The sequence below is a fragment of the Dinoponera quadriceps genome, unplaced genomic scaffold (assembly GCF_001313825.1).
Source record: "Dinoponera quadriceps isolate SergipeBrazil2010 unplaced genomic scaffold, ASM131382v1 scaffold717, whole genome shotgun sequence".
In the NCBI taxonomy this organism is placed as follows: domain Eukaryota; kingdom Metazoa; phylum Arthropoda; class Insecta; order Hymenoptera; family Formicidae; genus Dinoponera; species Dinoponera quadriceps.
In genome coordinates this window covers 2,475,318-2,543,947 of record NW_014555639.1, presented here as the reverse complement: position 1 = coordinate 2,543,947, position 68,630 = coordinate 2,475,318, and the positions used below count along the sequence as shown (strand labels likewise).

General features: G+C 42.8%; 9 protein-coding genes and 1 pseudogene across 16 annotated transcripts in view; 5 read left to right on the top strand and 5 right to left on the bottom strand.

Moving 5' to 3' along the window:
- Positions 1–18,145, top strand: part of LOC106745001 (serine-rich adhesin for platelets-like) — a 63,456-nt gene extending 45,311 nt beyond the window's left edge. For all 3 annotated transcript variants that reach the window (XM_014620198.1, XM_014620199.1, XM_014620200.1), the window contains 5 exons: positions 385–611; positions 1,443–1,769; positions 2,023–7,678; positions 8,450–8,735; positions 9,392–18,145. In XM_014620198.1, coding sequence (XP_014475684.1) covers positions 385–611; positions 1,443–1,769; positions 2,023–7,678; positions 8,450–8,735; positions 9,392–11,009 — 8,114 coding nt within the window. In that variant the 3' untranslated portion in view covers positions 11,010–18,145. The remainder of the gene's footprint in view (positions 1–384; positions 612–1,442; positions 1,770–2,022; positions 7,679–8,449; positions 8,736–9,391) is intronic.
- Positions 18,119–20,525, bottom strand: LOC106745006 (cell division cycle protein 123 homolog). Its single transcript, XM_014620204.1, has 6 exons — positions 20,287–20,525; positions 20,081–20,185; positions 19,516–19,738; positions 19,262–19,384; positions 18,887–19,149; positions 18,119–18,772 (listed from the first exon to the last, which is right to left on the bottom strand). Exons 1-6 carry the CDS (start codon positions 20,497–20,499, stop codon positions 18,722–18,724), a joined length of 978 nt encoding a protein of 325 aa, XP_014475690.1. The 5' UTR covers positions 20,500–20,525; the 3' UTR covers positions 18,119–18,721.
- On the top strand, positions 20,417–22,482 carry LOC106745004 (NADH dehydrogenase [ubiquinone] complex I, assembly factor 7 homolog). The gene is made up of 7 exons (XM_014620203.1): positions 20,417–20,434; positions 20,592–20,665; positions 20,750–21,080; positions 21,188–21,295; positions 21,361–21,645; positions 21,715–21,831; positions 21,922–22,482. The coding sequence occupies exons 3-7, from the start codon at positions 20,772–20,774 to the stop codon at positions 22,447–22,449; spliced, it is 1,347 nt and encodes a 448-aa protein (XP_014475689.1). The 5' UTR covers positions 20,417–20,434; positions 20,592–20,665; positions 20,750–20,771; the 3' UTR covers positions 22,450–22,482.
- Positions 22,479–26,122, bottom strand: LOC106745002 (CWF19-like protein 2). The gene is made up of 10 exons (XM_014620201.1): positions 25,790–26,122; positions 25,056–25,478; positions 24,477–24,977; positions 24,283–24,394; positions 24,079–24,212; positions 23,941–24,006; positions 23,558–23,866; positions 23,189–23,344; positions 22,824–23,006; positions 22,479–22,714 (listed from the first exon to the last, which is right to left on the bottom strand). The coding sequence occupies exons 1-10, from the start codon at positions 25,943–25,945 to the stop codon at positions 22,568–22,570; spliced, it is 2,187 nt and encodes a 728-aa protein (XP_014475687.1). The 5' UTR covers positions 25,946–26,122; the 3' UTR covers positions 22,479–22,567.
- Positions 26,123–26,560: 438 nt separating this feature from the next.
- Positions 26,561–28,854, top strand: LOC106745008 (transmembrane emp24 domain-containing protein 7). Its single transcript, XM_014620210.1, has 3 exons — positions 26,561–26,730; positions 27,177–27,422; positions 27,502–28,854. The coding sequence occupies exons 1-3, from the start codon at positions 26,575–26,577 to the stop codon at positions 27,727–27,729; spliced, it is 630 nt and encodes a 209-aa protein (XP_014475696.1). The 5' UTR covers positions 26,561–26,574; the 3' UTR covers positions 27,730–28,854.
- A 1,339-nt stretch (positions 28,855–30,193) lies between these two features.
- LOC106745003 (CDK5 regulatory subunit-associated protein 3) lies at positions 30,194–33,413 on the top strand. The gene is made up of 10 exons (XM_014620202.1): positions 30,194–30,306; positions 30,735–30,886; positions 31,072–31,246; positions 31,357–31,595; positions 31,702–31,975; positions 32,102–32,226; positions 32,312–32,581; positions 32,651–32,862; positions 32,942–33,113; positions 33,208–33,413. Exons 2-10 carry the CDS (start codon positions 30,881–30,883, stop codon positions 33,277–33,279), a joined length of 1,545 nt encoding a protein of 514 aa, XP_014475688.1. The 5' UTR covers positions 30,194–30,306; positions 30,735–30,880; the 3' UTR covers positions 33,280–33,413.
- Positions 33,372–40,714, bottom strand: LOC106745007 (basic phospholipase A2 homolog 1). Of its 4 annotated transcripts, none has more exons than XM_014620205.1 (5): positions 38,790–40,714; positions 34,783–35,008; positions 34,335–34,499; positions 34,117–34,226; positions 33,372–33,868 (listed from the first exon to the last, which is right to left on the bottom strand). In XM_014620205.1, the coding sequence occupies exons 1-5, from the start codon at positions 38,899–38,901 to the stop codon at positions 33,702–33,704; spliced, it is 780 nt and encodes a 259-aa protein (XP_014475691.1). In that variant the 5' UTR covers positions 38,902–40,714; the 3' UTR covers positions 33,372–33,701. The 4 variants fall into 4 exon arrangements, with proteins under 4 accessions (XP_014475691.1, XP_014475693.1, XP_014475695.1 ...); XM_014620207.1 differs by having other exon boundaries at positions 34,783–34,983; positions 38,790–38,851; XM_014620209.1 differs by lacking the exon at positions 38,790–40,714 and adding an exon at positions 35,316–38,322 and having other exon boundaries at positions 34,783–34,983.
- A 7,279-nt stretch (positions 40,715–47,993) lies between these two features.
- On the top strand, positions 47,994–54,615 carry LOC106744968. Of its 2 annotated transcripts, XR_001374500.1 has the most exons (5): positions 47,994–48,207; positions 48,700–48,720; positions 52,762–53,039; positions 53,102–53,259; positions 53,353–53,426. XR_001374500.1 is itself a non-coding variant. In XM_014620158.1 (4 exons), the coding sequence occupies exons 1-4, from the start codon at positions 48,114–48,116 to the stop codon at positions 53,404–53,406; spliced, it is 447 nt and encodes a 148-aa protein (XP_014475644.1). In that variant the 5' UTR covers positions 47,994–48,113; the 3' UTR covers positions 53,407–54,615. The 2 variants fall into 2 exon arrangements, 1 of the variants encoding a protein (XP_014475644.1); XM_014620158.1 differs by lacking the exon at positions 53,102–53,259 and having other exon boundaries at positions 53,353–54,615.
- An 89-nt stretch (positions 54,616–54,704) lies between these two features.
- Positions 54,705–60,790, bottom strand: LOC106744967. 2 transcript variants are annotated; one of them, XM_014620157.1, is made up of 6 exons: positions 60,686–60,790; positions 60,175–60,321; positions 57,057–57,092; positions 56,665–56,929; positions 55,469–55,637; positions 54,705–55,369 (listed from the first exon to the last, which is right to left on the bottom strand). In XM_014620157.1, the coding sequence occupies exons 2-6, from the start codon at positions 60,266–60,268 to the stop codon at positions 55,343–55,345; spliced, it is 591 nt and encodes a 196-aa protein (XP_014475643.1). In that variant the 5' UTR covers positions 60,269–60,321; positions 60,686–60,790; the 3' UTR covers positions 54,705–55,342. The 2 variants fall into 2 exon arrangements, with proteins under 2 accessions (XP_014475643.1, XP_014475642.1); XM_014620156.1 differs by having other exon boundaries at positions 54,705–55,637.
- Positions 60,791–61,384: 594 nt separating this feature from the next.
- Positions 61,385–62,372, bottom strand: LOC106744959 (annotated as a pseudogene).
- Positions 62,373–68,630: the final 6,258 nt, after the last annotated feature.

Below are 68,630 nucleotides of genomic sequence, written 5' to 3'. Positions count from 1 at the left end.
TTGCTATAGAATCGTTGTAAATAATCGATAAGTAATTTTATTTCCGTGATAATCATGTTCGGATATTTGGTCGGGGAAATTTAGCAATCGGGGGGAGGAGGAAGGGGCAAATATTTTAGTTCATCCTGATATTGGTTTATCCGTGCACTTCAAAATTTTTATTTGTGAAATAATTCAAAAATGTTTCACATTTTTTACGTGTTAACAATACGTTCTTATACACTTTAGCTTCCGATTAACTATATAATTAGACCATTAAATATCATGTATTTTACTTTATAAACATTAAGAAATCTCGAGCTTGCGTCGTTGGACGTCTGGGACATTTACGAAGATAATGAAAATTAGGAAAACCGGACGCTGAGGCATTGAATGTGCTTTCAGAATTCTGTTGTTCGGAGAAAGGTGAACTGCTGACCATGAGACTGAAGATACTCTGCGAGGACCGCTGCGAGGACATAGCGGTGCGCCTCGCCGCTGCGTGCGTACGCTCCCTCAGACGAAGCGATCAGCTGCGGTCGCTCTCGGAGTCTTATCACGTTCACTATATGATCGACGTGTACATTGTCCTCTTGTACAAATTGAAACGCACGCAAGATATTTTCGCTCAAGTAAGTATCGACATGTGAACGTCACATTACAGCTTCCGTATCGATGTTTATTTATTTATACGAGAATACCCATTATATAGCATACGAGCTATACTAATTAGTAGTGTACTCATTAATATTCGCATAGTGGTGTGCTCATTAATATTCGCTTAAATCTAAAATGTCTCATAAGGTGACTCTAAAAAATCGTGGTAAAAGATTATGCTCACATGGAGTATGTTGTTAAGTATATCGTTAAGTTTGTTTGTCGAACCATGAAAGAATTCGATAAAATAACAATGATATTTTGAAAGTATTGATGAATCACTAGGAGAAACAGAATTATATGACTCGCTCGATTCTCTAAGAGGAGAGTATTCTTATCAAAAACACCAGATTATCTTGAGTCATGTCATTTGTTTATCAAAAACTTGAGAGAGAAGGCTAATACAGTCACGAAACTCAAAGAACATTCATAACACTTTGACTTGGTAGCGATTTTAGTAAAATTAACCGCTGACGCATACTCGTCGACACATGAGCGCGCTTAAATGGTTAACATATAACATTCAGCCTTTTAAGGGGTTTTTCTTCAAATTTTAGTCAAGCTAACGACGATTTACTCAGCCGACATAGCTGGACATTGTCAGCATGAAAAAGTAAATGACAGTTTGCTGGAATTGCTGTTGGCAAATTAATCATCAATTAGATTAATCGGAGTTTGGAGAGAGCCACCCTTAAGCAAGCAAAATCGCGACAGTCTCGAAAGATAGATTTTGCCGTCGCGACTGACGGCATGTCACACGCGTGCGAGTCACCGTGCTGGAATTCAACAACTTCGCTTTGTTGCAGTTAAAATTAATGGATCTCAATGACGGTCTTGAATTGGTCCAGAGGCTCAGCGGTGAGAAGCCAACGAAATATGGAACGGCGCGCGTTTGGAGAAATTCGATAAAGGCCGCGGAATTGGTGGCACAATATCTCGTTACTGCTGGGATGGTTCGACCAGTATCGGAAACTGGAGCGAATATTTTGGAACAGATCTTGAACTCTTGGGCGTTGCTCCATGCAAAATTGAAAGACGTCGCGCCTACTTTAGCCGGCATGATTAGAAAATTAATCGAACCCGCGGAGAGTGCTCAACATATTTATATCTTCTGTGCAGTACTTGTAAAACATGTAAGTAGATATATTTAAAGGGTCAAATATTTAGCAAATTTAAGGTATATATATATATATATAATTTTTTTTTCTCATCTTTATTATTATTAAAATAATTAATGTTTGATTACATGTATAATTGGCAATCTTAATGTCGCTGTTACATCTGATTAGAAGTATTAATTGTGTATCAGAAATAACAAACTACCGATGTGAGAATCACAATACAATGTATGAAGAGGTCGATCTTTTTTTTTTTTTGTAATTACAGTTTGGCGACAGTATAAAACCTTTAGTGGTCGAACTTTACATCAGAGCGTTGACGGCGGACATGAACGAGTTGGAGAATCAAAAGGCGAAGTCGGACAAGGACAAAGTGCGCGAGACCGCGAAACGTCTGAGCACGCAATTTCTCAAATTGGCAGACGTAGTTGACAGCAATATCGGCATCGCGAGGGAGTGCGTTCTGACGGCTTTCTCCTTGCACCCTACCAGAACCTGTTACGACAGAATAAAGGAATTTGCAGTGGCGTGCGGGAAAGTGAAGAAGAATGGCGTTTCGCATATCACCGCTTTCGAGGAAGCGCAGATGAAGAAAAAGATGGTAGTAGAGGAAAGTCTCTCCGCCGCGTTGAAGAAGCAGTCGATGGACGACGACAGGCAGACATTCTCGGGCTCAACGGAAGTTCAACAACCGTCGCAGGATTCGAGCATCAGCACGACGGAGGAGGACTTCCAAAGCGGTCAGGTGACGTTCGAGCACACGGATGAGCTGTTGAAGAGCTTGCTGTCGAAACGAATGCCCGAGGCCCCGGCAATAGAAAGGTGTCCGTTGCATCCGAGGTGCGACGGGCCGCGAGAACTCAGCGAGATCTGCGGTGAGTTCGGCCAAGAGCGGAACATGTCAACGCCGGTGGACGGCGGCGTTGACGGCGACGGCGAGGGCGGCGGCGGTAACGTGGAGAGAACGTTGGACGCACTGATACTGATAAAAGGCGACGCGGTGACCGGCTCGGCCAACTACGACGAGACGTCCGCGCCCAGTCAGGTATTGGACGGCGAAACGCTCGGCCTGTCGCGACAGCTGTGCGACGATCTGGCCGTGGTGCTGAGCAGTCCGCGCTACCACATGCTCAGCTGGGTGCTGGACTGGAAGGAACTGAAGGGCCTGTGCGAGCGTTATCTGGACAACGCGGAGGAGATGCGCTACACGAACAAGGAGCTCAAGTACCTGAACATCGACTACTCGCAGTTCAAAGACTGGCCGTTGGAGGAAGACACGAAGGACATGTTTTTCGGCATCGAGAAGGGCTACGAGCAGTGGGTGGACCCGCCGTCCGACAATTCCGAGCAATTCGGCAGCTTCCAGCCGGCCGGCGGCTACAAACGCTCGTCGACGCGGCGCAGTATAGACGACACCACGGACTCCGACAGCGGCAGTATATTGCGCGTGCGACGCACCGGCCGGGCTCGCAAGGTCCTGCGACTGGAGTCGTCCGAGAGCGACTGCGACAGCGCCGAGCGCAAGCCAAAGCACCTTAGGAATAGGATCAGCTCGGTGTCGGACAGCGACAGCAACACGCAGGACAGCCAGACCGACAGCCTCGGCAGCGACGGCTGCCGGCTCGAGACCAAGAAGAAGCCCAACAAGCCCGGCAAGGAGTCCGCGAAGAAGCGGCCCAAGTCGTCCAAGCTCACCGTCGAGTCCATGTCGCATTTTCACATGCTGGTGAACGAGGACGCGCGGCGCACCAGCGCCCACGAGGACGCCAGCGGGTCCGACGTCAGCAGCAACGACATCATCACCCTCTTCTCCGCGGACATGGACGAGAACAAGCGCGAGACGATCAAGGGCTCGGCCTACACCGCCGCGGCGCCGTTGATCATCACCGAGAGGCGGAGCGACCCGGCGGTCCTCAAGTCCCTGCGGATGTTCAGGCCGCAGAACTCGAAGAAACCGCCGCGGATCGCGCAGCTGCTGCAGCAGAAGAACCTGATGAACAAGAGCAAGGACAACGACGAGCACCACCACCAGCAGCAGCAGGCGGCCGTGAAATTCGCGCCGATGCTCAGCACGCTCAATCTGAACCCGAAGATCGTGCTGACGCGCGCCGACGAGGTCGGCAAGCGCGCCAAGAAGCCGCCACAGCGGCTGAGCAGCGGCGACATCACCAGCGAACTCATCAACATACAGAAGACGATGCCGTATAACAAGAGCGTAATGACGACGTATCAGAAACAAACGACCGGCAAGAGCAGCAACAACGCCAGCGGCAAGAACGACCTGGGCTGCCCGGTGGTGGTGGACGGCCGGCGCGACCATCATCTCGTCAAGTCCAACTTGGGTAAGACCAAGTTTGATATTCTCGCGCAGGCCGTTAGGGATTCCGATATATTGGCTAAGAACGTGCCGGGTTTGAATTCGTTGGACATGATGGTGCCGCCGAGGATGCGTCCTACGGTGAACATTGTGCAGCTGTCCAGGAGTGTACCGCAGAGCCCGAGCTCGGCGGCGGCGGCGGCGGCTGCGGCTATCAACAGCGGCAACACGCCGCCACGACCGACGCGCACTCCCAGCGTGGCCGGTAGCAGCAGCAGCAGCAGCAGCAGCAGCAGCAGCAGCATACAGCTACCGGGCACGCCGTCCTCCGGCGGTCACGACAGCGGCGTCGGTATGAGCCCGGCCGGCCAGACGCCGCCGCCGAGGTCGTCGCATCTGCCGGACGTCGGCGAGGAGGCCAATCAGCCGCCGGACGTGTCGACTCCTAACAACGCGTCTTCCTCCTCGGCGCACCATCTCACCGACGCCGCCGAGCCGTCGAATCCGCGCGCGATCCGGCGCGCCAGTCAGCAATCGCCGAAAAAGTCGTCACCCTCCTCACCGGGCACCGCCGCGACTATCGCGACGACGACTATGACGACAACGACCACGACGACCGCTCTGGGAGTGGTGACGTCCGTCACCAGCTCGTCAGAGTCGGTCAAGGTCATCTGCAAGCCGGACGGCAGTTACCAGATCACCGCCCTCAATCCGAACCTCGTGTCGAATCAGAGAAACCTCTTAGCGTTGCAGAGCCTAGACGACGCGGGCTTTGCCGCGCGGCAACAACCGGCGGCGGCGTCCAACAGGAACGCCTACGACCACCGGACGACGCTGAGCGGCGCCGTCAAGACCGGCCAGAACGCCGTTCTGCCCAAGTTTCAGCAGGCCTTTCGCAAGACCATCTACACCGGTCTGTCGACGGACACGGCGACGGAGACGCAACTGAGCGTCCAGCAGACGACCACCGCGCAGAAGACGGCGAATCTCTCCAAGGCGGTGCAGACGTCCAGCAGTCAGCAGCAGACCGGCTCTGTCAACGTACAGTCCATTTCCGCCGCCAATATCTCGAATTTGCAGCTGCCGAGTGGCGGACCGATACTCAACATCGTGCAGAACAACAGCGCGAACGCCAGCCCGAACGCCGCCAATCAGGCGCTCACGCAACTCGTGCAGAACGCCAGCTCGCAGGGCGTCATATACACGCACAAGGTGATCGCCGCCGGTAACAATCCTAACCAGTTCAACATCATACCGGCGATATCGCACGCCAACTCGATACCGTCCGGCAGAACCCCGGTGGTCAAACTGAACATCATTCGCGCACCGTTGAGGCAGCAGAATCTCGCGGGAACCACCATCCAGGCTGTGTTGGCGCCGAGATTGCAACAGCAGCAGCCTGTCCGAGCAGCGGACAATCTGATCGGTTCCGCGATGGAGGTGAACAACCAGGTGAGCTCGACGACTCTCGAGCAACTGCGAGAGTTCGAGAGTGTGCTGGAGCAGGTGAAGGAGAGGAGTATTCAGCCGATCCACCAGCAGCAACCACCGGTCGTCACAACCACGACGACCGTGCAGACGCAGACCACCGCGCAGCAGAGCGCTCAGACGACGAAACAGCAGATGGCCGTGAGCGCGTTGGCGCAGCAGCTGATGATGCCGGCGCAGTCGCCTAGCGGCAACAATGACTTCTCCAGCAACGGCGGCACATTCCAGCAAGAATCCGTGTTCTCGCCGAAAGTCTCCCTGGCCTACGCGAATCCGAGCGGCGGCTCGACCGTCAAGCTGGCGGCGGCCAACTCCACGACCACACCGGTGGTCGTAGTCACCAGCTATTGTCAACCGGCGGCGTCGCCCGCGCTGAGCGTCACCTCGCAGAGCTCGTCGAGCCCGTGCGTGACCCCGGCACCGGCGCCTATCCCCTCGGCCGGCAAAACGCCACCGACGCCGCCCTCCTCGGCCGCCGTGAAGAACGTGAAGAAGTCGACGCCGAAGACGGTGAAGACCAACACCACCAACAACACCTCCAAGGCGTCGCCGATACCGAAGCCGCAGCAGAAGCCGCAGGAGGACGAGCAGACCGCCCAGCGGATCTACGCGATCCTCGACGAGTACGCGGAGCAACTGAGGAACTCGCCCGACCTGAACAACAAGCCGGCGCCCAGGAGAAGGTCCAACCCGCCGACCAACCCGAGCCAGACGTCCAAGCGGAAGAAGTCCAACTCGAACAAGAACAAGCCGGTGGGTCAGCAGACGTCGTCGGAGCTGAGCCCGAGCACGGACGACCTCGGCAGAACCATGGGCAGCGAGGACTCCTCGAGCGGCATCCTCCACGTGCAGGACAGCCCGGCCAGCTTCTCCGCGCCGGAGGAACCGCCGGTCAGCGTCGCGGAGGCCGCGGCGGAGGTGCGGACGAGCGACTCGAACGACGGCGTCGAGCTGAACGTGAAGCGGCGGAACCTTATCTTCGCGGAGCCGGGCTCGGGCCAGCCGCGCACGGTGATCGTGCAGGAGGCGCTGCAGACCGGCTCGGTCAGCGTCAGCGAGGCCCTGGCTTCCGTCACGGGCAAGATGGCCGGCGCGGCGGTGCTGATGCCGACGAATCTCCTGCTGCCGCTGATGAAGGGCACTCAACAGTTCACCGTGGTGTCCGGTTCCACCAAGCTGGTGGCGATGCCGACGACGGTGCGCGCCACCGCGGGCAGCAACGCCACCATGTCGAACGCCTTGGTGCTGCAGTCCTTCCTCAATCAGGGCACCAAGCTGATCACCCCGCAGGCCCAGGTCAAACAGATGAAACTGCCGCCCACTCTGCAGACTCTGTCGAACAGCCAGGCGCTGAGCGCGCAGGCCGCCTCCGTGGTGATTTCGCAGTCCGGAAGCGCGCAGTTCGAGACGACGACGACGACGACGACGACGACGACGACGGTGGCGGCGCCGCCGCCGCCGCCACCGCCGCCGCCGTCGTCGTCGTCGTCGTCAGAGAAGCCCACTATCATCAGTGACATACTATTGAAGAATGACACTGTGGTCAGCAGCACCGGCGGGATGTCGGTCGACTCGGCGACAAACTCCGCCACCATCGTGGTGAACAAGAGCAGTCCCACCATCAGTCTCGTTTCCCGAAGCATCAACGAGATCGCGGACAACCAGCAGATATGTGGCGTCATCACCAGCAATCCGAATCTGCAGAGCACGAGGCTGTTCAACTCGAACATACACAAACTGTCGACGCCCGCCACCCTAAAGGCGGACAACGTGGTGTGCATCGCGCCGGCTAGCACCGCCATAGCCTCGCCGGAAAAGAAGTCGCCTCAGGACGGTCAGATTCACACGGAGAAATCGATGTCTGTGCAATCTACGGCCGGCACCATCGCGGCGCTCTCTTTCGGCTCGCAGACCGACGTCAATGCCATTCTGAACGACGGTCAGCAGCAACACAAAGACACAAAGGAGACGTCCACCGAGATCACGTCCGCCAACAAAATCGTTTCCCCGAAAACGGTAAAGAGAAAACTCGAGGACAGTATTGGTATGCAGGAAAGTGCGCCGAGAACTTTGATCCCCACGAACATTGCCACGTCGTTACAAAATAATACGAAAATTGGTAAGGGCTCACGACACACGTAGTGGAAAATGTTTTGCGTCTTTCACACGGCCGTTCATCATTCGGTTTTGCACATTCTTTGTACCTACACTGTGTGTGTGTGCCAGCTACAACTGCCTGTTGTTTTCGTTGTCGTCATTAGTCGATCGCACCTTACACGTAGGAGGAGTGACTCTTTCCCCCCCCCCCCTTGATTATTTATTTGTCATTATTGTTATTATCTCCATTATTATTACCGCTATTGCTGTGTTTGTTTCTAGATCGTTGATTTTTGTTATCATTATAGTTGCAGATGTGAAATAAAAACGGGTCCAAGTGCTCACACTCGCGGATGCTTAGTGGTCGTTCTTTTTACCTCGACGAAGTTTCGCAACGCATCTTGCACTCGATAGGAGAATTCATTTTTCAGTCATCCTCGGGAGATACATTTCCCCATTGGATGTGTTGCAACAGTCGTCGAGATAAAAGAGCAGCTTTTAAACATCCGATAAACAACGAACACAAGCAGTGCAAGTAACAGTACAAATAACAGTGAGACTATGAAATAATGTGTTTCTGAATACAAATTAATCTCGTTCTCGGCACTTTGCCCCGTTTTCAGTTAAAATCAACCATTTATTGACGATTGAATCTTATGGAAAATTTTGTATACGTTACTTTAGAGTAGATTACACGCTACGTAAATACCGTAAATATCATTTATCGCGGATATTGCGACATCGACCGACTACTCGCCGTCAACTAATTCCTCGTCCGTTATTCTTCTCGTAGATTCCGTGTCTCCGATTACTTCGACGAGCAAACAGCCGGCCGTTATCGACAACACATTTTTGGTGACTGGCGGCCCGAGCAGTTCGGACAGCCAGGAATCACCGGTGCAACAGTCCACCGAGACGATCGATAGGTCGTGCAAGGTCGGCAACGGGCTGCTGTACGGAAACGCGCGCTTGCAGGAAGCCTGGGAGCCGGAGGGGAAGGTGTCACCGGACACGCCGTGGAGATATGTTCCCACGTCGATGAACACGTTGAGCAACGATTCGTTGAAAGTATATTCCAGGTAGCTGCGATTGCCTTCACGCAAGCGTATATCATTCATTTCGAGCATATTATGAAAATGTCGAATCTCTCTTGGAATGTTAATCTCTTCAGGGATGATGAGTCGTGTGATTGGAAAGAAATGACCGATTTAATCTTCAGGGAAATAATAATATGGCACATCTCTCTCTCTCTCTCTCTATCAGTCATAAAGCAAGATTTATCTTTGCCTTATCGCATGGAATTTTGTGAATATTTATGTGAATATTTATTGTGTGAATATTTATTCACGGCAATGTTTGTTTTATTTTCGTCGACAACATTTGTCCGAGAAATTAACATGTTACTGTTGGTTGACGTTTGCCGGGATGCGTTTACTATCCCTGAAAAGGTTAACGTCGCAAGGCCCCAAAGTTCTTATCTATCTCTGCAACTTGTAATAGCTGTGAAAAGACAGTCTTCGACATGGCCCACCGGTGGTGTTTGCAATTGTTTTCTATTTGTTTTTTCGCGATTTTGCCTGGCTCCCTAGACACTTCGGGAGACCGTACGGTCAGATTTAACGACGCAGAAAGAAAGAAAGAACTCGTTTCGACATTAGTTGTTAGAAATAATTCCACGGTGACGTTGGATCGTAAGAAAGAACGAGAGAAATCGAATACCCATCCCTAATTCCAGGGACAGCGACACGGAGAACGTACAGAGCGTGTTGCAAATCATCAACAAGGGGCACAGCATTGAGATGGCGAGCGGGCAGACCTATCAGTCCAACACGAAGAAGTACTTTATGAATCACACACTGGAGCCGTACAGCAACAAGAGCAGTATGATGAAGCCGAGACTCGACATGCCGAGGCTCGATATGCCGAGGCTCGACATGCCGAGGCTGGACATGTCGAGGATCGACTTGATGCAGCATAGGATCGAGAGGAAGGCCGCGGCGACGTACGAGCTGAAGCTGCAGAAGAGCTTGTCGGAGGAGTGCGAGGACCTGGGCGTCGACGAGCCGAGCACCAGCGACTTGTTCCCCGAGGCGGACCTGCTGTTCGACACGAACCACTCGCCGTCGTACGATCATTCCTCGCAGGACGCGACCTGCAGCCAACAGCTGGGCATGAAGCCGTACAACAGCTTGTACAACCGCGCGCTCGACTCGTCGAGCGGCAGTCGGGACGCCAGTCCGATCGGCGACTTCAGCAAGATGAAGGAGCGCAAGAAGAGCGCGAGTAAACGCGCGAGAATAATGGACCCGATGAAGAAGAGCAAGCTGAAAGCGGCGGAGAAGCCGACGAAGCACATGCGACTCGCGCTGGACAACCTGAGCCAAGACGAGGCGTCCAACAGCAACTCGGACATGTCCCGGCTGTCGCCAGCGCACCTCGAGAACGACTCGTCGAAGGACGCGACGAGCCACCGCGTCAAGCTGATCTCGAGGCGCGGCTCGAAGGAGGGCACGCCCAGTAGCGTGTCCAGCATCCCGTCTAACATGAAGCTCGACATCGACCTCGACTCGGAGTCGTTGCCGCCCAGCATCAACGTCAACAACATCTCGGCGGCGAGCTCCGGCGACGAGAGTCTCACGCTGCTGAGCGCCAACACCGCGGACGTCACCATACCGTCGCCCTTGTCGCCATTGTCGACGAACGCCGGCCCGCTGCTCTCCACGCACAACAAGTACACGTACGCCAACAAGAAGCGCCTGGCGTCGTCGAAGGTGCGGAGCATGGGTTACATGGCGTGGGAGAGCCCGATGTCGGAGCGCACGAGGTCGAGCAGCGACGACGAGGACTCGAGCGTCAGCGAGTCGATCGCCAGCCAGCCGGAGGACAGCGTTCTGAGCAACGGCCTGGAGGACAGCGCGCCGCCGACCTTCAAGTCCCTCGACCGGCGCTGCACCTATACGAAGAAGAAGGACAAGAACGTGCAGAACGCAGCGAGGATGCTGCTGAACCGGGGCAACAAGGCGACGGTGCCGACGAAGCGGAAGGCCGCCGAGTCGATGGTGGTGTCGAGCGACAAGACGTCGGAGGCCTCCGAGGACGAGACGAGCAACATCGTCCTCTCGACCGACTGCCGCGCCAGGCGGTCCAGTCTGCGCGGCCACGTGAAGAAGGGTTGCGCCTGCTGCAACGGCTCGCCCGAGCGCCCGAAGAAGAAGGCTGCTACCGCCGCTACCACCACCGCCACTACCTCCACCACCATCACCACCACCACCATCACCACCACCACGGTCAAGTCGGATCAGCCGAAGCTGAAGAGACGGCTGTTGTTGAAGCAGTCCGTGAAGAAGAGGTAGTCCTAGCGTAGATCGAGCGTTCGCACCGCAGCAACGTCTTGTCGCTATATCACTACTGTCGGCGGCGCCTCGTCCCCCGTTCGATCCGAAGCGAAGGGAAGGCGAAAAATCAAGACGGCGCGTCGTCCTTGTCTTCGACCGAGAGGAATACGCTTCGGACGGTAACGGATTTTTTGCCGAAGCCGCGACGATGGCTGACTGTAAATATTAGAAACGCGCGCGCAATAGACGCGGCTTAGTTCCGCCGAAAACATTTGACCGCTGCTGCGTAGGTTCAGTCGAGAGGTGCGCGTTTTAATTCAACGATGAATTCAATTTACGTTGTTGTGCGTATACTTGCGTTGTGTGCGTGCGTGCGTGTTTGCAAGGGAGGAGACAGAGAGATGATGGGCGGTACGATTTAATTAGAATTCTCGCGTCGATAACAGTAGCGGATCATCCTTCTCTACCATTAGATGTTAATTACTACTATATTAGATGTAAGATATAGAGATCATTTATGAATGGCAGACTTAGATTTAAATCGTTAAGGACCGTTTAGCGACGCAATCTAGTCAAGTCAAGCTCTGCGACGAGAGAAACAGGCAGCGGACCGGTGTTGAACAAAGCATTAAGTGAAATAATAAGCGAAATCGTAACGAGAGATCGTTGATAGAACCCTCGCACAGACTAAAAGAGCCTGAATTTATATAATTCAAACCTATACAGTATGTCTCTATCATGACGGAATGAAGCTATTCCACGTTGTAACACGGTGTGGCCAGACTGAATAGACAAATAATACTAGAGTCTCTCCGAGAAAAATTATAGGATATAGTTGAAGAGAGAGAGAGAGAGAGAGAGAGAGAGAGGGTGCGTGCAGTTTCTTTGGAATACATCGTCTTTGCCTTTCGTGTAATGCTTACCTGTGCATCTGTATAACTTTAACTTGATAGAGAGAGAGAGAGGGAGAGAGAGGGGGGGAGAGAGGGAGGGAAAGGAGAAAAGGAGGAGAAATTGTCGCGCTACAAACTTTCGGCGCTCTGCTCTTAAACGGCGCTTGAGATACGGGATTAATTGAATAATAATAATAATAATAATAATAATAATAATATAGTAATGTAATAATAATAATAATAATAAAGTAAAAATAAATATATGCACGACTCAAATACGAAGTATAATAACAAAGAGAGATGAAGAAGATGTCGCAATAACGTTCTACAAATCATTCTAACAAGCTGTCTGTTGTACGGCCCGACCATACCTTGTCATGGTGCGTGTAAAAAAAATCACAATTGTACATTACGTAGGTATAATTCATTAAAAAGTATACATAATATTATATATCGCTGCACTTTAGTACAAAAATGCTTCACTTGGTTTCTCAAGGATGACAGGTTTATATCGTATTTCCGTATGCTGTTGTGGTGACATGTGAGAATGGCTGCGATCTTAACTTGTGTGGATTAACTCGAAATCTGTAACTCTTGTAAAGTCTCGCGAACGGGATAGGCTGCGCGGGAGCTACGCGGGAATTCATTCAATTAGTTTCGTTGCCGTCGTCGTCGTCGTTGTCGTCGTCGTCGTCGTTAAAAGCTGATATCCATTCCACAAATTTTGCCCCGACGCAATATACATATATACATACATATATATATATATATATATACATATATACATATGTAGAAAAACTCGTCGTTTTATTCTTTCTCCCTTTTTCTGTTCTCTTTCGATGTTGCAAGGATTTAAAAAAAATCGTAGCTTCAAATAACCGAGATGTAACGTTCCTGTGAATAGTGTCGTTACGTGATATGAACCAAAGGCTCTTTCGAGTAGATGTGTGTTTGACGGAAACGCGTAATAAATCGATGTGGTGCGGGTGAGTAGCATACATTATATACGTATAGAATATGTAAACTATAATTAAACCAATCTCTCTCTAATAGCTCTGTGGATCTCTCTTTTTCATTTTGTTTTCTTAATTTCCGGGGAATTCCAGTAAAAATTCGAGATGTTTAGGTGATCCTTTTAATTCTTTATCTAGATGTAAATAGATTTTGCCAGATCGATATTCTATATGATGATTATTATTATTACTATTATTATTATTATTATTATTATATATTTGATGCAGGTCACAACCAGACACTAAGAGAAAACCAATGTAAAAGCTTCTTTCTCTGATTTAGTGTGAGCTTAAAGATCAGTCGCGAAACGGAAGATCATACGGTCATCTAGACGCGAGTCATTACGCTATTTTGTGGTAGAATATTTTTAGATACAGCAGGGGGGAGCACAGAACGACGAAGAGTCAAATTGTTTAAGGGTGCCGCGATACTCGCCGGCTTGGATACGAATCATATCATTTTGTATAAACGGACGGTTCAATGAATGGGCGAACACACAATGAGCGATGGTTTTTTTTTATTTTATTCTTTTTTCGATTTTTCGTTTTTTTTTTCTTTTAATTTGTTTTGTGTTACCGCGTGATGGTTTACATATTCTGCACGTACGCCAACGCTGAGTAGCATGGTTATATATATAATTTTTTTTTCCGCGAACATATGTGATACACATACACATACACATAAACACGCACAATCACTTCGCGATAGCAATGCGAGAGTGTGAAAATTGTCACGAATCACGTTTTTTTTCCGGTTCCCCATTCGATTGGAACAGACAAGCAAGAAGGTATCTACCTCGTGCGCTTAATCTTTCTAGTTTAACCCGCGCATATTTCTCTCGATTACATTTTGCAAATAAAAGCTTGGAAATCTTTATCCGATGAACTTTCGAACGACGAATTCACAATCGCTCGCGCGTCGCGCACAGCATTGCGTCCCACTTCGTTGCTCGGCGCTTCGTTTATATTACTCGCGTTTTCTTCCTCGATCTCGTTTTATTGCGGGCAAGAAGATCCCGATAAAGTTGCATTTCCACTTTGTATGCGTTTAGGGAAAAGAGGGAGTTTGTATTATCCCATTTTATTTATTTCCACGCCAAGAAAGAGTTTGAAGCGCGAAATACCGAAGCGGTCTACGGAGAAAGAATTCGCGTGTGCGAATCTTTTGTCTAACGACTTCAATGTTATTAAGCAGAAAAAGATCTATCTATTTGACGTCGTCATTTCGATCCGACGAATCGATCTCTGGGTGTCTCTGCGCGCATGTGTGTGTGTGTGTGTCTGTGTCAAACGCACGTTTTTCTTCCCGTAGACCGATTCTCCGATTTATGGTGCGCTTTCTTCCGCGAAATCCTCGAATATTTTTCTTCGTTTCATCGTGAGGGACGTATGTCCCTTGAAGAAAGAAATAGGGAATCGCGCGTTTCCACTTGAGCCATTTGTATAAAGCGAAAGGCGGTCAGCGAGACTGCCCCAAGTTCAGTCTATTTATTCCCACGCTAAGAAAAGAAGTAAAGAGGCGAATTCTATCTTCCTGTATATTAGAAAGTGAAGAGAGGAAAGATTGCGCGTATGTATGTGTATGCATGCGTGTGTGAGTGCGTGCGTGTATGTGAAAGAGAGAGACAGGAAAAGATAGACGGAGAGACGTTGTGCTGTCGTCGTCGTCTCCGCGTGTATAAAATTTCGAGCGAATGTCTCGCACCAAATAGAGATATGCGTATTTTTTGAATGGAACGTGTTGGGGAGAGAGATAGCTTCTAGCTCGCGCGCGCGTGTCCGTGGACGGACGGCACGCGCGTGCCACACTCGATTCGTCGGTGATAGTCTGGCCTTTCGCCACCCAATTTAGTCGTACCAATCGCATTTATCATAGAGGGGTATGTAGTCTTCGTCGTTGTAAGGCAAATCCAAGGCGGACTCGAGGAAGGAAGCGACGGAGCGGAGAAAAAAAAGAGACAGAAAAGAGGAAATGCACAGAATCGGATTTAAAGCGAGAATTGATGCCGGTGTAATCGCGACGAACGTTACATCAATGTCATCGTCTCCCGCTCAATAATGCGACTCGGGTCGTTTGTAACAGTTACATTGTTGAGTGGAAGATTGCAACATTGATGTAACGCCACCGTTGCTTGGTGGTTTTTACCGGTTTGCGATTTACCGAGGACACGCTAAAAGAGGGTAATTCTGCGGCTTTTTACGATTGTCACCGATGAACAAAGACATCGTCTTTGCGCGTCCGGAGCGCATCGTGATGCTTCACCTCATTGCGATTTCACCGGTCTCGATCTTTGATTTCGAGGATTGTGGCGAGATTTTCCAAAGCTAGTTTCTTCAGGTACTTAAAGAGAGAGAAAGAGAGGAAAGAAGATGATAAAATAAACAATCCGCTTTACACTGGCCGTTAAGCGATAACTTAAGAATTTTTGTATCATATGTTTGTTAAGACTACACTGTTTTTGTCACTCAACACCCTACCAGTATTCGAGAGAAAGAGCGAGAGAGTGCGAGTGAAGAAATGAGTGAAAGGAAACGCGCGAAAAAAGAAAAAAATAATGCGAGTATTGTGCGTCACTTTAGTATCATTAAGACGAGCGACGTGTAATAAGAGCGACGAGCGAGCGATTGTAAATGCGCGCAAATACATGTGCGAATGAGCAAAGAACGGGAAGAATGTGAGAGACGAAGAAGGGAGAGAGAGAGATTCTCGGACGAGCGAACGGCCGTACACCTGCAAAACGTACATTCATTAAACTACGTATTGTCGTTTAGCACAAATCAGTTGAGGCGCATAATCTGAGCGTAAAAAGTGAGCGGAGAACGAGGACGAGATGAATAACGGCGTTATATATACGATCCTGAGAGAAAAATTGATTGAACATACGGACAGATGAAGACCGGTGGTACAGTGATCTCCGAAGAAGCGCGCTCCTGTGTACATAACGAATAATTAATGGAGTGGAAGGGGAAAAAAACGAAGCGATAAATGCGGAGAGAAAACATTTCTACTAGATTGGTACATACTCCGCTCTATACATATACACTGTAAGAAAATTGTACCAAGTGTCTCTCTCGAGGACGTGACGCGCTGAGTGAGCGCCCTTGCGATCTCGAGAAGGAACACCTCCCGGAATTTGTTGAGAAATTTGAAGGTTTTTATGTAAAGGGAACCAAGCGCCAATAGTTGAGCCCCGGTCTCGTTCATCGACGACGAACGTCACAACGTTTCGTCACTTTCCGCAGATGCTTATACTGACTGCTATTATCTTAGAATGTGTGAAAAACAGAGAATCTAGGGGAACGTAGAAAAGAAAAAAAAAGACGATTAGCCGTTCTCGTACTTTTACACATCCGTTCAACTGTACATTTATAATATTGTAATTATATCTCACGCATACCCATATAATTAATAATAATCAATAGTAGAAATTATTAATTGATATGACTAATATGCCATATTAAAACTGTTATTATTTATTTATACTTAATATTATGCGGGCTACAGTGGAGAATTCCAAATCCAACGATTGGTTTGTTAAGCAATTGGAAGAAAACCGGTTAAAATAAAGTTATAAAAAAAATTCAACTCTCATTGCATCTACCTTCTTCTAATTCTTCTATGTGAGAAGAGAGGGTGGAAGAGATTAATCAACTTTAATTGATAGTTTTGAGAACGGCTCTATGCTGAGTGATTGCTCTCGCAGAATAGTATCGCACGCGCACGTTTCTTCAGAGAAATCACTCGATCGCTCGTAACGTTTCTTATTTCTCAGACTTGGGTTTGATGGCGTTTGGTACCTTCTATGTAAAACCCATTCAACCATGGTATTTGCGTGTACATTGAACGAGGAACTGATGCACAAATTACAACCGCGACTGACGTGGAAGAGCTTTCCAAATAACGAGGGAGCGACGAGATGTATTTTGCTCGCAGACAATGGAAAATAGGGTTTCATTTCGCGAAGCGACTTTGCAACTTTCATCATCGTACTACATATTGTACTTATCTCGAATATGTTTCCTTTTCTCTTTTGTGTTCGTTTTATCAAGCTGTCAAACTGAGTTATTGCACGGTCAACATTCAGCCTTTCGTTTTGTTAAACGTTCAGGAGTAAAATTAGATATACATACAAAAATATGCAACATAGAATTAACTGTAGTTTTGGAAGTCTTTGTTTTACTTTATTGTAGAATATGCTTGAGATACGTGATTTTGTTATGTAAAACATAAAGAAACACTCGTCGGTACTTAAGATCGTTACATTTCTACAATTATTTTCAATACACAATGTCAGAGAAGAAAATAGAGAATCATTTTATAATGTTCGTAAAGGATCACTTTATATATATATATATTTTTTTTAAGCGGTAGCCAAAGAGATGTATTTTTCTTTCTGGTTCTGATTTTATAATTTCGTGATTCTGTGGTTTTATCAAGGTATAACTATACATCCACGTATGATGTAAACAATATCTATGCACGATTGCTAATATTTAATTTATAAAAGTTACTATATTTTTTTAATAGATATGCTGTATGCTGTGTGTGTGTATATATATGTATATATATATATATATATATACACACGCATAAGGCTTTCCAAGCTTTCTTTTACGAGGGATTTTTTAGAAAAATGTTCTCTTTTAATTTTGCATTTCTCGTCTTTAATCCTTGACTATATTGTACATGCAGAATCCGAAACGCGATGCGAGAAGCTGCAGGATCGTTTTGCGGGGACAGGATCGGTTTTCAAGAATTGTGGTCCAGTCAAAAGTTATAAAATCGCACACAGCAGTAGCTGACCGATCCTATGGATTTATTTCTGTGGAAATTGAGAAACGAGATGTGAATGAAAGGGAGAGAAAGTAAAACGGAGAGAGTGTCGCGTGTATGTGTGTATGTGTGAGAGAAAAAAGGAGAGAGAAAGAGAAGGGCAAGAAAGAGAGAAAAAGAAAGATGAAAATACTCTCCGTGGATATGACTGTACAGTACGTATTAACTTGTCCGGAGATACATATATCGAAGATCCTTTTTCAAAAAACTGAAGTATTAAGGATTGCATATTGTACATAAACAAGACATATTTTCTATATAAGGGACGTCGCTCGGTAAAGGTCGATGGCTCGAAAAATACTGCAATATTATGATAATTCTTTCAAGCGGTAGGATAGCCTTTAATCGTTTTATGTAATGTAATGATAGAAAAAGGGTCTGGCAGAATAAAAGTGAAAGTTCTGTATTTAAACATTCTGTCGGTGTACATTCATTCACACGACACGACGCATACATATACACACGCGCACAACACACAACATTATCCATTGGCTCGAATCTTTCGACGAAAGTTTGCGATATTCCTGGAGGTAACAGGTAAATTTCTCTTCTTAAATTTAAGACTTGATATATATATATACAGAGAGAGAGAGAGAGAGAGAGAGAGAGAGAGAGAGAGAGTGAAGAATATCGAGTTGAGAATCTCTAATAATTTATCGCGAGTAAAAGTAGTTTGAACAAGTTCGATCGATCCTTACATCGCCGTTACATTTGATTTTGATCACAGAATGTAAGTTCTATAACGAAGAGATGAACTGTAATATCATATAAAGGAGCATATATAGAATGCAATTCGTTGTGCTAACCAATATTTATTAGCTCATTGCTCTTGTAAACATCAATTTCTCTCGGAGTGGATAACGCAGTCGTGCGTCGACGCGATAATTTACACTCCCTCGTTTAATTTGTCGTATACGCGTGCGTGAGGAAGCCTCGGCTGTGCTACTCATACGTACGTTGAGAAACCTTTCTCTCACCGCTGCATACACATCAGGTACTTTCCGAAGCGTCTTCGGCCTCTTTCCGTTGATTTTCCACTTCCTGCAATTTAAGATGAATGAAAACATTAATTAAGCGTTAACACGAGTCTAAGATAATATTAAAGTAAGTCGCCAAGTGTCGCATGCATATTCCTCAATCGATTGAAAGACGTACTCTCTGAATGATATCCAACAACGAGGCGTTGTCGCCCGACCGGAAAAACTCGCCGATCTCTTGCGGAATGCAAAAGTGCGTGGAAAGCTTCGGTTGAATGCCCATTTTCTCTCCGATGAATCGAAACTCCGGCGAAATATCGTTCGTACGTTCTTGTAACTCCTCGTACGTGAAAAGCGTTCCCTTTGTCGACGTTTCGTCCATCGGACCGAAATCCACTATTTTCACGTGATCTTTCTTAAATCGAATGACGTCGAAGGAATCTGCAAGAGAAAATGATTCTATGGGCGATGAATATACGTACGATGATAATCGCTCGTAAAAGAATGAGACAATTCGGATATTGTTATTGAACCTTGGTAGAACGCTACTCACAGTTACGCAGCGGAAATCTGCTTCTGATGCGCTCCGAAAAAAAACTCTTGATGTCTGTCTGTATACTATATTTTTCTGACTCATAGGACTTGTGGTACTGCGATATGTCTCTTTGACTTATAGCTGCATAAGATACAATTTGTTATTGCAAAAGTTGACTTTGTAACAACAAGGCAGAGATGCGCAAGAGCAGTTGATATTGAATAAAATTTAATAGTTGATGAAAGAAATTGCGAAAAGTTGTGATAAATTACCAATGAGCTCGTTGTCCATGACAAAGCAGCGGAATTCTGTGCAAGGGTTGATATCCTGCCATTCCTTCAACACCAAGCAAAATGATAAAGGACTCTTGTGATCCTGTAGAGATCTTGCATTTTTCAAGTCTTTGGCAATTCTATCGGAACTCTTTAGTAGTAGATAGACTTCTTCCAATGTCTTACATTTGAGAGTTCTTGTCGGAACGATCCACACTGCATCCTATAAGATGGCTATATGTGAATACATTACAAAGTACATTCGACTCAATTTGATACAAATAATCTCTGCTGAGCCACAATTGTTAATGAATACAGCTCAATATAGTAAGACACACAAAGATAATCAGATTGGAACAATTTTTTATCTACAGTTACAACACGTGGAAAATATGCATAAAGACATATTAACTTATTTTATAAAATATTATTAATGACTTTTATATAATTGTATGTTATGTGTTATTCGTTATATTTGCCAAAAGGAATAGATTTGGGTAGAATGTTTTTCTAAAAATGACTGAATCTACTGCAACGTAATAATACATTATTAAAAAATATTTACCATAGGTGAACTCCAATTGCCCTTGATAAATATTGCTTTATATTCATCCAGAACATCTTGTATTTTCTGACTGAAGTTGGGGAATGTCGGTTGATAGTCCGTCTCCTGCGATGTTTATAAACAGATCCTTGTAGTTTCTTCAGTCTGTTTAATTTTAGCCCGCCCGTGCGTGGATTATTCTTTCAATGAAGAGAATCAACAAATACCTCACCCTCACTGGTTACCGGTGAGCCATCGCTCCATTCTGAATTTTTTGGCAATGATAATCTCATCGTCTCGAGCGGCAGTACAAACTTGTCGTGTTCCAAGTACTTCAAAATATCACTGGGAACGTGAAGTATCGTAGCCTTCAAGGTATCATCTCTGAATATTGGATACCAATGAGAGAAGGAACACGTCGATTTCCAACCGCTCACCATACTTTTCAAACTCTGTATTCCCCTATTTGCGTTTTAATTGTAATAAAAGAAATATTTATATATATTCACAGTTGATTCGTTTCTGCGCGTAGAGAAAATTCCGAGAGTTTTGAGCAAAAAGTTGATAGAGGTTAAGTTATCTGTCGTACCGACGATATGCCAATCGGTAAGAAGCAATATTAAATGTAATAGTAGTAATAATAGTTTAAATAATAAGTAGTTTATTATCCGTAATTTAAACGTTTAAAAGTCACAGGATTTTGCAACGCAACATGATTAAAATATCTCGTACACTCGAAAGATGTGTTAATATTCTTCGAACGGTGGATACAAAAATGGGATATTTTGGAGACAAAACTGTATTTAAGAGGTTATACTCAGGGAACAGTACAGACAGTAAAAAGTCGGACCTGTATCGACAACTATACGCAAAAATATTGGCATGCGGCCCCATAACACTTGCAGAATACATGAAGGAGATCTTGATTCATCCTATTGCAGGCTATTACATGACTAGAGATGTTTTCGGTCAGAAAGGAGATTTCACAACTTCTCCAGAAATCAGCCAACTTTTTGGAGAAGTATGTAATCTTTATCATCGGGTTTATTTCATCTGTGATTATTTTCTCATAAAGCATTAGAGAGAAATTATTACACAAAAAGAGACTATGTTAATTGTTATTGATAGATCATAGCGATCTGGATGATCAATGAATGGAGAAAAATTAGCAATGGACCTATTCAACTTGTGGAATTAGGTCCAGGAAGAGGCACCCTAATCAGTGATATATTACGGGTATATTCTTATTTTTCTAAATTTCAATCGTATAAGTGTAAAATTTTAAGAACTATATATTCCAGGTGTTCAAGAAGTTTAATCTTTTGGATAAAGTATCGGTTCATCTGGTTGAAATTAGCCCTGCGCTATCCCAGCTTCAAGCAGAAAGATTATGTACAGAAAGTAGAGACAACGGACCAACAGCTAGTAAAAAGGAAACTTCATCTGTAATGCATTATAGAGAGGGTGTTACAAAAAATGGAGGAGTAAAGATATATTGGTATTATTCTGTCAACGACGTCCCTAGAAAGTTTAGCATATTCGTTGCACACGAGTTTTTTGATGCTTTGCCAATACACAAGTTTCAGGTATCAAGAACAGGATATTAATATGTAAGATGCAGAAATGTCATGTGAATTGCAACATTTTGATTTCAGAAAACTGATAAAGGTTGGAGGGAGATCTTAATAGATATAGTACAAGAAACAAACGAGGAGAAATTTCGATACGTGCTTTCACAAACAGTTACAGCCGCTTGCAAAGTATACTTGTCTGTAAGCATTCGATCTTACATTATCATGAATTTACATTTTATAAACGATAAAATTAGATATATGATTATATATAAAAGCGATATTTTCCAGCCGAATGAAAGAAGAGATCATGTGGAGATAAGTCCACAGTGTTTTGTTATAATGGACTACATGTCTCAATTTTTATGGGAATGTGGAGGATTTGCGCTAGTTATTGATTATGGTCATGAGAGAGAAAAGAGTGATACGTTTCGTGCATTTTCTCGGCATAAATTGCACGATCCTTTGTTGAAGCCTGGAACTGCAGATCTGACTGCTGATGTTGACTTCTTATCAATGAAAGAGATCGCACAGAAAGATAATAGATTAATCACGTTTGGTCCAGTGACGCAAAAAAGATTTTTGAAAAGTCTTGGCATTGATTTACGGTTAAAAATGCTGTTACAAAACGCTACCAGCGCTCAAAAGCAACAAATTGAGTCAGGATATCACATGATAACCGACGAAGATAAAATGGGAAGTTGTTTCAAGGTATTGTCTCTTTTTCCATTTATTTTAAAGGACCATTTAACAAAATGGCCAGTAGTAGGATTCGGGGAAGATGAGGTGAAGCCAAGAGGTAAAGCAGACTCTCATTGAAATGAACTAATAAAAATTAAATTAAATTATTAAGTGTGTGTGTGTGTCTCTTTTATTTAAATATTAAAGATATATATAGAGCATCTCCAGATTAGATCCTATACAAGTTTATACAAGTTCAAGTAGCGTTATCTCCTTGCGAAAAATTATATTTTTTCCACATTTTTGTAAATTCCAACACTTTTACTCTTTGCTCATCGAAACTTTGTTTTTTTGGTCTCCGCCATAAATTGCAATCTAAATCCAACATTCCACCTATTATCTCCTACAATTAAAAAAAAAAAGTATGATTACACATGTTAATTCATATTCATATGAAAAACTAAAACATTTTTGCGAGTGGAAATAATTCTTTGTGTGTATGTGCGTCTCACCTCGGCGAAATTCTTAGGAAACATTTCCTCGTCCTCGATCACATGAGCGTAACCAGGATGCGAAGCAAACTCTACCACGAAGTACGACAGACCATTTGGGACTGCATGCCGTACATCTTTACTCTTTAAATCAATAACTTTCTTGTTCATAGACCATTCGGTTTCACATTCCAACAATGCTTTCTGCAAAAAGAACGCCGAAAAATGTACACAGACGCATCATACGTAAACTCATTATTGATTCTGCGGTAATATTTGTATTAAAGTTTCAATAATGTCACATGTTTTTAGAATTCGCTTCCAAATGGATTTCACCTTATTCATTACGTATAGATATATTACGATAAGGTGACATGTGTGCTTACCTTAAAATACATCGGTGCTGATTCACCAATGTCTGTAGGTAACGGGACACATTCCAATTGCATGTGCGAAAATCTGCGTCGCTTTTTATATACTTCAAAAAATACCGGATACAAATCTTCGCTCGTGAATATTGTCGTTAATTTTCTCTTCAATTCCTATAAAATTATAATTTGAGTAGGATTAATAGTTGGTCCTCTGATAAGGTGAGCTCTGTATTTGTCGAAGCAAAAAGCTCAGTGTCTATTTCTTTGTGGTTTTCATTAATGGAAGGCTTAAAATTTGGAAGCATTCCGAGATCGAGAAATTTTGTAAGCTCAACTGTCATCTTGCCGGAGATTTTATTTTTAAATATGGCAATGAACAATTACCTTGAGTCTGTCCCACACGTCTTCGTCCAATTGCAATTGACACGCTATATGTTGTACAGGCGTCAATATACAATGACCAGTAGTCAAGGAAGCACGAGCAGGTAGGCTCAAGCAAATCATGGAATCCATCGTAACAACCATGTGTTTTAACATATTCTTTGAGTCGGGGCACAACCAACAGTTATCCAGACGTTTGGATAGATCCTTGTGCTCCTTAATCGCACGCATACGGTCGCGCTTATCATCCTTCGCTTCCAAATCCGATCGTGTGATTTCTCGCTCGAATATATCGTCCATGTGATCTGTACCCTGTAAAAGGAGAATTTAAGTAGAAAACTTTCCTTTAAGTCGCTGGCAACATAAAATTCGGTCCATCAATTTACCCTGGAAGCGAATTTAGTGAACATCGCTTCGTCCTCATTTGCCGATCTTCCTTTCTCTCGTTGAAACTGGGATGGAAATTTACAATAAGTTACTGGATCTTCTCCGAGATATATATCAATCTGTTTGGTTATACTTACCATTTCATGTAAGGAATATTTGTCATCGTCCGCGAAATGGTGTATTCTTACGCCGGAAACATGTGTTTCCACAATTCTCTTCTTTCCATGACTTTCCGTAGTCCCACTTCTAGGTGGACATGGTCTTGTGATACCTAATACAAAAGTCCACATATAGTCACGACATGAAAATCATTTCGTCTTTGAAAAAAAAAAAACCCATACCTTTTGCATCTGTTCTTGTAAGAATCACAGTTTCTTTTTGCGCAACGGCCTTGTTTGTTGCAGAGAGTTTCCTGGCTTGTTCTAACTGATCTTTAAGTTGAGCTGCCAATTGCTACAAAGGAATAAAATTATTCTAACGAATGTGAAATCAAAGAATATAAAAAGAGAAGCAAATAATATCAAAACATATGTACCTCATCACCCATTATTTCAGCTTTAATAATTCTTGCTCCCAGCTTGTTCATCTCTGCTTCTGACAAAACACCCGCATTTTCGCTTTTAACCGCCTCGCTCGCATCACTAACTCTATCGGCATTGGTTTCCTTTGAACTAGAGGAGAATGATTCAGATTCACATTTTCTATCATCATCTTTATTTCTTTTCCAATTTTTTACACGGCTGCTGCTAGACGCGCATGCAACTTGCTGATAACAATCGTCATTTTCATTTGGTCTTTGATACACTCGCTTTTTCTTTGCGCTCTGTGACGAATAGTGTGTGCTATACTTCCCAGTTCGCTCTCTGCTTCTAGATCTGGACCTAGATCTAGACCTCGAGTAGTTTCTTGAACTGGAAGTTCTCCACGAACTTTTCTTATTTCTGTCATTGTACGATCTTTTATGGTGGAATTTGTCCTGTTCAAAATTTGACATTCTTTCCGCTTTTGCTATCATCGATTGTATAGTTTCCAGAGACTGAATAAAAAAAAAATATTTATGGATTTAGCAATATTCTGTATTAATTACTATAACACTGTAATAATTATTTCTTACACCCCAGCGTTCTGCAGCTTCATCCTCTAGACTTCTACCATCTCTAAAAGCTTGTTCCTCAGCGCGACGAAGACTCTTTTTTAGCCAGTTTACATCAGGAATCAACTGATTATCAAATCTTCCTGAACTATTTTGAGGTAATCCATTACCTCCATCCTTCCAGTATGGATTTAATTCTTTGTCACTTTGACCTGGTTTATCCAGAAGGTTCTGTGTTTTGCTCTTTTCTTTTATATCAGGTTTTTGTTTCTTCATTTCTGACTTGGATGTACACGGAAGAAAACTTTCTACGTTCATCCATTCATCTCTTTCCGGCTGCTTTTCTTGTGCTTTGCTATCAACAGAATTTTCAGTAGTGTAGGAAGAAATTTGGTTTTCATTGGTTTTCTCCACCCATTCCAATGTGTCACTGCCAGAGCTTTCCTATGAGATATATTGCACAATTTTTATGATTATGATAAGAAACAAAATTTCTCTGAAATGTAAATAAAATTAAAATGCATTAAGTATACTTTTATGAATTAAGAATTTATTATATATATTGTATTATTCTACATTTTGTTTTAAAAAAATGGAACAAACAATAACATAGTGTTAACTTAGAGCAATAGATGTTAACAAAGCTTGAGTTTATCTTAAAATTGGTTATCAGAGATGTTAGAAAAGACCCAGGTAGAAATAAGACTCTCTTCTTCATGATAACGAATTGAAATTAAAGAGCTTTTCATACTCACACTGCTTGAAGACGATGTAGAGTACTTCTGCTTTTTCTTATACTTTTTCTTTTCCATTCTACTGGTTTTCTTTACCTTGGACTTTTTAGATTTTTTACTTAGGTGCGAAACAAAGTCATCACTGTGGCTTGTCTTTACGTACTCGTTGTTATGCATCGCAAAGTCGCAAATTAGAATAGAAATTCTATATTACAATGTCTTAATAATCAACTTTGGCTTTCAAACAACAAACTGATACTTATAACTCTTGTTAAATTTTTCAACTTTGAATATCAATATGTAAGGTTACATCTGTTTACATTTGTACAACCTATGTACTTTTCCCCTTGCAGAAAAATCGAAAGAGATCAGGGATTAAATACTAGAATACTAGAATGTGCGGATCCCGCACATATCGCAAACGTAAACACGCATAACAGGACACTGGCAAGAATGCGTAAACTTTTTTCGATATTCCTCTCTTTCGAACGCACGACTGTTTCTCTCCGAGTGCACAAAGTGTAGTTGAATCGGTCAGATATCGTTCGATTCAATGGTGGGGACGCGCGCAGTTCGAATTTGCCCGCCGGCGACGTGATTATAGTCGTTTCCGCAGCTGCGCGGGTAACGTCGGGCCGCCGATATCCGGCCACGTTAAAATAGCTTGTTTGGATAGAATCCTTCGCCGGATCGAAGGTGATCGCCACTGAAGAGACGAGGTGTGTACGCGGTCAGTCATCGGTGATTCTTGCTCGGGATTGTAAATGCACGCGGTGACAAAGTGACTCGTCCGACTGACTGTCAGAATGGACTGCTGGTCTACTTGGCTGTTGCTCGTCTCGCTGTTCGCCACACTCCTGCTCACGGGCGGCGTCGAGCTAACCTTTGAACTGGCTGACAATGCCAAGGAGTGCTTCTACCAGGAGATTGAGAAGAACGTTTCGTCCACATTGGAATTTCAGGTTCGTCCTGCCGGCTCCCACCGCGTTTTCGCTACGATCGTTTTTGCGCCGCGACAACAACACTTCACGATACATCGGCGCGATAATTTCGTGGCGCAATACGCTACGCCGACTCGCTTGCGTGGCCGAAGCAAATCTGTTCGCTTCGGCTGCACTTTTCTACACTTCCGTCATTTGTTATAAAAAAAAAAAAGATATTTATATTTGCTGAAACTGTGTATCCAGTATGGACAAACACTATACAAATCTGTTCTACCGATCTAAGTCAAAGTCAGACAAGTTGAAGGTAGGTTTTGTATATGTGCTAATGTACGTGGTAAGCGGTAATATTTCGACTAGTACCGAGATTGTTCCATCCAGTTTTATAAATTTGTATAAACCAGCAGATAGAGTGAACTTTGTAAAATCTGTATTGTAATTAGTATACCTCTTTTTTTGTACTTTAGGTGGTTACAGGTGGCCAGTACGATGTAGATGTAACATTGGAGGCACCAAATAAGGAAATTATTTATAGACAAGTGAAGACACAATTTGATTCACATTCGTTTGTACCAGCCATGTCAGGAGTATATAAAGCCTGCTTCAGCAATGAATTCTCCACATATTCGCACAAGCTGGTTTATATGGATTTCCAAGTAGGCGATGAACTGCCGTTACCGGGCCTCGGAGAACACGTCACAGTCATGACTCAGGTGAGATTATTCTCGCGTGAGAAAATTTGCCTGCGGTTTCAAGAAAATACGACATCCAACGTACGAATTCTGCTTACAGATGGAGTCTTCCGCACAGGAAGTGCATAAAAATCTGATCAGCATTTTGGATTATCAGACGCATCACCGACTGCGCGAGGCGCAGGGTCGTAAGCGCGCGGAGGAACTTAATGAACGGGTGCTCTGGTGGTCGGTGATGGAGACGGTGTGCATTCTGTTTATCGCCGTAGGACAGACGTTCATCTTGAAAAACTTCTTCACGGATCGAAGCCCCTCACAAAGTTACTAGTGCAATCGCGCCAAGTAATTCTAAGCGAAACTAAGGAAGAACTGGATTGCGATCGAGCTACGCGATCGACAATCCGATCCTCTGTGGGTCGGTGGATCGTCCGTTCTTACGGTGCCGTAACCGTCGTCGTCGTTTCGATTCTCGGTCGAAGTGCCATCGTAAGACACTTGCCGGTATATAACATGTCGCATTCTCTCGGTGGAACTCTCAGCCGGCGGGTTCGACGACGCGAGAATCACGCTTGGAGAACTTTGCAACTCAACAAGCAGGAGCTGAGAAGGCGGACTCGTTCGATTCATACCGAGACTACGACTATTTCACACATCGGAAATGCCTGCGTAAAGCTCAGAGCGATCGAAAGGGTAAGAAGTGCAAGCGATAGGACTTTGCCTTACATCTCCCTGCTCGACGGACGTTTTCAAGTTTGTACTTATGTACTGGCACTTGAGACAGTAAAACGGACACTGAAAACACGGACATCGTGTTCTTCTTACTTGTGAATGTGTATCATAATAAATTAAACGATATTCGTGTGTACCGAAAAATCTCCTATACGTTGTATTGCCGAGCGATCTGATTGTTTCCTCCCCCCCCCCTCCCCCCGTTCTCTGACGTTTTTGTCGCGTTGCTTCCGTTATTTATCCAAATCTAAACAATCAGTCAAGGTAGACGTTACTTAAATAAAGTGGTTTTGCTCATTGTTTCGATTTAATACGACTAAGCGATTTCTCCGTTTCGCTCGGAACTCACCACTTCGTTCGTCTCTCGTAGTGATAAAGTCTGTCGTACGGCATGTACAGATAGTAATTACCGAGCCCATCATGTTTTCACCTTGTATGTGGCACATGCCACGTATGATGCTTTCTGCTGCGTTGCACGTGATAAGCGCAATTCATCAATGAGGAAAACGGGGCGAGTGTTGGCGAAATAATTAGTCATTTGCAGTTGTGCTTTTAAATTGTAACCTTCAACCGCTACTCGTGCTAATTACATCTCGTATTACCGTCGACCTGAGAATCGTTCTCGCAGCAACTGCCGAACGTTTCGCAACATTCTCGATTTATATAAAGTGAGAATTTGTAATAAATTAATAAAACTTCTAGTACAATAATATGCACTGAAGCATTTTCGAGTTATTATTTATTCCAGCTGGCTGTTTGAAGCGATAAAATGGTGAAATTCGGGCTTTAATCTCTCGCTTGTATGATATACATATGTGGTTATATTAATATATTTATGTAACTCGATATATTTTAATGTATAAGCAAGTATTCTAATGTTACGTACGGACATTTTGTAACATATTTTTTTAATAATATAATTAAATATGTAGCTAATTAGAAGAAAGAGTGAGTCCTTAATTTTATAAACGAACAAAATTCAATGGACTGAATGATAAAGAAGTAGTTTGAAAAGCACTTTACGGCAGAAAATCTCCAGCTTTTCAGATATATTTATAATTATAGTTTAATTTTAATTTTTACAATGTTACATGAGTATAAATGCATAATCGCCAAATGCTAAAATTGTTTGTGAAATTTGTCAAGTTGCTCCTCGTAAATACAAAATCACAGATAAGTGATACGTATGTATTCCATTTGGAAGCATGAATCTTCTCTTTTAATTTGCACACCCGCAGATTACGATTCGATTTTCTTCTGCCGAGTTATTCAAAGTTAAAACCAAACTGGCATTTGGAATTTGATCATTCACAGTAGGCAAATGAATGAGCGTACGACATTCGCTAAGAAATAAACAAAATGGGTAGTTTTCTCTTGAAAATGTATTTGTTTCAAATTTTTCATAAAAGTAAATCATTAGTATAAAAACTCGATTGAAAGGTGAAGTCGAAAATTGCACGATTGCCATTTTTTATTTAATTTAATGTATATCAGCAACAAGCAATAATAACATGCATTTAATATAAATAAAAAATAATGACTTCAAACTTCAAAATACTCTTTGAATCATTTCGCTATCGTTATTTTTGTTGAAGTTACAGCTTGTTGAACTTGGCCTGTGTTTTATTATATAGGAATTGTGCGGCTGACCGTCTATCGAGTCATATTACTTGAGAAATGCTTTCTTCTTCTATGGCTGGCCAAAGCAAGTACTGTACCACGATCTCAATTTTTCGCTAAATACAGTAGCGACTCGTAGCGGAGACTTTGAAACTAAAAGTAACATTACAAAAATAACGAGTGTAATAATTTCTGAATAACGAGTTTTAAGTTAAAACTGACACCTACACTGAAGATTTATTTTTATGTGAAATTTGACAAATACATATTAAAGAGAAAACTTGATCCTTTTTATTTGTTTCATAAGGTCCGTTCGTTTTCGCTGCACCGCAGAACTAGTGCGATAAGTTGATGTGAGAAAACATATACTTGTCTCGCTTTAACTTATTGCGTTAGTTCAGTGGTGGAGCGAAAACGAACAGACCTTTCGCGAACGTTGTGCGCTCATTCGTTCGTCTACTGTGAACAATCAAAGTCAAAATGCCATTTTTGCTTCAAGTTTGAATAACTCGATGGAAAAAATTGGACCGCCATCCGCGAGGACGCAAATTAAAAAGTTAGGTTCAACCTTTCAAATGATATACCTGCTATTTATTTATGATTTTTCTTTTACGGGACGCAACTCGACAAACTTCGTAAGCAATTTTAGCACTTGACGGTTTTGCATTTATATTTATGTAACATTGTAAAAATTAATTCAACTTTATAGTTATAAATGTATCTGAAAACTAAAGACTTTGTCCTGTAAAGTGCTTTTTGAACCACCTCATTATCATTATTTTTTCCAAAGTTACAGCCCATTGAATTTTGTCCATTTATAAAATTGGACTCACTCTTTTAATTATTATCTACTTTAATTAAATATATATCTATTTTAATTATATTACTTGAAAATGTATTATAAGGTTAAATGTTCATACTTAATATTAGAATATTTTATTTATGTGTGTTAATAATAAAAAAATATGTATAAATATATTACAGATACATTTCTTGCACTTGTGCGCAAAGTTCAACTAAAAAGAATAAACCCGTTGACACGGCTTTTGACGTGAGACAGTAACAGCTGTTATAACCTGTCGTGATTCCGATCGCGTCTGTTTGTGAGAAGAATCTATCGGATTTACAATATGCAGGTAAATAGTTGCGTTGCTTGAATTGCATAATTGTTTCACCATAAAAAATTCTCAATGTTGGACATAATAGATATGCGATTGTATGCACGTACATACATCACATTTTGCTATATTGTTGTTTTATGATTTAATTCTTTATATTTTTAATCCTTTAAATAAATCGAATTTATCCGATAATCGTTTAGGAACAAGACATTCCGATCGACATCAACACTGGGAAATTATTGGACTGGTTGATCAATCGAAGACACTGTAAGAAAGATTGGCATACAAACATCCTGACTATAAGAGAGAAAATTAATAATGCGATACAAGATATGCCTGCTCATGATGGCATTGCTTTGTTGTTATCTGGTGCTTGTAAGTAGCGTTTCACATTTAGCGTTGATTTCTAACTTAGCCTTTTAATCTTTACATATATGCAGTTATATATATCTATTTTTCAATAACAAAGTTACTTGATATTGCAGATATAAACTATTTCTATTGTGTCAAGATTGTGGAAATTTTGAAGGAAACAGAAGCAGATACAAAGAATTTATTTGGACGGTATGGCTCGCAACGGATGAAAGACTGGCAAGAGATTTTACGACTGTATGAGAAAGATAATGTTTATCTTGCTGAAGCTGCGCAAATGCTCATGAGAAATGTGAATTATGAAGTTCCCAGTATTAAGAAACAGATACAGAAGTTGGAGCAATCGTTGACTGCAAGTTTATATATATTATCACATGATATATAATATAAGCATCTCTGACATTATATATATGTGTTTGTACGCATAATGAAACTTGATTTTCAAATTTCTCTCCCAGGATTTTGAGAAGAAGGAAATGGAATATAAAAAATCGGAAAACATGGCGCGTACAGAGTATAATGCATTATGTAAACAATTAGGTATAAATGGCTATAGCACAGCTAGGAGAGAATTAATGGAGAAAGTCGCAGAATTGCCGGAAATTTACCGGAGTGTAGCGGCGAAGACAAAATGCTTGGACAAAGTTGTCGAGTTTTACAGTGCGTTTGTCGAGTTCACTCTTGGCCGGCAATACGACAGCAATTGCGTGTCGATGATTAAATATGTAATTGGTAAGAGTTGCCAAACGTTATACTTGGGGAATATATACAAGTAGTAACGCGGGTTTCTTGGGTTCACTCCAATAAAAAGAGACACACAAACATAACAGATCGTAATAAAAAGAATTAATTTTACAGAGAAAGGAAATACCACGACGTATGAATATACTTACGGAGAAGCTCCAGTCTCAATAGTGGAGCCAGCGATAAATATTAAGGCGGATGAAGACGAGAATGACGGGGGAATTGGTGTGGATACAAATGTGCGATTATTTTTGAGAATTTTCTCAGCATTTTACATGATGAACTTGCGCCATTGCGTTATCACTTCGAATTCATTCCCGACAGGCCATTGATTTTGGTAATTTGGATCTGAATGGAGAGATTGACTTTGGCGAAGAGGTTAATTTGGAGCCGGCGGAAGGTGATATCGATTGGGGGGACGAAAGTCTGGAGCAACCCGCCACGGAGGAAATAAATTACAATATCTCTTTGGAGGAGTCGGGCATCGTTGTCGAGGCGGTTGGTCACGAAGGTGGCGCGGCTACAGGATGCGATGCGTACACGATATTGGACAATCCTGTAACTAGAGTCGATTTTATCAATCAGTTATTTGAGGTACGGCAAATACGCGTGCATTACGGTGTCATCGACATTCCCATTTGAATCAATCATGCATTCTTATAGTTGGAAGCGTTTATGAAATTACGCCTGTACGAATTTAAAGGCGATGACAAGAAAAATCTGCTAAGCTTCAGTCAAATGCAGGATGCCTCTTCGATCCTGCAACTCTCTACCACGGAGAGCACTCAAAATATGCTCGACAATATCCAAGTTGTTCTCTCTGAAATATTACACAACGACGTTCAGCATTTACACAACATCAAACATTATCCGAGGTACAGAAATTGATCGAGAAGAATACGCGATACTTTTTTTCTGCAGATTTTTATCATTCACATGTTATCCCGCTTATAGGTACGTAGACGTAGTGGTTACCGGTTTGAGGCAGAAATTGAACCTGATCGGCAGAATGGTGGCCCAACAAGAATCCATGCGACAGAAACAGGAGGACGCGCAGAATCAAACTGATAAATTACGGCCGCTATTGAAGCTCGTTGTGCAAAGAACCAGAGAATTGCAAACAGAGGTACGTTGCGCGGAGGTTCATCCCATTCATAGCTCTTAGATTATTCGGCTCTTTAAAATCTGGTGATTTAATTTTATATCGCATTCAATTGCAGATAGAGCAAGATATTTCCAAAAAGTACAAGAATAGAACGGTACACTTAACCGGAGGTGTAAATACCCTGTAAATATTAGGCAAATTGATTATCCAACTGATTGAACGCAGTATGTGTGTTCTTAAGTGTACATAACTTCTCAGTTAATTCACAGTACGAATATATGGATTTACTGCTGTGCGAAATATACAATTTCTTTTATTCTTGTACACGCTTATTCAATTAGTTCAGAAAGATAAAGGATACATGTAACGGGGCAAAAAAAAAATAAATTTAACGATCGCAGTACAATATGATAATCGTTCTAGCGCAACTCGTTTCGTGCGTGGAAAACGCTCGCTGATTGGTCAGCATTCTCTTTGGCATTGCAGCACGTTATCTGCCCACGAGTTCGTTCACGACCGTGATATTTATATAAAGCGGGATACGCTAGATTTTCGGAATGAAACGAATCTGTCGCGCCTGAACATTCGCTTTCGAGGTAAGTGGAACATTTAAATGATCATGAAGAGATTCTGCACGAGTCTCCAAGGCGACGAAGTGCAGACTGCTTTGGTAGTAGGGCAAGGATATTTCTTCAGGCACTCGGCCAGTGACCGATCGCATTCGCACAAGCGTTGAGCGCAAGATCCAGATCCTCCCCAGTCGCCGTGTTCAACCGCTGCAACACAACACGATCTCGAGAATTATTTTATCTTAATTTTTCTTCCGCGTTACGTCATTGTCGTGTGCAAAACGCGTTGAATATGTAGATTATCCATCGCGCTGTCTACAATTGTTCAGTTTGAAAATAATTTTAGATAACGATACCCCGCTCTCTCTCTCTCTCTCCGGATTAAAATTGTTTTAATGACCCGGAGATTTCTCACAAAATCGCCCAAGGGAAAAAATGATAAGTAAGAAACGAACCGCAAACGGGTTTGTAACCGTGATAACATCTCCAGTAATACGGCACGAAGTACTCCGAGAACATCGGGCATTCCGTGGCGTCGTAACACCAATCGTGCATCTTGCAGCACCTGAAACATTCCGTTCTCTCACAGATTGATATCCAGCGGTACCTACGTTATTCGATAACTGGTAGCCCCGTATGATGACGTAACCCTCTACGCGAACGAATAACGTACTGATCGATACCGTCGATGACGTAGCCGGATCCCAGGAATCCGCAGTAACAACCATATCCTTTGTAGGCCAAGGGATTACATCCTGTGGCGCATACTACCATGTTGTAAAGATGTATTACCCCTCTCTTGAATCTCGCATGAGTCGACGTCTCCTTGAGGCCATCTCTGAAATAGCGCGTTTTATCACGTTGCCGCGAAAGTTGGACGTTCGCGCGCGGTCGCGTTCTCTGTTTCTTCGTTTCGACTTTACTCGACGATAAACTTCACCTAATGTCTCTATTTTCTCTCTTCCTTTTCTTCCCTCCCTTTCTCACTCGATATTTTTCTCTCTTTTATTTTTCATTTGACTTACTCTATATTGCGGCGGCAGGATTCGTCGTTATTAAACGATTAATCGTGAATTCGCACGTGAGAATAATTTCCCTCGCAATCTTCGCTCGGTACTTACGCGACAGTTAGCACCTTCGTATCGTTTGCCGACGACGGTACGCTGAGGAGAATATCTTTCTCGTAATTGCTAGCTGAGGAGGCACTCCACGGATCGCCGCTGCGACCGATATAAAGATCCCCCTGTCTTCCTGCATCCTCAATGTCATTCATATGTGGATAATCGTAATCCGCATGGCGCGTTCTGGCACCTCCGAGTATCCTATAAACATCTGGCGTACCGTTACCTGCAAGTGCCACGAATGCCGATTGGCAAAATAAATCAAGCTGTATCGAGCTACGCGACAGCTACGAGGCACGATGTACAGTTAGTACTGTAATTTTGCACACTTATATCTCGTTAAATTCTATCCTCCGAGATTCAACTAGGATCTCGGCGGCGACCGTAACGGTAAGCGATTATCCTGAANAAAAAGAACCCCCCCCCCCCCCTCTCCCTCTGCGGTACACTTTCCGCGCGTGAGAGGAGTGAGCGAGCGATTAATATCGCGAAGGGAACACTCCCTCCGTAATTTCGCGCGTGGCCGAAAGTACTTTTCAGGTCGCCGCGTACTCGATGCGTACTCGAGCTCGCGCGGCGTGTTTTCGATGCGATTTTCCAAACCGGCTGGAATCTTGTTTCACCTTGGTCTAGACCCGGTTAGCGTAAAACTACTCTCATTTATCCCACTTGCGGCCACTCCAACGGTTTCTCGACGATCTTCCGTAAGTGGCGAGGAAATTGCAGCGTGCGTCTATACGCCGAATAATCACGCACAACGGAACGGCCGGGTCGTATTTCCCGATTTCGCTTATTGAGATATATATTAACTTACTTACCCTCGACAAATTTTATCACGAGCGAATAACCCTGGCATTCACCGCGATAAAATTAAGCACGTGTACATTTATCTATTTATTATCCGAAAGCTTGTATTTATCATAAATTATTCGATCGTTATTTCACCATGTCTGGCGACACGACTGTATATTTTTTGCGGACGTATCGTCCATTAATGGTTTCTTTCAGTGTACACGTTCCAAGGGTTAGATCGTGCGACTGTTTTAAAAATAATAAGATTATTTACCTTCCCAGATAGATGAATAAAAGTATGAAATAAATGAAAAAATGTGTATTTTGGATTGTACGTTAATAAGCTGGGCTATCGGGAGAGGATAACATAAAAGCATGACGAATTTTGCACATATTTTGTCAAAAGAAACAGATATATGCAGATCTCTTTCTCTTTCTTCCTGATTTAAATGGACGTCACGCATATCTCTGCGGTGGATCGCATCTATCGTGCGCGAAATGCTACCACGTCGAGGGGATTAAATACATCGAGAACGAAAACGGCGGGTTCTCTTTTGTAAAACGAGCGCTCCCAGTTCGTCGTCCTTTCTTTGTTATTGTGCACAGCCGATCCTATTCGGAACGATTTTTATGTCCCACGGGATCGTTTTCTCGTTTCGTTCCGAGTCTAGCAGCGCTCGGAAAACGCTTAAAAAATTCTCAAAAAACCCACGAAAAATGATGGAAAAATGCGAGTTTCCGGTATACGAGTGCCTCGGTACGAAAATAAGGTGCATCTCGATCGTGCAGTCGTCGTGAAGGATCTTTGTCGGGAAAATAGAAAAATCGCGCATTTTACGCAATTTTTCCTGGCAAATCATCCTTCTGAGAAACGTAAGTTTTTTCTAATGAATTTCAACATGCAAGATTCGCGGATATGGGCGTCGTAATTATAATTACAGTTTGAATACGGACCTCTGTAATCAGGATGTATAAATTTCTGTCAATGCGTGTAATACCGTTCGAGTCCGCAATTGCCTCTAGCTTAATGGAATTTCGCTGTTTCGTCTACCTTACTGAGCGAAAAATTTCACAATTAAGAAGGGAAGAGGCAACGAGCAGGTAAACGCAAACTACACCAAGTGCGTCGTGCAACGACTATGCGGACTGCAGCAGAGTGTGCGATATCGATCGTCAATCAATTCGAAACTGGAATAAAAACTCGCTACTTTTTTGTATCCTTCACGACTTTTGCTAACAATTCAACCTCCTATCTTCTGATCGTTATATCGATCGCCACGTAGTATCATTATTATGTTATACAACGACAACAGTTTACAGTTGCGCCGCTGTGATGGAAATATCGTTAGATCGAGCTAATTAGCGAGACACGTGCGCGGAAGCATCGTAGCGGTCCAAGTTGCTGTAACGAATTACTATAACTGTACACACACTTGTTGTGGTCGATGCATGTCGTATAGGAAAATGGGGAGATTATGTACCGTTTTATCGCCATCGTCTCTCTCTCTCTTTCTCTCTCTCTCTATCTATCTATCTCTCTATCGCTTCCTATCTCTCTTCCTGGAGGCGAAATTGCTCGACGACAACTAAATTGAGATCGCGGGATGGAACGACGCGCGATCGAATCGTGGCTTTAATACGGCTACAGTAACAATCAACGACTCCCGGCTGTCATAATGCTCCGCAACGTTAATTAGTCCAACGCTGTAGTCCGTATAATCCGCGGAACGCAATTCTCCTCTTTGCCCTTCGCGGTTTCCATGGTGCTAAAAATCTGATACGTTCATTTTCGCTATTGGCGCAATACGACGCCACGTGGGCGTTGATTGATGAAGCGTCACGATTCAACCGTGAATATTGGGTTGCCGAGGAAGAAAAAAAGAGAAGAAATACTTCAATTTGTGGAGGATAAAGTGCGGTTAAACACCGCGGCGAGTCGGCCACATTATAACATTCAGTCAAACAATCGTAGGCACGCCGAGGAAGGAATCGACATCATGGAAAATGCGGGAGCGCGTCCCTCTCTCTCTCTCTCTCTTGGACAAGGTAGACGACAAGACAATTCGGATCACGCAACAAAAGTCACGCTCCTTGATTATTCAACCGGCAACTGCGTATGAGTAATTTCGAGAGGTCATTAAGCAGATTAATTTTGTCTGCTTCAATTTTCCCCGTCTGTCAGTTATCCCGCGGGGTTAGAGACGCACGACCTCGATAAGAGAGTCTTGATGTGAACCGAGGTAATTGAATGCAACTTGCTACTTTGTATACATGATATTTCATTGTGCACACACGCGACTTTCCTCGGTACGCGGTGTGCGTGCTCGTGTGTTATCCATTGTAACAAAATTATTTCGACTGCTTAGAGCGGCGCGACAATGAGAAGCCACCGTCGCCGACGAAACGCGAGACAATGATGCAAAGATGGAGATTTTCCGCACGGAGATGAGGCTAATTATGTACACAGCGTAATTGCATATCGCACGTCGACCACGAAGTAAAAATATAACGTGACTGTGAGAATCCCCACGACTAAAAATACCCGCTACGCGTCGCTCAATAAGAATAAGAAGAAAAAAAGATAAGTAAGAGTCGCACACTTTATCTGCGTTATCCGTGAAATATTTCGCGTCTATATTTTAAACGATTCATCTTCAGCTTTGATATGTAACGGATATATGCGCGATAACTCTTGGACGTTATTAACACGTTGACTGCCAACTACGAGATATCTCGTAGGTTGTTTACTTGCCCAGGACGCCAACTATCTCGTTATCTCGTCGCTTCATTACTTGATTAAATCAAATTGGCTTCTTAGACCAGAATCGTGAAAAGTTCCGTGGCAGTCAGCGTGTTAATGAAACGAAGTTCGAATGAAAAAAGGCGGACAAAGATCGGTGTAAGAAGAAAAGGCAAATCGTATGAATGTCACCGTTTGCCTTTCATTACGCAGACGATATGGGGAGAAATCATTCTCTGTAATATTATATTAAAATCACAGGCATACGTATATTGAAATATCCGCAACTGTATCGCATATTACAGACGGATTGTCAATGAATGCGAGATTCGACGGGGTGAATTCTTCCGATTCTTCGATATCACTCAGGATTTGATTATACGGTATTGAGCGAACGGGATGCCCCCATGGTTAGCTGCGCGAAGAAAAGCAAACAGTTCCGGCCGCGCTCTTTCTCTCTCTCTCTCTCTCTCACCTCCTGCGTCGCAACTGAGCAACGTCCCGGCTAGCAGGAGGACGTACAGGACGCACCGGCGAGACGACGATCGATCGCGTCCACGTGCGATGTCAGACCTTTGCCGGCACATCGAGCACGTTTTCACGGCGCGGCGAAAGCAGATCTGTCACCTGCGAATCGGTTCATCCACCGGCGTGACGGCACTCGCGTGTCGCCGCATCGGGGAAAGCGTTGGCGCGTCCTGTTACGCGCCGGCCACTCCGACGTTTCCGTCGCGGCGCCTCATTGCGTTGATTAAAGCCGATTCGGAAGATCGACGACGATAACCTAGCCGAGCGAGGAGAGCTCGTCGGCCACTCTTTCACGCACGCAGTGTTTCTTTTACTCGCGATGTCTTCTCATCAGTTGTCGTTCGTGCCGAACTGAACATTGGTGGACCAATCATTGTCGGCCGGATCGAGTCACCTGGACTTGGACGCGACGACACAAAGGGTGCCTACCTTCTCGCGACACAGCTCTCGCATTGAAATCCCACCTGGGATTCAATAATGTTACTAGTCCTTTGTGCCCGTTCGCGCGTTGCTTTCACGGCTTGACGAGACTACCGGGCGTCTTGGGGGAAAAACTTCCATCGGGTCCACAGGATTTACACAGCGCGTTATTACACGTCCTACGAACGAATCGCTAACTCTCGACGATCCCGAGCTTTTGTACGAGATCTTCCGCTCGTGTGGAACCTCCCAAAGGGTCCTTCCTCCCTTTACAAACAGTTTACTTGGAATTTCCCCGCACAGCAAAAGTAGCCGGTTTCAGCGACGAGAAGATCGACGAAGTACTGACTATCCTTATCGGTCCATCGTTTCCCTCCAAGCGACGGCTCCTTCCACCTTTCGCCGACATCCTCACCTGTATCTTCTCGAATACACCGGTCGACTCGGTGACCTCGAGAGAGCGCTCCTCTCACGATGGAGCGACTCTGCCGATTCCCGTAGTCGCACTGCCGCCGTGGCTCAGGAAATCCGCGCTGTTACACTTTCGTCCGTCCGGCTTCCTCGAGACGAAGGAGGAGAGATCGCGTTCTTACCGTTGACCGCGCCGAGGATCCTCGATCGTCCCCGCCCGGCGCTCTAAACTCATTAGTCGTCACTCCTTTCTTCGGGCTCTCGCTCGTTCGAATCGCAAAATACTGGAAGGCGGAAGTGCATTCCGGACCCCCATTCCTCCGTCGAATGTCGCGGCGCTAAGATATCTGCACACGACTTTACCGCACGAAGGAATCTCACGGTGTGCACTCCGCAACTCTAGGAACTTAAGATCGTCCGAACCTTTCACAATCGCGATGTGGCTGATGCAATCAGTGCTTTTAAATCGACAGGGAACATGTAACGAACGATTTGTCGTTTGGCAAATTGAGGCTATTCGCTTCTATAGCGCGTCGATAGAAAAAAAAGAGAATTTATCTGCGACTTACAATTTACAGTTTCAGGGTACATGCAGGTCTCTTGCGAGGTCGGGGTGCAACAGGTTACGCGCGTTTACCTCTTGCGTTTTAGTCGCAGAATCGACTGTAAGCATACACCGTAGCGGATTATTATATTTTTCACATTATACGCGCGTATACCGTTAACCTTCTCGTTATCTTTATTACTTTAAACGCGAGAACTGGAGGAAAATCGAGCGCACTTGTTCATTAAATATCGACGTTCCATCATTGGAAACAAACTCTCTTTATCGTGGCACGTTTCGTTGGGAGTCGTGTGGAAAATTACGACGGACTGGGTGTTTTTCCCTTCCGTAATTGAAGGAGTCGATTGGAGGTAATTGACGAGCACGATTTCCACAAACGTTCTTTCCTCGCGTAAAGTAACGTTGCGCCGAGGGCGTCCGACAATTTGCATCGTCGAGCCGCGCGATGTATCACCGATATTTCTGCTAACCGATTACCTCCCTCGTCCGTAGCCAGGTATTCACTGAGATCTGCGGACTACTTTCTACATCCAGTCGCAGGAAGCGGGCCTGAGATCTCTAAATTCGCTCCATCGGGTTGCCGTACCGACGAAGCAATAATCGTCGCGAATTGCCGCGCTTTTACGAGGAGAGCAATTGTTGGTCCAATTTCCGTCGAATCGGCCGTCCGGAATTACGCGTATTCAGTCGACCGACTGTTCGCTGCAGTTGAAGAGCCGAGCGAGAGGAGCGCGCATCGCGTTGCACATAGCGGTGCATCTGCGGTGCGGCGCGATCACAATGCCGATCGCTCGGCGAGATAACAATCATATAGGATGCAAAGCCTCTCGCGTCACGTGCGAAAACGCTACGTTGATAATTGTAAGCCCCGAATTATAATTGGCCGCGCGAGACGAAGTTGCCGAGAACCAATCGCCGTTCAAAGGACAATAACGGATGCTGCTACGTTCTAACGACACTCATTTACGTTAACGCGCGCTTCATTACTTGATTACTTTATACGCGCGTATGCATATTAATTATGCGAATACAAGACTCCAATTTGAAGCTTTCGCCTGCGATCGATTCAAATCGCTCTCTTTCTTCCAACGCAAAGGATGGAGATATCTGTCTCGCCCGCCGCTCCCCAACGCGTAACAATGTCTATTTATTCGTTGCTACGCGCATTTTTCTCACACTGCGAAGGAATAGAGGAAATAATTGCGCAAACGTTACAAAGCCAAATAGAGAGAGAGTGTCAATTACCGAGATGACACGTTTCTGCACTTAGAGTCGCGCGTAGACTTCAGGAAGACATTTCGTCCTGTCGGCCGGTGCGATTATGCACCTACGTCATTCTTCTTGCGCGATGCTGTTAAACGGCAGAGCGTTGCGCGCTGTTGCCGGAAATATCGCTCTCTCGCGATGCTAATTGCAGCCTTGTGTAAAAAATTGCTCGCGAGAAGTCGTCCGTCGCCTCGCGCGGGAATGCAAAAAACCAGGGAACATTACTCTGACTTCCTAATTGCAGAGGAGAGCGCGTTGATCGGAATATCGAGATCCTTGTTAACTCCTCTTAATGACTACGTAACCAAGACCGATCGAGCGAGCCGTGTGCAAAACAATAAAGGTGGGTTAAAGGTTAAACGCGAGTAAATGTAAATCAGATGATTGCGGCACGATTAACACTCGCGTCATAATCGCGTCAATTTTCTTCTCGATGTCCCTCTCCTCCTTCTGTGGAAACGATTTACGATCAATCGAATTCAATATGACTGAACGCCTCGTGATTTTATGTGATTACTGTCGACACGTAACGATTCGTTCGCACGTTACAGCATAATTCTCGTCCACGTCCGTCTAACGAACTTCGCATTCTGTTATCTCGTGAACTTTGCGGTAGGTGTTATTGCCTGGGAAGACTTTATGATATATAGCAGTAATTTCTCCTTATCTATGTCCAGTCATTTTTCTTTCTCGGACGCAACGAGTTATAAACTTTTAGTCGCAGGCGATAAGGGTCAGATAAGAGCCCGCTCGAAATAGGACTCGTTTCGTCACAACCGGGGAAGGATCATCGTTCGAATAAGTGGAAAAAGTACGGCTGTGCATCGAACTGAATTCCATCTCGAGATCATGACCCGCCGTGGGAGATTCTCGTCGGAAGTAAATCGCCTGATCGTTTCACTTGCGCTTTTCTCGCACGCGCTCGGAATTTCACCGAAATTTCACCTGGCCGCGATTCTTGGCGGCCGCGCGAATCTCTAGCCGCTTTGATATGTAAATAAGAGCGCGAAAAAGTAACCCGCAGCCGGGTGTATCCTACCGTGATCGCGCCCGACAGGAATTTTGCGAGAACGGCAGAGGATGGTACTCGCGAGAGCTTTGGAAGAACAAGACTCGATCTCGACGATGCGTTGAGTAACACTCGAATATGTCGGTCGACACGAACAGTCGGTCCGTAATTTCGCCTGCCGATTACTGCGAGTATTGCGAAGCGACGACGACGGTGGAATTAACGTTGCCAATTGGTAATTTCATTATCCGCGCCCCAACGAGATTTCATCGGAGACGTGCTCGAAAAGAAGTAGCTCGCTCGCTCGCCGAGAAATTTCCTCGACGTGGAAAAATACGGCCGGCCATCGGCAAACCGTGAGATCTGATTACGGGTCATTTGCAGCTGACTGGCTGAGCTAAGCCGGTCGACCGGTACTGCGAACGTACCGGTTTCTATCGCGGGAAGAATCGTCCATTCGAGGCGCTAACGAACTCGCTTATTAGCCGATTTTAAACTCGGCGCGTTAAAAGCATTAAAGAGGCGTCGTTCGTAGCGGTCCGCGATTAAAGCGGGTTACGCATCGCGCTATTAATTTCGTTTCACTCCCGGGATTTGCGTCCCGGAGGCGGGAGGGAAGTAATACCGGACGGCCGGTTTAATTAAACGGTTCGCTTTTTTCCTTAAACTGAATCTGATATCCGACCATCACAGGTGCCGCACGCGATATCGCGTGGGAGGATGCCTTGTGCTGCGAAAGTCGCGCGTCTGTTTGCCATCGTATCGATCGGCTCGACCGAATCGTTAATCGAATCACGCTGTTTCGAAGCCTCTCGTTTACGCACCGTATAAGCATCACTTGGAATCGCGATCGACGAATCTACTACATCCGCGGTACTTTTTAATAATAGAGAGCTTTTTGACAGGCTGGGCGGAGAGTAGGATTTATTAACGCTCGTGTGCAACACCGCTCCGCAGCGTAATATTTGAAAACATCCGCCACGCAGATAATTTCAAGGATGCTTCGGTGCGCGAACAACTTTCGTCATGTCTGAATAATGAGTCGCGCGAAATACTGCGGCGGTGCTAACGGGACAACGTAGTAATTAATCATGTCCTGCGCGATCGGATGAAACAAATGGAGATGCGTACTTCGGCATCCTTGGAATGCGACGCGGTTTACCCTTAAAATGACTCATTAGTTCTTTAACGTCCGCGCGAGTTTCATTTTTCTCCTTGCGAACCGATACATAAATTACACGCATCTTTTTCCCGCGTCTTGTGTCGATGTGAAAATAAGAGTTAATGCAGAGAATACGCGGACAATCGCGCGTCAAGTTTCGCTTTTCATTGTAATGCTAATTACTGTCATTCAATGATGATAACGACTGGTGGAACGACCTGTCTTAAAAAACGGTCTTAATCTTGTTGATCCTGTTAATTAGGACGGATCAAGGATCTATCTCGAGGCGGACGTCCCTCCTTCTGATTCTGCGATCGTGACGAGTTAATTTTTAATTAAGAATAATTAATTAAATCAAAAGAGGGAGAGTACTTCACTCCCACGTGTTGAGCACGATTGAATTATTTTTTCATGAAATTCCTGCTACTACTTTATTCGTGTTGCAATGTACCGCTAGATTACACGTGCTTGCAACCTAGTCTCTGTTGCGCGAACTTGCGGACAAAATGTGGGAAAAGGGAAAGAAAGCGACGCGAGGCGAGAATTGAATTAAATATTAGGAGATTTCGAATACGCCGAAAGAAATGTACGCGATTCGTATAAATCTTCCGGTGAAAAACTCGGTAGAGATTTAACGAACGCGCGCGATCCAAACCACCACGCAATTTTGGCGCTGCTGACCGTGCAACTGGGACGTTGTAATTGTTACGCTCATGTATCGCAGGTGATGTTCCATTAGTAATACACGCTACGTTATCGTAATCCAACAACAACCGATAAAAATGTCAAAACGAATTCCATTCTGCAAAGCGCAGTTTACGCATTTCGGTTTATTTGAATTGTAAATTCAAATTGAAATTCCCTTTAATGCATTATGCCTGCTGGTAAGTAAGTTAGAATAATGTGGCGGGGAAAAGTTTAACGACGACACATGCACAAAAGCGCGCGCGACGAAAGCTCGATTGAAAAAGCAATCGATGCTTAATAGCGATGCGACGCTTTTGGTGGCATTTCTGCGGATGAAAAGAAATAACGACAAAGACCAACGCCGTTTCATCTTAACAGGAATAATTGTCGCGATATCGTTACACGCATCCAAAAATTGATACCGTTGATATAACGTATGACGAATAGTCGTGAGTCGAATATTTAATACAATTAATGCTTTGTATCGTCGTCGCTCTTTACTTTGCAACCGCACACGGTCGTTTGTTACTAAGAGAATAATAATAATGATAATAACAATAACAATGAATATTGTTATTTACACGTTTATATCGCGCGTATCTTGTGTCACGGAATCGCGCTCTACCGCGTCGTCATTGAGCGCACGCGTAGGTGTCCTATTTCGGATATTTAGGACGACCCAAAAGACACGCACCCTCCTCGGCGAAAACGCGGACCGTTAATTAGCGTGCACTCAGACGCACATGTGGGAGATCTATTTCTGGCCTTTCACACAATAACGAAAAGTGTTCGGGCCCACTACCGATCACATGGTTATTACACTTTCTTCCAACGATTCCATCCGCTCTTTTCAAGCCTGCGCACACTTGGAGAGACAGACGTATTTATATAATATTTTTCTTCGCATTTTTTGGTTTTAAAGAGAGGTGAGACGCTTTAAATGAGAGTAAAAGCAGCAACCTTCTGCTTTGAATTTAACGCCACCGTTTCGACACAACGAACAAAGTTGAGATCTCTCATCGATGGCCCGGGACAAGCGAGGAATTTCCCCGTCTTCAGAACTTGGAAGCGTAAGTCACGATGCCGTCACGGTGTCTGTAACAATGCACAAACTTTGTTTGGTATTATCCCGCTATTGTTTAGGATATTTTTGCTCGTTCATTCATACAGAACGGCTTGATTGAATTGATCGCTTTGGACCGTCAAAATGGCGCGCCCTATTTTCCACTCGAAACACTTTCTTATCTCGCCTCGCGCTGAGAAATATCCCATTAACCCGGCGAAAAGTGAAATTTGTTGCGAATACTAACGCCTTCGAGGTCTTTTTATCACTCGCCTTTCAGAGAAACCGTCGCCACTTATTTCATTTCAATTGCTACATTCCCGGCGACCGTACGCGCACTTGAAAATTATTTTATCCGCTGCAAATGTCTCCCTTTCATGACTTCATGATGGTAATATTAAAAGCGCGCTTTGCCGCAATATATTTCTATCCTACTGATATCGTTGTGGAATAATATCGATATTCCACGAGGATGTAGTTAAGTTCCCTCGCGGTAACAAACTGATCGCGAGAAACGGGCTTGTGCAGCTGGGTGGACGTTCTTTAGTCAACGCACCGACAAACGAAAAAAATATAGTGGGAGACCGAGGGAAAAAGCGAAAACAAAACAATTTCTTTTCTGCTCCCTCAAAGAAATCGCAATTTCATTGAAACACGCTCGCGGAATGCAATTCGGCTTAAATACACCTATAGGACTTTTCCACTTGACGGTTAACTACTTTCCTTTGCCCGACAACGAGAAAACTAGGTCGGCGTCAGTGGATTTATCCTGTGTACACAGGAATTACTCCGGAAGAAACAGTTTCAAAGGTCATCGCCGATTCGTAACTGTGAATTTCTCCGGCCGCCTAAAGTGCAAAGAAAGAAAGAAACGGGACGACGACCCGAAACGCATGTCGAAGATATGCGTTAATATCACGAATTCGTCGCGACTGGTGGTAGTAACTTTTGCGGAAGCTTAATCGCGCGTGTCGGCCGGCATGTTAGCGTCAAATTGATCATCGTTAGTACTTGACGGATCGTAGTGCAAGATGTTGAAATTTACATCGTTGCCGCAACGCGCAAGACATTTGTCACCGCGGAAAAAGAAATTTACTCGGAAACCGGAACATTGTAATTCGAAGAACAATACGGCTGTGCGTTCTATAATACTGAAAAATGTTTCGGACGTTTCACCGGCATCAATCTTGATCTAGTGCATTTCGGCAATATGCAAAGTGCATAATGTGAGCATGCGCGTATTTTATTCAATCGCGTGTGTACGCGTGTGTACGCGCCTTGTAATAGGATGCAATTTTGTAAATGTTAAACATATTCGTTCATTTAGTATACAGAATTTACGCGCGAGATACGCGAAAGGACTTAAGGAGCATGTGTGACACAAGTCATGTTACGACTCTCCGCGAGAAACAATAAAAAATATTTAATTGCAAATTATATATATAGCATTTTTGATCTAATTTAGTCACGATTAGTTGCTATCAACGTGTTTGATTTAAGCCTTACGGTAACGGAGATAAAGGCTAATTACGCAATGATTATTTTCAATCTAATTATAATAAAAGTTTTGCGTAACTTAAAACGTGACACAACACTGCTCGTACTGAAGCATAGGTCTTGCAGCGAGACGATAAATGTGAGTCGCGGAAGATACACGTGATACGAAATAACAATAGTAGTCGTCACGTGTGATCGATGTTAAAATTGGCACAATAGAAAGTCGGTTTGCGCGGCATTCGATCAAATTCGCGTTTATCCGTCAATATGAGATGACAGGGATGATTGCGAGTCAATACGAAATTATCGAATACCATCAATTACGCATTTGTCATGATACTATTTCGTGGTACATACAAACATCGTTGCGTGCGTGCATGTCTCGAACAGGCAAATAACTAATAATTAAATTCAGCTTGAAAGCGCAACTCGCAATTGTCGCATGAATGAAATAATCCCATCGATATATGACGTTCAAAGCGTAGAGAGAGAGAAAGAGAGAGAACTTTGACCCAGAGAATGTCGAAGACGGTCTATCACACTCGCGCGCAGGACACGTTTCCTATGTATTTGAACAGCAATTATACTTACTGGCAGAAATTCAAACTGCCAAAAATGAAGTCGAGATTTCGATTATGACAGAAAATGTTCATAGTCAAACATCATCGAGGGTATCAATGCGAAGTCAGGCAATGCGCTTGAAGCCGTAATATCATTACAATATAGTTTGAAGAACGAGTGAGGATAAACGAAGTCATAATGTCAGAGCTGGTTGTAATTTTACGGTAGTTCCCAATTTCTATCGAATCTTATTTCACGCAGCCGCTTCCAAGGCACATATGACGTTTCTCAATCGCGACTCATTATCCGCGTCAATCTCCGTATGCGGAAATCAAAGTTCAAACGATAACAATGTCCGCAGCCACCACCACCTGGAAGATATCAACGCCACCCACGATATCCAGGCAACTGCGTACCCGGCATGCACCACAGACTGCGCCGCTCCGGTTCCTTGTAAAAGAGGGAACGCGCGCCGCCACCATCGTTCATTCACAACCACCTGCTCGACGGGGTAGCATCGTTTCGGTGTCATCCGTTATCGGTCGACGAAACCGCGATAGTCAAGGAAGAATTCTCGTTTCTTCGGTGACTGTCTTCCGAGTCAACCGAAACGCACGTTGTCGCACCACGATGTGGAATAACGCGACTTCCGGCTTCTCGGTTTACCTCTTCGTCCTTTTGCTAACGGTTCTGGCTTCCGGGAGCGACAAGGCAGAGGCGAAACGTGAGTAATCCTTCCCCCCGTTTTATCGTCGCTTCGTCTGTATTTTATCGCAATAACCTGGTAATCGGGTCCACTTTTAATGACCACTGAAACATTTCAAAGGAATAAACAAAGCTCAAGCGCTGTGAATTTGAAATTATTTTAGCAAAAATTGCTGTACAAATATACTGTGTAGGACAATAATTTCTCTTTATCGTATCTTTTATAGTCAATTTTGTCATAAGAAAATCGGAAGGAAACGATCAATTTTTTGCGATCTTTCGGAGGAAATAGACATGATACACAGTTGCAGATCATCGTCACAGTTTTTCACAGTGTTTATTTGCTTTTCATCTACAAATTATTTTATCGATTTCGAAAGTTGGTAATTTTTTTATTTAAACTCGACGACTCCAAAATGACCCTCGGACATTTTTTAATTACACGTAGACAGTAATTGCGAAACTTTCTCAAAAGTATCGATAGATCAAAGTGGAATTTTTTAATTTTCAGGATCAGGAGGATCGCGAACAGGTAAGTTCACCGAGCCTTTGGCGAAAAGTGGGATAAAGTACCTCGCACGGTTCTTAATTAAAGAATTCAAGTCTAGTTACCTGTTACTCGAATAGAACGTACGGATCACTGTTCACTGAGAATTATGTTTCTTCGTGCGAAGAGACTGTGAAAGATCTTGAGAATTGTTCAACTTGGCGAGACTAAGACAAAACCACGTCTTTTCCGGTTGTTTTCCAAAAATTTCAAGTGTCAAAAATAACTGTCAATAAATACAAACAGATTCATGCGATTCGTGATTTCTCTTACGTGGAAAGAAAATTTTATTTAACGCACTCGCGCGCATATATATTTGTTTTTTTCTCTTTCGAACAACACATGTATTTGCAAAAATGCGAGAACAAACATTCTTCTTGTTTGAAGACGAAGCTGCGAGAGAATATTACTAGTCGAACGATCGAGCGGTATCAAAGGATACGCGATATTGATCATCATGTTTGAAATTTGAGCTTTGTAGCAACTTGTACAAATTTATTTCTACAAATAGCCCTCGCATCGAAAAACTAGCGCAAATACGGCAATATCAAAAAAGTATGATATTTGTTAGGCGTGTGTACGAATAACTCTCTATATTTCGGCCTAGCGCTTTCTCGTGAAATTTAAACAACGCGTCGCTTTGATATTTCAAATGCCGTCGCGCCGAATTGTTCCGTCGATTCGACATCAACTCGCGCGTTGTACATCGAAAATGGCTTCGTGTGCGAAAAAACTTACAAACATTGAATGCAATTTCTCTGGGGATACGTCAATTTGCCTTTTTGTCACAATCATCGCGTTAACGTATGGACTTCGATAGATTCCACATACACAAAATTTATGAAAAGAATTTCCCGATCAATCTTCGGCATTTAAGGCGACGTGGGAGACATTAACGAAAACGTATGACTCAGAAGAAGAAGTAGTTTTTATTCAAGCGATATTAATCTTCTTGTCCGTCTCAAACGCCAAGTGTTCACAATGTCTGTTTATCTTCAGAGTGCTCGGACATTTTGCAACTTAATTTAACGTAATTAGAGAGCACGACTTGTACTCCGAGAAGGTTTACAATTAGAAAAAAGCCAGAGACGAGTAGACAAATTCTACGCCCCGATGTTTAATGATACTCTTCCTCGTGTAGTTACATCCTTGGAAATGATCACGTTCCGCAAGGCTTATCGTTAGGTAGATATAATGCGAGGCATAAGTACAGACGCGTTAATAACTCCGTAACGTTAATCGTATATTATTTCTGCTGCCGCACGATCGGGTACAAACCGCGACAATGGCGCGACGTAAACTTCGCGTAGTTTTATTGTACGTTCGATGACACATCGCGACTGTCCGTTCAACTTCTATTTCGGTCCCAGCGAGTTTGATTATTACTGCGATGCTGTGTGTCGTGAAATGTTCTACGTAAAACTCGCGCAGAGCCGAGTTATCGATGCCACATTGTAATGTCAAATCCGTTCACGGCTGCGAGATGTTGCGTCGACCGACGTTTGCTCACGTTTCCGTGACACGATTATCTGTTCTTGCGTGAATTGGGAATAGCGCGAGTTTAACGCAAGGATAGAAATTATCGAGGATACCAATGATGACTGAGGGAGGCGGTAGAGATGGAGAAACCATCGATCGTTTCTGACACATTTCGGAAATTGAACGTCCAGATTATCACTTTTCTTTTTTATCGTGCGCAACAACAACGCTAATCTTTCCAAATATTTACATATCGAGAATAACATTATTTCAATTCACGTTAGACAAATCTCTTTCCCCCATGACAAGAACGAGATACTTTGCGCGGGGAAATTTCAGCAAATTTCACTTGGACAGTTGCTATTATTTTAGCAGCAGGCGTTCAAATCGCACGCGATCGTCGATTCTCTCTAAAAGCGCTAATTTAATGCTTCAGTTGTAGAAAATTAGCAACTTGATTGACCCACATTACATACCACGCGGGATTAAAAGCAACGTCCGCGGAGAAAATTGCAACGTAGTTAGCGCGCATAATGGGACGACGGCTTACTTAGGTGCATTGTGTAACGGGCAAACGTCGCGTATTATTAACGATTACGCACTGAACACAACCTTTAACGTGACTTCCGGCTTGTTTACGCCTGTTGTCCGCGTTTATCGCCGGGATCAATCTTGAATTTGAAGCGTTTTGATACGTCAACGTTTAACGGGAAAGTTTGGGGATTTTCGAAGTCTTAATTTTTCGCGAAAAAAAGTCGACTCGAACGTCCGTGAATTCTCACGACTATTACCGCGATAGCGTGCAAAAAGTCGCGGTAATTCGATCTACCAAGAATCGCGAATCCATTGTAAACGTTCCGGTTACTTGGAATTATCCAGCCGCGGTGCTTTCGCGAGCGATGATGAATTCGAATGCGGTTCAAGTGCAAACGAAAGCAGGAACATATTGCGCACGAGGCTACGCGCATTCTTCTTCACGCGGGAAAATGTGTATCATCCCGAAAGTATATCTGCGCGATATGGAATGTTTGTAATCGTCCTAAGTGACCTACAACCGACGTGGAGCTGCCACGTATGTATCAAAACTTTATAACGCGCGGTCTTGATTGATCTCTTCTTATACATTGGCGGACGGAGTCGACGTCGCACGCTTCATCACTGCTTTGTTTAAGTCTGCTGAGATATGGATAATGTATTGACAATTTTATGAACATTGTATGCATTATCAATATGAAACGCATATATGTCGAGAAATAAGACAAGAGCGCGCTTAGACAGCTCTTTCTCTCGTGTAGCTGCGTAAAACTTCTGAAAATGTAACAAGCATAGAAGCTCGTCCGATCGATGCAGCGAAAAAATGTCGAACTCAATTAATCAGCTTCGTTTTGGATGATAATTGAACGAACAATTTGGCGGAGCAACGCTCCTTTATCATTTTAATCGTAAGCAATTTGAATTTGGGCACGTATCGCAGATTATTTCTGTTATCTTCGACAATATTCGATCGGCCAAAACTTGTCGCCCGGCGATTTTCATTAAACATGTACGCGTCGAAATTTAATAAGTTTGCGACAAGTCATTTAAATATTTTAATCTGCTTCATACGCATATGAATAAATACATATTTTCGCGTCGTACAAAATTAAAATATTATATATATCATATAATATATTAAGTATGAAAATATTATCTTTATTTAGTGAGTTGTATATGTGTGTGGCATATTCATTTTTTCAAACAATAGACGCGTTTTTCGGTTGATCGGTATGTATAATTATTATGGCGAGATAAGCCAAGTTAAAAGTTCACAGTGTCGCAATGTCGACATAGTTTAAATTAAAATTTCGCCTGAAAATATTTGAATTACGGAACATTTCAGGATCACAATGAATCATTTTCATAAATCGTAATTTGTCCTGTCTGGACAAAATTATTTCTGGAAAATTATTCGATAGAAAATTCAAACTGACATTGTTCTTTCAACAGGAGAGCTTATTTTAAACAATCAACAATATAAACATATTTTTACGTTAAAATATGCTATCATTTTCTCGTGGCTTAAAAGATCCGCGCCGTAAAAGATTTAATGTCAATACTTACACACTTACAATACACGTCATTATAGAAATTCAGCGGCTTAGTTTGAATTCCGCCACTTGAAGAGCAATTTAACGCAGGTACATTTGCGAGCCTTTACAATTGAGGGCGAGAGCGGTGGGATATTAATCATTATTTTTGGGTTATCTGTATTCCGTATTGATTAAATGAATAAGTGGCGCGTTTGTTGCGGTATCAACGGCGCAGAGAGAACAATTGGTTTCAGACATTTTGTTTCAATGTTTGGACAATGCTCGTTAGCTTGCAACAATGAGGAAGAGAGTTCAACATCGAAAGAGAAATTCAATCGTTGTAATTCCGTTTTCGAAAAGTTCGGATAACCGTGATGAATCCGAACTTCTTCTCACGGGTTTTTTGAATCGCTTTCTCTTCGCAATTTCATCCCTGCAGGTTTCCTTCGCAATTAATACGAATCGTTGATTCCCTGAGGTGGCTGCTCGATATTCGGACATTCATGCTTCGGAGGTCACGGGAAGAGGTTCGATCCGCTTGCACGGCGCATGCTGGAGGCGAGCAATAATCTGCCGAGCCGACATCCCCAAGAGTCCGAAATATCATCGCCAAACGATGACGAGGACGACGACGACTTACTCTTCGTTCTTCCGAACGACAAGTTGCGGGAACGTTCAGAGCGATCTTTCATTCCGTCTCGTCGGGACACTCGACCGTTCAATTCCTACCGATTGTCCTCTCTTGTTGATCAATGGGTACGTGTGCATCTGTCGATATAAATATTATCTTGCTGCTAAAGGTTTGTCGTATTTTCCAGATAAAACAAAACTAACCAGCTTTCAAATAATGATCCGACAAGGTCTTTGTATTTTTTCCTTAACATCCAGATCGAGCTAACTTTCTACAAACCGGAATTTGTAAAACAAAATTCTATGAGAGCGCTTATTTTGTCCCGTTTCAGCATGAACTGCTTTGGTAAATCGTGCGTCTTAAGAGTTTAGCAATTAAGAAAGTAATGAACGCGCAAGTGATGCCTAATATGTGCGTGAATGCTGTGTATTTTTTTAGTTATCGACGCATCGTCGCCCGCATCGCACGGATCTGGAGGTAACTAATAAATAAAGGGAGTGCATATAAGGCGAGTTGTCTATATATGTGTGTCAAGACGAAGCGACTTCCATATAATTATTCGAAAGGAAAATTAACAACTTGCGTTATTCGTTTAGCTGTTATGCCGAATCTATAAACAATGACGCTGTTGCGTATCTTTTCCGTGCTGTTGCGACAATCACGTTTCTCGCGAGCGTTATAAATCTATATACATCTAAGACGAGATAAAAAGCGGAAATGATTGATAGAAAGGACATAATTGAAAGAAAATTGAATAGAACTTACATAGTTATGCAATTGGACGAATCACCGTTGATACGATCAGATAATATATAATTATTTAACGCAGTAAAAGGAAAGTCGAGACATTTCAATTGTGTGCGTTATTTAGTAGTAGTGTAATATATGTACGATAATATGTTTGTGCGACTGATAATAATTATTTTGCATAAAATATTTTACACTTTGGTACTATTCGGTACTTTCGCGCGGAAAAACTTGCGCGGATCTCAGTAAAATATCGCCTGATTATTAATTAATTATCTATGTATTCAGTGCTGTGATACTTTTATTACAAGCTTGTTAAGTTCCTCGAGATAATATTTAATTTATGTTTAATTAAACACATACGTATATATTGTTTGGTACATTTACTTTTATGATTTATTAAATGTGTATATTTAATAAAACGCTAAGTTTTATTTATAAGGATGGTGTTGGATCAGAAGCGACTGTTCTTCACTCAGAACTGTCGATTTGTCACTGACTTGTTTTCGGCAAGGCTGAGAAAGCAGTCGCGGGGCTATTACATTGATGTCTGTACTTTATCAGGTTATAATTTGAATATTATACGCGCCTTATAATTCGCGTCTGCGTAAACACCGCGTCTGCGTAAACACCGTTTCCGCTCATTTGATCACTATCATTATCACGAACCCCGTTCGATCGGATAAAACTCTCACGAAATTACATCCCCTGGTTTCCGACGATACTATGTTCTCGGCGGATAATCGCATGTTCGCGATGCGAATTGTGTCGGTAACATTCGTCGTCGTATCGTGAGACAGCAAGTTATCCTCGGTTTTGCTCCTAGAAAATCGATAGCGCATTGTAACCGGGTGAAATAATGAACTACGAAAATTTGTTGCATGTAAACATCTTGTCGCACACAGTTGATGATTATAACTTATTTTCGCGAAATAAATATCCTCGCATCAGAAATCCGACTTGTTGGACCGAAGTGGTAGCTATTATTTATGATTTTTTTGCATCCTTGCACCGACAGTCATGGAGTGAGAAGTATTGAAATTACAAAATGCTGATACACATATTCGGCGTGTATTTTCTTTTCCTTTATACGATTGCTTTTAGTGATAACAGTTTTTATTTTCTAATTTTCTTCTACGTACTCAACGTTGTTCATTCGTCGCAATGAAATACTTGTAAACCGTTACACCGTCGCACTGTTTTAGCGATACGCGCTTTCGGGTTTCCTCGAAGCACACGCGGTTTTAATTCCGCCCACAACTGACTGATGTTCGTATAAATTAATATAAAATCAATACTTCAGATTTATTCGGTAAGCTTTACAGAGTCTCAGTTGGAGGGAAGTAAAAAGCTTTCGCAGAGATAAAGACACTATAGTAGTGGGTATGCACATACATTTTCGCACTAATTGAAACAGAATTCTATGAGAATCGATATAGAATTATGTGCGTTGTTGTTGAATATTTAACATGATTGTGCCATATCAATCAACAGAATTGCTGTCATCGAGAGTTTCATCAGAGAAGAGTCTAATTTTCTAATTGCAAATAAGAACTTGTTCACGGCTGAAATGCTAATAGAGATGAATACGAAAACACATTTTTGTGCGGAGAATTGTTATCACTCTTCGGTGGTGTCTCTCTCGAGAATTTGCTCACTCATCGCGGTGTCTTGCAGTCTTTTATTCCATTTTCCCATTCCTCATATTCTGTGGGCGAAGAAAAACGTTAATCGTTAATATTCGGTAGAGACTGACGATTATGTTATCGACAAATTTATCGAGGACTGATGAAAACACAAAGTTTACCAGGAACTTCAGTATGTCGAAATTTTGAAGGTTTTTAATCGGTTTTTCGTATTCATCGGGCGAAACCAACAAGATCTCCGCGATGTTTTTCTCGGGTTTCTCATTCGTACTGCACATCGTACCCTTGGCATTGTTCACTTTTTTTTCGTTTGCGTTGTCAATTGGAACTCTGTAAATATATATCGCGAATGTTACGTATAAGCCTATTAATTACTGTGAGAAATTAAGATATTCTCCGTACGATATTAGTTCAGATATAAGCAAGTGTCACACAAATGTATACACTATTAAAGATAAATTGTGCAAGTACGTTAGTCACATGTGCGTTAGTCACAAAAGAGAAGAAGTAATATTTCCGAATTCGTTTCGTCCGAAACCGTGAGAATGCGGCGAAAGATGGATGTAATTACAATTGAAAGTGACGAATAAAAGCGATTAAACTAACATTAATTAAACTGTAGCGCGATTATCTCGATGTAATGTTACTCCTCGATCAAAACGTCGGAAAGTTGAATTATGAGAGACTATTATATAATATTACTATTATATAATAGTCTCTCATGATTCAACTTTTTATTACTAATATTATTACTAGTATTATTACTAATAATATTATTATAGAATATTACGTAAAGCAAAGTTTTTAACAAAAGTCTGCGGAGAAGCGCGTTTTAGAATCTTGTCAGCTATGAAATATACTTTCGTGTAATTTCGCGCAAGTTTTTCGTCCCCCTCCGACTGAGTTTCTACAATGTCTGATTAAATGTTGTTCACTCGATCGCATTTCTTTGCCGAATAATGCTCGCTCAATGCCGAAAAGGCAAGTCGAAATCTTACTCTTTGATTTTCTTTTCTCAGCGAACATTTCGTCTCGGGTAACCGCAACAATTTAATCCCGAATATAAACGAGGTGACACCGTCGATCCCGGCTCATCAATTTGGACAAGAGTTTCGTAGGTATGCGGTGACTCGAGTGACTATGAGTAATTGTACGCTTCTTTCATAGAGAATCAACTTCCATTCAAAGTCTGACGTCAAAACAAAGCATTCCCACGCCTTTAACTCTTAATAAAGAAGAGCAATAAACGTTTAAGGGGTGAAATAAGCGCCAAAAAGCTGTATGTAATTAAATGCAAAAAGTTTCTCTCTAAATACCGTTTCATCCCTTTGACGCCTTTCTCTTTCGAAAATCTCACCTGATTGATTCGAGATTCTCATTGTCCGTGGACGTGGTGTCGCGCTCCCACTTTGCCGGGACGTATGTTTTACCTTTAGGGATGTTGTTCCATCTAACGCGATACTTATCCGGTAGCACGGGCTGACCGGCAACCAAACGGGATAGAAGCCATTGCGCCTTGGAGGAGGACGCGATGCCGTTTTGCGGAAATTCGCTCAACAGAGCCTTAGCTGCCAGGACACGTAAGCCGGACGCATCTTGGACATCGCTGCGTTTACCGTGTGCTACAAAGTTTTTTAATGCCGTTACTTTGTGTCTCTTAATAAAATCCTTTCATCTGATTAACGGTCAGAGACAGACATTTCGGGTCACTTATCGAGAAGATGTGTTGGTTGAAATATATATACGTACCTCCCCAACAGGAATGTCCAAAATTTAAACAGGTTACTAGATCAAACAAATAATTACATATTATTATAATATTGCCACACATAGCTTTGTGTTTGGTTATTAATATTCTTATATCTTCGTTTATCGTATAACGAATAAAAGTGAGCATATATGAGCGGACAGAGACGTGGAACGAACGTTTATTCAAGAGTTGTTGGAAATTTCATCTTCGTGTAACACAATATACCGTAATAACGCGACATAAGAGCCGAGAATTCGACTAAAGAAGCAGAGGTGATATCGGCGACTCGTCCGCGAATAAAACAAAAACCGTGTTCATTGCGCGTCGTACCTCTACCAAGGAATGCAATAAAAATTTATTCGAGAGTGCTTATTACTGTTATGTGTCTCCGGACAGTGTTTCGCGCTAAGAACGATCTCGCGAGCCGTCTATAACGTAACTATAATCGTACGATACGAAGAAGCTTGTCCCGATATTTCCCGCATGCAGCGAATGCGGATAATATCCAGTGAAATTGGTTTTCCATTTATCCCTTTATTTCACCGAACACCGCGCTCCGGAGTTGAAATTCGATTACGCTCTTATCGGAAGAATTTACGTATTTTGAAAGAGAGATATTACGAATTGAATTAAAACGATATTTGAATTAAAAATCAGAAAAATTCAGAAAAATCTTCTCACCACGGGAATTATGGCTGTTATAAGTAATATATGTATAACAACGGTATGCAATAATATACTCTCGATCGCGATTTAACATCGTAATCTGCATCTACGTAACAACGGACTGAAAATATCAATCGAATCCCAAGATAAGCTTTATTCAGAATCAGCAAGAGATAATTGAAATCGCGATATACGGATTAAAAGAATGTCGATAGAAAGGTCACGGCACGGATGGAATCTACGGAGATGCTTGTTCATAGGGCGAAATAGAAGCGCCTACACCGCAAATCCCTTAGGCGTGTGCTTTGCTCGCGTAAAAACACGAAGGAACGAAGCAAATTCGTTTTCGCTTCCGTGTGCGCTGTGTCCATCGCGCGTTATTCCATTCACCGTCTGTGCGCGAGGCACATACGTAATGCACCGAGAGACTCTCGGGAGTTCAGCCAAGAGTTCATCCTCAAAGGTTTTTTTCTCGAACCGATACAATTTAGGTAGTTCATTTGTCTCTATCCCGATCTTGATTCCGATGACGATCTTTGACGCGCTTGGCATCTTGGTTACGCAAAAGCTCGGTCGTTAAGGAAGCAGTTGGTGTAATAGATAAAGGCTTGCGAACTCCTCACTCGGGATTCAATTTCAAACGACGCCTTTTGATCCTCGCGAACAATGTATTCGGCAGCCGGAAGTCTATTTCGGAACTTCCAATGCGGACGAATTTCTCGAAACCACAATAATTAACGTAACTTAAATTATTTTCTCTAATTTTATCGGTTTGTTAATGCAAACTAATTTCACAAGCTGATTGAGAATTTCCAAAGATCGAGATAGCGAGGAGAGTCCGATAGTTCTTTAGCGATACTCTCGGTATACATTTGTCGACAATATTGATTTTCCTCCCTCAAATTGTCACGTTTTTCACGTGGAGATATATGTTGTGAGATTTGTTACGTGATTCAGTGAAAAACATGAGTTTTACCTAGAAATTTTGTCGACTACACAGGCGCATTTCTGTCACTTTGTCGGGGATTGAACATTTGATATCTCCCTAGAATATCATGACATAAAATGACGCAATAAGCTTTTTCTCTTTGAACAAAAATAGATTCGTGTCTTTTTCGCCATTTTTTCCATATCCAATTCAACCGAGTTCGGAGTATTCCGCCGGAGACGCACTGAGGCGAGAATGTACACTTTTGCTTAAAGGATTCATAAGAATTACGTCACGATGTTATACATTTAGTCTTCAAGAGTTTCGAACTTTTAATAATTCGATGCCACATTATCACTGTGTTAATCGTACAATTGATAGAGAAAATACAAACGAGAACGTAAAACTGTTATTATATGAGTTTCGTATCAATTAAATATTTCCAATGTAACGCAGTATGTCGAATTTATTCACCGCGAGTTTCGGAGATATAAAATTCTATACTATTACAGCTTTTTATAGAATAATCCGTAAAGTTAGCATCCCGCGGATACTGTAATAAACTCGTATCTTTTTATTCCAAATTAATAGTTATATAACTGAGAGTCAGTCCGGAGACATTGCGATATCGTGAATAATTATTTTCCGCCTGATGCGCAAGCAAATTTCCTGAGCTGCTTATACATATTTCTGCCAGATTCGCCATCCAATAAGCACTCGAGTTTCCACGTCGAGTCGAGCGAAAGTAATCACGGTGAAAGAATAATAAGGTGTGGTAACTATAGACGAGATTTACATTCGCCTTTGTTTCGCGATCACAGTTTTGTAAACGTATCGCCCGCGAAAGAGTACTGCGGCTTGTTAAAGTTCGCGTTTGTACAGTTTCGAACATTCGTATATTTTTACATCGAGTTGAATAAGCGTGTGGAATCATACCGATTAGAAAGGAATTCGATAGAATTTCGGTTATAGTTTCGACTGAAATTTCGAGAGGTGAGAATTTACGCGCGAATTAATATCGACGAGTCTTGACTGTATAGTACGAGAAACACGGAAATAGCCGTAATAGCGCGATATCGAAATTTTAACTAGATCGGCAGACAAATCGATTTAAAAGTCAAAAATATATACATCTCGCTGGTCATTCAAATAATTCGATTCTATCACGTGTCGGACGGTTTATCAAGTGTTCATCAAACAAATACTGCCAATATTTTTACATGGTGTAAAAATAGAGCCACATCTAAAAGCAGGTCTTTCGCGAAGCAAGTTAAACGCAACAAGATCATTCTTGACACTTTGTAGTATCTTTTGACATCGGCTAATGATGGTTCATATGATGGTATCAAATACGCGGTAAAACGGATGAATTTAACGTTCCACATTTCACAAGAAACCGAAAAGAAATCTCATCTCATGCTTCCGCCACGATTTGTCGTGACATACGCCGGTACACGTGAATATATTGTTCGCAGAAGAGGGGGAAAAAGTACACCACGACAGGGAGCGGAAACTGTACCTACCGCCCGCGCATTCAACGAAGCAAAAGTTCAACATGATGATTGAAGTTTGCACGACGACTGTCAGCGTGAGGGGATTTCTTGAAGTCGACGCCATGTGATATTCCTTACTAGTGCTTTTCGAAATGATCGATAAGCCTATTCTGTCGCCTGCAAATCGGTTAAGAGATGAGGACTATTTTCTCCGAATTTCAATTAAATTGCACGTTACAGCCAAAGCCTTTCTCGATGCGTACGTAAAATGGGGAAAGGATCTGTTAAATTTGCAACGTTGACTCTATCTCTTTGGAAGAGATGACGGATTACTGTCAGATATCTCACTCTCTCAATTCTCACTTTTCCAATTAGTGAGATTCTAATGAGATAGAAAGACATATAAATGCAAGTTGTATCGTTACACAGACTTTGCGCAAGAAACGTTCGGATCGCGACATTTGAAAACGCGTACTTTAAGGAATCTTCGAACAGATCGTCACGAGACCTTTACTTTCTATGCACTCAAAAATGAACGTACGTATGTATCACTTCTGTTCACCCTCGGAGAAACGAGCGGGACACCTATTCGAATCGTGTCCCGCGCGCGGGACACCAAAAACGGGGCTTCTCGCTGGACCGCAAAAGTCAGGTCGATCTCGATCGAAGGGGTCGGCGACTGAACTCGGAGGCGCGGATGCGACCAGTGCTTTTATAGACGCACATGGTGGAGCATGGTGGTGCATGGTGGGGTGGCTGATCAACGCGCCTTCAGGATGCGCACCTGCGTCGGTAGACAGAGAAACATCTACCCCCTCGTGAGAACGAGAGAGATCAAATCGCGAGCGCGCACCTTCATCGTCGGCGCCGTGAATTTCGCGGCGATACGAAAACACATGAGCCGTCGTAGGTGGGATTTAATCGAAAGTTTACTGGATTTAATTGTTTGTCGGCCGTTAGTTAGTTATCGCAAATAAATAATATATCTGAGAAAAAAAACTAGGTTATCGATGTATGTCATTCGAAACCGTTTCGGTCGTACGTTTCCTCTCGCAGTTACAAAATGAAATTTTCAACCAGCCGCTCCGTGTTGTCTCTCGCCCTTTCGCATAGTTCAAATTTCAGTTTACCGTACGCGGTATTTGCTTCTATATTTAGTATATATATCAGGTCGTCAAGGATGAAATTTGTAGAAAAAAAGGCGAAGTTGGTTAATAACTTACAGATATAAGGAATTATTTTATTCATCAAAGTATGCGCCCATATTGTCTATACACTTTTGCCATTTAAGCGGCAGGTTGTTCAGGCCGGTGGTATAAAACCCTGGCGGACGAGAGTCAATGAATTCCTGGAAGGCCAGTTTTACAGCATTGTCGGAATTGAATTGTTTTCCTATTAAGAAGTTGTCCAAATTGCGGAAGAAGTGGTAGCCAGTCTGGTGGGCACGGAGGATGATAAAGAAGTTCCAACTCTAATTCCTGTAGTTTTGCCACAGTCATTTGTGCAGTCTGTGGTCAAGCGTTATCATGCAATAAGATAGGAGTCGATCTGTTGACCAATCTAGGCTCTAGTTTTTCTTTAAGTTTTTGCATCATTGCGTCCAGTTGGTTGCAGTATATTTCTGCTGTGATCGATGAGCCAGGTTTCATGAAATCATAATGGATCACACCTGCGCTAGACCACCAAACACTCACCGTCAGCTTCTTTTCATGAATATTGCCCTTCGGAGTGTGTTTTGGTGATTCATCCTTGTCCAACCACTGTGCTGAACGTTTGCGATTGTCATATTGGATCCATTTCTCATCACAAGTGACGATTCGATTAAAAAATGGATCAGATTTGTGACGAGAAAGCAACATCAAGCAAGCTTCCAAACGCTTTTGTTTCTGTTTTTCATTCAGTTCATGTGGAACCCACTTATCCAACTTTTTCACTCTACCGATTTGAGCTAAATGAGTTAATATTGTTTGTTTGCTAACACCAAACTTCAACGATAATTCATAGGCACTCTGAGATGGGTCAGACTCAACGATGACCTTTAGTTCGTCATTATTGACCTTTGATTCTGGGCGACCGCGTGGCTCATTTATGAGGTCAAAGTTACCTGTACGAAATTTAGCAAACCAATTTGATACTGTCTGCTGCATAGTAACACTAGAGCCAAATACACTGTTAATGTTTCGCGCGGTGTGCGATGCCGCAGTTTCACATAAGAACTCATACTTCATAATAGTGCGAATTTACGACCGTTCCATTTTCAAAATTAATTTTTAAAAAAAGGTTTTAATATTTTTTAGAGCTTATAATGATTTCTTTAAACAGGAGAGATATGTAACTTTCCAACAAGAAAAAAACAGAACGGTAATATATTAAACCAATGTCGAATAATAAGCTGTTACAGTTGGCAATATTATTAACTACAAATTTCATCCTTGCCAACCTAATATATACATACATATTTCGGTTATCTCGGTTACTTTGACTAATTTCCACATTAAATATCTTTGCAGTAGAGTGCCGAATTCTGACACAACAACCTGAAATTAAGCGTTCTTGAAATTAAATGAGAACTAATGTTCTGTCGCGTAATTTGCATATTTAGCGTTCACATCGTCGAGAAATCTCTTCATTTTGCGAAAACTATCCCCGCTAAATTTGGTGTCTTTAGTTCTTTGTAACTCGTTGATGTTTGAATGGATAAAACGTCGCGCGAAATGTAAGCTAAGCTTAATAGCGCAGCTGCTACTGTCGCGATATATCTCGTTCATATTTGCTGGTAGGAGGATAAATAGTGTATATGTAGCTACGTACAAGTAAAAATAAACATCTTACACATCTGGAAATTTCATGGGCGAGAAAAGTGTCCAAAGGGAACTTTCCCCGCAATTCCCCGCGGTCGTTTCTTGCAAATAAAAAGACGACATATAGATGAAAGTAAGACACATGTCAATTATTGAGGTTTTCATGAAATTTGCGAAATTTGGTGCAGTAATATCCCACCTTTTAATCGCGCGAACTTTCACGAAAGTGATAAATATGACGGCTACCAATGACGTATGGATTCGTAGAATATTTCCAATTGAAAGATGAGTATTCTTCAAAACTTATAATAAAAGTATCGTTAAAAAATTGCGCGTTATTCGATTATTATTGTCGGAGAAAATGTCTGTAACTTGTCCAGATATTGTCCACGGTGGCCATGTGGCTGCGGATAATTATGATTGCTCTTGCAGGACGTGTAATTAGATATCGCCAAGAGACGTCTCGCGCAACACGTATATCACGTAAATATATAGTAGAAATGTAAGTATATCTGTGGACATTTATTTCTATTCAAGCGAGAGAAAGGGTGTTTTAGTTAAAAAAAATATTATCCATCGCGTCTCTGAAATTTCATCAACGGCGTGTGGAAAAAGGCGCAACAAGTTCCCGCAGTTTATATCAGCGAAGCTTAGTGAGTGGTTAAGATATCGCCACCACGGCTGTTAGTAGTTACGTACGCTCGCAGTCAGACCGCACTGTACATAAAGACGGGTGGCGGCGCACCTGGCATTTGTGGATCGAACTAACAAAAGTGCAATATTGCAACGAGCATTTCGTTAACACGCACAGTCCACCTAATTATATTCGCAATTCGTGTTGGTTTATATCCGTAAGGGACGACCGGATGAAATGCAAGTCGGAAAATGTAAAAGCGACGCTCTCAGCGATGCGAATCATTTCTCGTAGGAGTCAATTTTGTTCTCGGTCTTACGGCTGCTTTCGATATTTCTGACACAGGAAACAACGTATTTATCTGATTTTTTTGCTAAAGATATATGGTACAATCAGTTATTATATTTTGAATTATTCTTTCGGTCACGACTTTTTCTCTCATATCGCATTAAGAGAGTGATAAATCGAGTATAATTATTATGTATCGATAATCGAGTATAATTAATTCATCGTTAGCTCGTCGAGGAGTTTCGAAGCAAGTATATCGAAAAACTCAGTATCTTGTTTCAAGAGAGAAAAAGAAAGAGAGAATGATGTCAACAAAGCGTTATATCAATCGCTGTGTCTTTCATCATGAAGAAGAGTGGTGCGCCAGTCGTAAAACCTAAGTCATCAGAAGGAAGAAGAGTGGCAAGTTGCTTTCGTTGTCAATTACTCTAGCGGCCCTTCGCATAGGAAGCAATAAACCAGCCATCCATCGGCGATTTAATTTAACGTGCACGGAGAATCATTAGTGAAACGCCATGACGTTTGAATGTTCCGTCAGGCTGCTTTCGTCACTTTGCGTTCACGTTTAATATAACTTTATGACGATGAGTTTATGATGCGAAATTCGTCGGACCGGCGCTTCGTAATCGCTTCGTATCGATTATCCGCTTTCTTACTTTTCACGGATATTTGTAACAACAGGGATAAATAGCATATTATTGCATTTCGATACGTGCATCTCATTTCATGCGGTAAGTATATTACCGCGAGAAAGAAAAAATTATAATTGAGCGTTCGAGGAGTGAAATGTATGGAATGTGTAATAAAATAATTTTTGACGATTGGCAAAATTCTTCGTGCCTGTACTTCCGATTATTAATTCGCTTATAATACCCTGCGAGCGAGGTGTACTCCGGATGTTCGCATATTAAATGGCGCGATAAGTCTCGGGAAGAATTTGCCAGGATTCAAAAGCAATATGCGAGTTGTTAAGTTTGCAGGAAGCGTTCCACTTATCAGGAACACATCGGCCGCTCGAACATCCCTCGATGCTAGATTCGCGATAATGAGTTCGATTTCTTCAATCCGGAGATTGAAACGTAATTCAGCAATAATAAGGCGATTGGAGCTTGCGGAGGTGTGCTCTTATTTAATTTACACGCACGTTTTCGGACGTGCCATCTTACGTCTATCCGTGCGTTCCGCTAAGGAGAGCAGCGGCTTTAATTCGAAAAGTTTGGCGCGCTAGTAATTCCGGATTATTATTGTTATTCTCTTGCCCGGGTTCGATCGGAATATTCATGAGATTAATTGGGCGATACATTATCGGTGCGTAACTTAACATTCCACCCTCTTATAATTCGCGATGTGCGAATAATCGCGATAAAAGGTGATTTACATGCGATGCGTGTTTTACGTTTTATTCCTCCGTATAAATGACTCACTTAAGGGACAACGGATTTCAAGAACTGTCAAATAATTCTTTCATTTTGTCACGTGTTCGCGTGGAGCGAGTGTATCATTCGTAGTTATTTCGCGCGCCTGAATATCCGTGCTAAACGCGTAGGATTTATGCTCTCGGTAAGTGAGGGTCGCGTGGATCATCGAACAATTTGCAAACGTCGTTGGATCGGAATTTCGAAAATGTGACGCGTCTCGTATGCGTAACGTGGAGCACGGGCCATTTCACTGCGATATCGCGTACGCTATAAAAAAGGGGAACAAACGGGCCGAGTAAAATGTACAACGCGCGTACTTCGTCGTGGGCGCTATGTCGCCGTTGATATTCTATTTTCGCACGGATTTAAGCCCTTCCGTATGTCACGGTGCGGTCGACTCGACGTCGCGCACATTACGCGCCCGTCGTCTCTCGCAAATGTGCCGTCAAAAGGCCTCACTCGTCATTTTGCACCGTGGTAACGATATGCAAAAAAAAAAAAATACATATCGATCGCCGCCGTGTTAAGACCGGAATGAATTACCCGTGCTTCCGCGCTAAATGTTTACGCGTTTTTCCACGGCAGGATATTAGACAGGAGATTCTCTCATGTCTGTTTGCGAAATCAGCGGGGATCATTTTCGACTAGCTTATTTTATTCTGAGTTTTTTAAAGCGTTAAATTTTAATCAGTCGTGCGTGTGTGATAAAGGTCTTGATAAAAGATAAATGAAAGATTAAGAATAAAAGTATCGAGAGAATAAAAAATAGCGTAAACAATATTAACGTGTTCCTGCTCTCTGTTAAACAGAATTAAATATAATGATATCGAATACACAACTAGACGATATATACTCTTCCCAGTTTTCTTTCTTTTTTTTTTAATTTAGTGGGAATCTATATTAGTCGTAATATGATAGGGGCGTAACAATAGGCAACATTTTATTGGAACTTTTATTCGCGAAATTTGAGCCAAACTGCGTACATATGTACCCATCTAAAATCCACTTTCAATCGATGAAATTCGATGGTATGCTTCGCGTGGCTGCATTTAAAACGGCTGCATCTATAAACGCGTCCAGCTCCCCTATTTTGTGTTAAACGTTACAAAACATTTGAAACTAACGCCAAGAATGTAAATGTACTTGTAAGAAAGTCTCTGAATCCAAAGGAAACGGACATGATATACCGAACTAATTAACATTAAGTGAAGACAAAGACGTACGGATAATTTGCATAACATTGACACGAAATTAACCCTGATCGATTGCGGTCGGTCACAGTCAATCGGAGAAACTTCAATATTTCTAAGTAGTGAATTCTGATCAATATTGCTACTTACTGCGTGATATAATTCGATGACGTGTGAACGAAGAATCCATCGATTAATTATGACACGACGTACATTGGCTTGCTTTCATTTTCGGTAATATTTTACATCGCATTTTACGTCGCGACGTTCTTTCATACGTTTGACCGGTATTATATGTCCGTCTCCTCCTTCTTATGCCGACTGTACGTTAGTATGAGTGCAAGATGAGATATATGCAAAGTGAAGAACGATGTCGAAAGCTTTCGGCCGCGCTGTATTGCCTGCGAATGTATCGTGTAAGCCGCTGAAATACGGCGCGAATGTCAATCGACGCGCGACGAGGCTCGAGAATGCCGTGACGATGACATCGCGATGATGTCATGATGTGCGCGAGTCGATGAAACTGGCAGCTTTCAACGAATTGACAATGTTTTTTCTTTTGTTCAACGTCAAATTAAATGTGTAAATTTGGTTGGGTGGCAAATTTGACTGTTAAACACGCAAGAAAGTATTAGACGAGATCAGAATGGTGGTGGAAGAGCGACGGTGTAAAAACGCAGGAATACAAGAAGCTTTACAAGGACTAAATTACACCTACGTTTTTATGTCGCTCAAGTGACATATGGCTGACTCCTTTACATTTGCGTTCACTTTTATCGCGCGCGAATATCGTGAAAAATTAGCAATGTCCCAGATTTTTCGTGTTTTTTCTCTTCTTCAAGGATCGCACGTAATGTCCGACGTGATTACATGTTTTCGTCGCGGCAATATCTTTCACTGAAAATTAGCTAAATAATAAAGTGTGCGAAAAAGATACATTACACAGTAAATAAGATATCTTTATCCAACTCTTAGTCCGCATATAAATAATAATAACTATATATGCGCGCATTGCACGTACATTTCTTACATTTTCCCATACTAATTGTACGATTTCATTTTAAATATGTGAAAAATAAAATACGTAAATTATACAAGTAGGCCGCAAATGTGACGCTTGCACGTTTGCAAATTTTATCAATTATATTGGTTTCTTAATTCGTCTATAAAACAATGGGGACTCTTTATAGAAAAATACGCGTAAAAAGATATATTTTAAGATAATGAATCGCGCTTTACCGCGATGTTGCATTATCATTTTTCTCGCGGCTCTACTCGGTAATTCAACATACTGTTAGCAACATAGAGATATAAGAATAGAGGGAACAAGGGATATATGCTACCTGTAAGTGGAAGTGATAGAGGTCAACAGAGAGATGGATGTCGAGTGTCCTATCTGTCTCTTTCTAGTCGAGCGCTGTGATAGGTTANACAATGAGCCGCCAAGACGACCACGCGACGTCAGGAGGGGAGAAAGCAGACTAAAATTTCGTTTTGTAAATATGCGTGCACATGTGTGTAGAATTAAAATTCGTTAAACATTCGAACGTTAACAAAATAATAATTGGACGCGATTTGTTTAAAAATGAGGCATTGTTTGAAATGCAAGGCGGAGTCTTATTCTGGATGTAACCGCAGTTTTCACTCGTAAGAAAGTACAAATACGTAACTTCAAATAATTATATGTTATTTTTTCCTACATTTAAAAAAATATGTAAATGTTGTAGGCTACCGAAGGATGTAGATATAAGGCGTAAATGGTTGAATATACTTCAACTACCTTTGTATTTTGAAGTGAAAACAGCATATATTTGCAGTGATCATTTTAGCAATGACAGTTTCTTTGAATTGGATGGAGAAAAATGTATAGCTATATCGTCGTTGGCGCGGCAGTCAATCCCAGCGCGTGACTAGAAAGAGACAGATAGGACACTCGGCATCCATCTCTCTCTCTTTGCCTCTATGATTTCCACTTACAGGCTTGTTCCCTCTATTCTTATATCTCTATGGTTAGCAACGACAATGAGACAGGACTTTGTTTTAAAACTCTGCTGAAAATTTGATAATCGGTGGAAGTCAGGAACTCTCGCGATAAATGTGACTCCCAGGATAACCTCACGGTGAGTGGTATATTCAGAACTCTGGTAACGTAGAA

Bases quoted from the DNA above. Each gene is read 5' to 3' on its own strand.
- LOC106745006 (XM_014620204.1), bottom strand. From the start codon at position 20,499: ATGGTGAGCGGTTGGAAATCGACGTGTTCCTTCTCTCATTGGTATCCA. The intron at 20,186-20,286 runs GTATTTGTTGAT...TAAACATCGCAG, and splicing joins CGGTAACCAGTGAGGGTGAG to GAGACGGACTATCAACCGAC. The intron at 19,739-20,080 runs GTAAATATTTTT...GCCATCTTATAG, and splicing joins GCAATTGGAGTTCACCTATG to GATGCAGTGTGGATCGTTCC.
- LOC106745004 (XM_014620203.1), top strand. From the start codon at position 20,772: ATGATTAAAATATCTCGTACACTCGAAAGATGTGTTAATATTCTTCGA. The intron at 21,081-21,187 runs GTATGTAATCTT...TGTTATTGATAG, and splicing joins TCAGCCAACTTTTTGGAGAA to ATCATAGCGATCTGGATGAT. The intron at 21,646-21,714 runs GTATCAAGAACA...TTTTGATTTCAG, and splicing joins TGCCAATACACAAGTTTCAG to AAAACTGATAAAGGTTGGAG.
- LOC106745002 (XM_014620201.1), bottom strand. From the start codon at position 25,945: ATGCATAACAACGAGTACGTAAAGACAAGCCACAGTGATGACTTTGTT. The intron at 24,395-24,476 runs GTACATATGTTT...ATTCCTTTGTAG, and splicing joins CTGAAATAATGGGTGATGAG to CAATTGGCAGCTCAACTTAA. The intron at 23,345-23,557 runs GTAATTGTTCAT...ATAATTTTATAG, and splicing joins ACGTGTGGGACAGACTCAAG to GAATTGAAGAGAAAATTAAC.
- LOC106745008 (XM_014620210.1), top strand. From the start codon at position 26,575: ATGGACTGCTGGTCTACTTGGCTGTTGCTCGTCTCGCTGTTCGCCACA. The intron at 26,731-27,176 runs GTTCGTCCTGCC...TTTGTACTTTAG, and splicing joins CGTCCACATTGGAATTTCAG to GTGGTTACAGGTGGCCAGTA. The intron at 27,423-27,501 runs GTGAGATTATTC...TTCTGCTTACAG, and splicing joins ACGTCACAGTCATGACTCAG to ATGGAGTCTTCCGCACAGGA.
- LOC106745003 (XM_014620202.1), top strand. The intron at 31,976-32,101 runs GTAAGAGTTGCC...TTAATTTTACAG, and splicing joins GATGATTAAATATGTAATTG to AGAAAGGAAATACCACGACG. The intron at 32,227-32,311 runs GTGCGATTATTT...CATTCCCGACAG, and splicing joins GAATTGGTGTGGATACAAAT to GCCATTGATTTTGGTAATTT.
- LOC106745007 (XM_014620205.1), bottom strand. From the start codon at position 38,901: ATGTGCCGGCAAAGGTCTGACATCGCACGTGGACGCGATCGATCGTCG. The intron at 35,009-38,789 runs GTGAGAGAGAGA...TGGCACTTGCAG, and splicing joins GCTCAGTTGCGACGCAGGAG to GTAACGGTACGCCAGATGTT. The intron at 34,500-34,782 runs GTAAGTACCGAG...GCGCTATTTCAG, and splicing joins ACGAAGGTGCTAACTGTCGC to AGATGGCCTCAAGGAGACGT.
- LOC106744968 (XM_014620158.1), top strand. From the start codon at position 48,114: ATGTGGAATAACGCGACTTCCGGCTTCTCGGTTTACCTCTTCGTCCTT. The intron at 48,208-48,699 runs GTGAGTAATCCT...TTTAATTTTCAG, and splicing joins CGACAAGGCAGAGGCGAAAC to GATCAGGAGGATCGCGAACA. The intron at 53,040-53,352 runs GTACGTGTGCAT...GTATTTTTTTAG, and splicing joins CCTCTCTTGTTGATCAATGG to TTATCGACGCATCGTCGCCC.
- LOC106744967 (XM_014620156.1), bottom strand. From the start codon at position 60,268: ATGGCGTCGACTTCAAGAAATCCCCTCACGCTGACAGTCGTCGTGCAA. The intron at 57,093-60,174 runs GTAGGTACAGTT...TGTTTGATCTAG, and splicing joins CTTCGTTGAATGCGCGGGCG to TAACCTGTTTAAATTTTGGA. The intron at 56,930-57,056 runs GTACGTATATAT...AAAACTTTGTAG, and splicing joins TGGACATTCCTGTTGGGGAG to CACACGGTAAACGCAGCGAT.